At 42.5% G+C, this 66,465-nt stretch overlaps 1 protein-coding gene across 1 annotated transcript; it reads right to left on the bottom strand.

The window, feature by feature from the left end:
• Nucleotides 1–7,876: 7,876 nt before the first annotated feature.
• Nucleotides 7,877–59,305, bottom strand: C6 (complement C6). The gene is made up of 17 exons (XM_060184487.1): nt 59,200–59,305; nt 54,607–54,768; nt 52,826–52,982; nt 50,194–50,338; nt 46,299–46,440; nt 41,313–41,451; nt 34,184–34,384; nt 28,576–28,816; nt 26,472–26,594; nt 23,157–23,323; nt 21,228–21,453; nt 19,645–19,816; nt 18,897–19,008; nt 15,646–15,778; nt 13,355–13,543; nt 11,302–11,392; nt 7,877–8,177 (listed from the first exon to the last, which is right to left on the bottom strand). The coding sequence occupies exons 2-17, from the start codon at nt 54,747–54,749 to the stop codon at nt 7,892–7,894; spliced, it is 2,667 nt and encodes an 888-aa protein (XP_060040470.1). The 5' UTR covers nt 54,750–54,768; nt 59,200–59,305; the 3' UTR covers nt 7,877–7,891.
• Between the last annotated feature and the right edge of the window lie 7,160 nt (nt 59,306–66,465).

Here is a 66,465-nt window from a genome sequence, read left to right as displayed (position 1 = left end):
GGGCTCTCTGACGTGTTTCCTCACCGCCTACGCAGCCACCCTGTCCATTCACTTCAGTGTCTTCAGTTCTTTTCTTTCTGGTACCGCTGGGCTACACTTAGAGTTGACATTTACTGAATGACGCCGTGAAGCCACAAACTGCCAAACACTATGCATGCTTTACCTCATGTAACCATCATTATAAACATACAAAATACATATTATCATGCTAGCGGTTGTTGGAAAGGTCATGATGTATTTCTGTATAGAAAAACATAGAGAAGGGAGTCGGGTTGTAGTGCAGCGGGTTAAGTGCAGGTGGCGCAAAGCACAAGGACCGGCATAAGGATCCTGGTTCGAACCCCGGCTCCCCACCTGCAGGGGAGCTGCTTCACAGGCGGTGAAGCAGGTCTGCAGGTGTCTATCTTTCTCTCCTCCTCTCTGTCTTCCCCTCCTCTCTCCATTTCTCTCTGTCCTATCCAACAACAACAACAATAATAACTACAACAATAAAAAACAACAAGGGCAACAAAAGGGAATAAATAAATAAAATATTAAAAAAATATATTACAAAAAAAAGAAAAAGAAAAACATAGAGAAATATGTCATGGATTTTCTGACAACCCAATTATCTATAGTTCACACAAATTCTATACATGAGGAAACTTCATGATGGAGACGGGTGTTAAGTTATAAGTGACTGACAAGAGTGAAACTGCAGTGATAAATGACACAACTTTCTCCATATATGTGGGTTTATTTCCTAGACTGTTCCGGCCTTATGTCTGGAGGTATCTATTTTAATCAGCAACTAACTTGGGTGATTATCATATGAAACCTGGCTGTACACTTGATGATTCATACCAATCTTGGACTCATGGAAAAACTTTAAAAGGATCATCTAGAGGGAAGGTTACAAAAGTCAAGAACACTATGCACATTTCTAAGTAAAGAGACATAGACAGGCCTTCCCGGAGAGACAGCTGGGTTATATACTGATAACCCTTTTGAAAGTTAAACACCATCGTGTCGTAAACACATTTAATACACATCATCAAGGAAACATCAGCATGTTGCCCAGTGTTCCTCAAACATGCTGAGAATATTCACAGGAGGGTAAAGTCACATTGCTCAGAAATTGTTTTGTAGTGACGGAGGGAACAGGCCATTTACTGAGCACTGTGCTGAAGGTCAGGTCCAGCCGTAGCAAGGCAGTTGCTTATCCTGCAATCACACAGGTGACAGGGCCTGTGGTTCTTGGCTTCCGTGGCATCAGGAGAGAGCGTTACACCAAGCACTGCTAGTGCAGGACAAGGACATCTCCCAACTGTGCGGTATGGCTGCTCTTGTTTATAAGTCTCCTTCAGGCCACCGTGGAAAAGGGACCCTCCCTCCATTCTGGTTTCATCAATGCTCAGAGTCCTCCAAGGGTTGGCCTCAGCATCCTCCCCCCAAGCCCTGTTGTATGATTTCTCCACTTCAGATAGAGAAGGTCCTATTCTGTTTCTTCAACAATATACCCCAACGGCTCTAGCTGCCACTCACCCTGTCCCCTTCTGTTGGCGGACTGCTTCCTCCCTCATATTCAATTTCTGCATGGCTCATGAAGTATTTCATAGCTCTTACCCCTACATGAATCTTTTTATTTGAAACTAACCTTAAATGGTGTATTTCCAGTACTGTATCTGGCATATTTTAAAAATAAATTCTTGCAGCTATATTTTCATGTTTTTCTTCCAAGACAGTGCTTTGTGTGAGAGCAGTGACTATGGTTCACCCATCCGTATGTCCCACTCAGCTCTTAACAAGGCATACAATTAATTCTGCTTCATCAATTGGTGTCAATTCTGATTTGGGGTGCAAATACAAGTATTTAAAAATAAATCCAGTTGATGGATGTGAGACAGTTCCACTTGATAAATACCTGACTAAGCCTGAAAAGAAGCAGTGATGCCCTAGCAAGTTGTTTCTGTCAGACAGATATTAGTTCTTTTCCGTCAACCGATGGGAGAAAGTAGGGAAAGGATGAGGGGGTATGTTCCTAAAGTCACAGACTTCTAGGAAATATTTTATTTCATAAAGGAATGCACAAAAATGCATTGATTTGATGTCAGCCAACTGATAAAGATTCCAGATGTACAAAGTCTTCCCTGCGAGTTGGAATGAACAAGCTCGACCAAGGACAGACAGCGGCCCCGTCTACCTCTGACAGGGTCACAGCCTTCAGGTGGTCAGAGCTCACACTCTCTTACTTAGTAAGATTATGTTCAGACTGCCGTCGCCCGCTGGTCCCTTCTGCCACCTCCACTGAGTCATCTTATAACACTCAGTTCTCAGGCTTCCATCTTTAGGAAAACCTCCTAGTCTACAAGATACTTTGTTTCCCATTACAGATGGCCTTGCACTGAATTATTTGTGCAGTTACTGCGTAAGCTTAGCCCTCCCACCTACTGCGGACAACCTGAGGCACAGGAAGTCCTCAGTGTTGAGATCCATCAGCCCACTATAGACTGACTTCTCCATTCTGGATATTAAAGAGATGTTTGGTGAATAATTTTTTCCATCTGTTGGTTGAGGATGAATAGTCTTCAAATTCAGGCAAAGAACTTACTATTCAAAAGTAGGTTCACAGGCAGCCATTTGCACTCTCGAGTTTTGAAAAGTGAACTTCGTACTTTGAAGTTCCATTTTAAGTATGTTATTACTTTGTTTCAGCTAGCGAGGATAAAAGAGCAACAAAATATGCAGTGTAATCAAGAGCACAACTTAATCAAGGTGGTATTCAATTCAACTCAAAAATAATAAGCCAATTTTCCAAGAGTGGGTTGGATATAAAATGTATTTTTAGTTTGTTCTTTATTTATAAATGCTATGGCTGTGCATAGACGCTGCTTTATAGGGCTAACTGAACAGAATTTTCTGTGACATGGACACTTCCTCACCAAGTGTAGGATTACGGAAGAAGCAGATGATATTCTTCAAGGGAAAATGTTTCAGTGTTCTGATCCTGTACAGGATCAAAGAATACTTTAAGCTACTATTTTATTAAAATGTTCATATTTTAGGTTGATTGGCTCAAGACATTCTTCTAATTTGAAAAAAAATGAGTATTAAAATATTTTGAATGGGTAGAAATAACTCACTTGTGAGGATAAAGTAATTTATTTATTTTTAAAGAAAGAGAAGCAGAGAGACCACAACACTGCTCAGCTCTGGCTTATGATGGTGCTGGGGACTGAACCTGGGACCTCAGAGCCTCAGGTATGAAAGTCTTCTGCATAGCCATCATGCAGTCTCCCCAGTCCCATGACTTCTTTTTAAAAATAAATTAATTTACTTATTTGATAGGGAGAGATAGAAACTGAAAGGAAAGGGAAGATACAAACAGACAGACAGACAGACAGATAGATAGACAGACAGACAGATAAAGAAAGGGTGCCACCTGCAGCACTGATTCACTGCTTCCAAAGCTTTTTCTCCTGCCAATAGAGACTGGGGGGCTTGAACCCAGGTTCTTGAGTATCATGCCAAGTATGCTCAGGTAGGTGAGCTATCGCCCAGCCCCTGTAGGATGGCTGAGTCTGGTTCACTCCAGGCTGGGGAAACAAACCTTTGGTGCTGTGGAGTCTTTTCCTCTCTCCACCTGTTTCTCTCTCTCTCTCTTCCTCTCCATACAAGGTGACCCTGAAGCCATGGCAGTAAGAAAAAAAGTGTTCAAACATTTCATTGTCCTTTTTTTTTTTATTCAACTTCAGTATCACTTCATTGAGGTAATGCTGATTGACAAGATTGTTATGCTAGTTCCACATTTCCTCAAGATAGGTGTCAGTGCAGGTCACCCTCCACCAAATAGTCACCCTCTTCCTCCCTAGGGTACTAGGTTATTCGCAAGGGTCCTCTGGCCCATTTCTGAGTCCCTGTTTCTGCTGTGATAGACTTAGTCCATTAAGGCTTTGTCCTTTGCTGTGTCCCTTAGTCCCAGCTAGCAATGAGATCATCTAATATTCGCCATTTTCTTTCAAGTTTATTTCACTCAACATTACTGTTTTTTTTTTTAAAGACAAACTTAGACTTCTGAGATAGTAAGGTTTAGATATATGTACTCTAGAAGCGTAAGAATAAAAACAGATATTTTGATAAAATTGTAAGCCATTGATAGATTTGAAAAGAATGTTTCGTGGGAAAGTAACAAGAAAGAAAGAAAAATTATTTACAATAGGAGAATTTCATGAAGACAATTTCTCCTCGACAAACTAGGAAGAACCGACATTTGATGTAACACCACAGCCCATATACACCTGCGCTGCAGACCTACTCTCACTACCAGTTTTCTCCTTCCTGTTGTTCGAAACTCCCTTTATTTCAGTAATATTTTTGACAATAACATGCTCACACTGCAATTTTCAGAGAAAACTGTTATATTTTAGACACAAAATGATGCTGATTAATTCTTTCTACTCTTCTCTACCACAAATCACTGTTTCTGAGAAATACCTGTTGGGAAATGCTGTTGAACAAACGCATCGTGCTTTTCTTCAAGACGCTAAATGCTGACTAGGGTCAGGCAGGGCATATGCAGTACGCTTCCTTGTTTCCTTGTATGTGACCTTTCTTTGTCTGGATGGACAGCACACAGGTTGGACTCTCCATTGACCTTGAGCTGTCACACCACCTGCGTCTACTTTCATCCACCCAGACCACTGCGTCTACGTTCATTGTTAATTCTACTCTGCCACCTGCCATGGGATTGACCATCAGCTGGTAGTAGATCAGGAAGAAGCTGGATTTGGGTAATCGGATTCCCTCTATTATCCAGGACTGAGTTGAAGCTGACTCAGCTGGGAAGTGAAAAAGAAGTCAAAGGAACAGGAAGGCTTTATCTTTTGTTCTTGTTAAAGGCGCTGTAACGTGACAGGTTCTGTTTTGCAGAGTGGCTTTTCACGTGAGGTAGAAGTAACCACCCAGCTAGTGTTCACTACACACTCTACGCCACAATTAAGATAATCTTTGGAAGATGAGTCATAAGAAAGATCCATGTGCCATTTGAACCTATGTTTAGATCTGATATGCAGCCCTGCTGGGCCACTGTGGGGTCAGATTTCATTTTAGACAATTTTGACAGAGTCTCCAAAGCAGAGGGAAGGGAAAGGTGGCCTGAAATGTAAGATCAGGATGAATGATCACCTCAGAGCTCACTGGGCTTTAAGGGTGATACGGACTACATAATCATAGTAAAAAAAATAGACATTGGATACGTAAATCAATCAATGTGATCCACCACATCAACAAAAACAAGACCAAAAACCACATGGTCATATCAATAGATGCAGAGAAAGCCTTTGACAAAATACAACATCCCTTTATGATCAAAACACTACAAAAAATGGGAATAGATAGAAAATTCCTGAAGATAGTGGAGTCTATATATAGCAAACATCAACTCAGCCAACATCATACTCAATGGTGAAAAACTGGAAGCATTTCCCCTCAGATCAGGTACTAGACAGGGCTGCCCACTATCACCATTACTATTCAACATAGTGTTGGAAGTTCTTGCCATAGCAATCAGGCAGGAGCAAGGAATTAAAGGCATACAGATTGGAAGAGAAGAAGTCAAACTCTCCTTATTTGCAGATGACATGATAGTATACATGGAAAAACCTAAGGAATCCAGCAAGAAGCTTTTGGAAATCATCAGGCAATACAGTAATGTGTCAGGCTATAAAATTAACATTCAAAAGTCAGTGGCATTCCTCTATGCAAACACTAAGTTAGAAGAAATTGAAATCCAGAAATCAGTTCCTTTTTCTATAGAAACAAAAACAATAAAATATCTAGGAGTAAACGTAACCAAAGAAGTGAAAGACTTATATACTGAAAATTATGAATCACTACTCAAAGAAATTGAAAAAGACACAAAGAAGTGGAAAGATATTCCATGTTCATGGGTTGGAAGAATTAACATCATCAAAATGAATATATTACCCAGAGCCATCTACAAATTTAATGCTATCCCCATCAAGATCCCAAGCACATTTTTTAGGAGAATAGAAAAAATGCTACAAATGTTTATCTGGAACCAGAAAAGACCTAGAATTGCCAAAACAATCTTGAGGAAAAAGAACAGAACCGGAGGAATCACACTCCCAGATCTCAAACTGTATTATAGGGCCATTGTCATCAAAACTGCTTGGTACTGGAACATGAACAGACACACTGACCAGTGGAATAGAATTGAGAGCCCATAAATGAGGCCCCACACCTATGGACATCTAATCTTTGACAAAGGGGCCCAGACTATTACATGGGGAAAGCAGAGTCTCTTCAACAAATGGTGCTGGAAACATTGGGTTGAAACATGCAGAAGAATGAAACTGAATCACTGTATTTCACCAAATACAAAAGTAAATTCCAAGTGGATCAAGGACTTGGATGTTAGACCACAAACTATCAGATACTTAGAGGAAAATATTGGCAGAACTTTTTTCTGCATAAATTTTAAAGACATTTTCAATGAAAAGAATCCAATTACAAGGAAAACTAAGGCAAGTATAAACCTATGGGACTACATCAAATTAAAAAGCTTCTTCACAGCAAAAGAAACCACTACCCAAACCAAGAGACCCCTCACAGAATGGGAGAAGATCTTTACATGCCATACATCAGATAAGAGTTTAATAACCAACATATATAAAGAGCTTGCCAGACTCAACAACAAGACAACAAATAACCCCATCCAAAAATGGGGGGAGGACTTGGACAGAATATTCACCACAGAAGAGATCCAAAAGGCCGAGAAACACATGAAAAAATGCTCCAAGTCTCTGATTGTCAGAGAAATGCAAATCAAGACAACAATGAAATATCACTTCACTCCTGTGAGAATGTCATACATCAGAAAAGGTAACAGCAGCAAATGCTGGAGAGGGTGTGGGGTCAAAGGAACCCTCCTGCACTGCTGGTGGGAATGTCAATTGGTCCAACCTCTGTAGAGAATAGTCTGGAGAAGTCTCAGAAGGCTAGAAATGGACCTAGCCTATGACCCTGCAATTCCCCTCCTGGGGATATATCCTAAGGAACCCAACACATCCATCCAAAAAGATCTGTGTACACATATGTTCTTGGCAGCACAATTTGTAATAGACAAAACCTGGAAGCAACCCAGGTGTCCAACAACAGATGAGTAGCTGAGCAAGTTGTGGTATATATACACAATGGAATACTACTCAGCTGTAAAAAATGGTGACTTTACCGTTTTCAGCCGATCTTGGATGGACCTTGAAAAAATCATGTTGAGTGAAATAAGTCAGAAACTGAAGGATGAATATGGGATTATCTCACTCTCAGGCTGAAGTTAAACAACAAGATTAGAAAAGAAAACAGAAGTAGAACCTGAAATGGAATTGGAGTATTACACCAAAGTAAAAGACTCTGGGGTGGGTGGGGAGAATACAGGTCCATGAAAGATGATGAATGACATAGTGGGGGTTGTATTGTTAAATGGGTATCTGGGGAATGTTATGCATGTACAAACTATTGTATTTACTGTTGAATGTAAAACATTAATTCCCAAATAAAGAAATAAATTATTTTAAAAAATAGACATTGGTGCGAAGATTATTAAAACTGTTATTTCCATCCGTAGGTGGGTTATATGTTTTTTCTTTCCACTTAAATCACTTTATAAGTTTTTTTTAACACTAAAAGATATCACCCTTGAATAAAAAAAGGTGATTTTATTTTATTTTGTTTTGTTTTACCAGAGCACTGCTTAACTCTGGCTTATGGTGGTGAGGGGGACTGAACCTGGGACTTTAGAGTCCCAGACATGAAAGTCCTCCTGTATAACCATTTTGCTATCTCCTGTGACTGAAAGGCTATTCTAAAGAACAGGTCTAAGTGCAAATAAGACTTATTCATCGAGACAAGACTTAAAGCATCCCCACTGGAGCTCACCTGAGCATTTTTCCCAATCGTAGCAGGTGTCATAGCCACAGGATTCTTTTTTTGTGCTGTTGGATGAAAGCTTTGTCCTTTCAAGGCCCCATTCTAACTGTGGACCCTCTTGGCAGGAACCGATGTGTAGAAAACTGAGCTGCTGACCAGCTAAACATTTCTCAGCCAAAAACTTACAAGCAGATGAGGTAAAGTAGTAGCTGGAGTCTGCATCAAACACACAGAGCTCTTCTGAATAGTGGCTGCCCAACAGAAACAAACAAACAAACAAACAAAAAAAAACAAAAGCATCAATCGATGAAGACTGGAGGAGAAGAGGTGTGTAGTTAATCCGCTCAACATGTTAAAACTACCCCCAGTGTCCTCCTCAAATTTTCTGCCTCCTTCCCTCCTTCCTGTGTCTAGTCCTCCAGTGCTGCTCTGTCTCTTCCCTTTGGCATCTGCGCTCCCTTGAGATCCTGGCTAGACTGTCAAGGTAATTCTGATAAGTCTAGCCCTATTTATTTATTTTTATTTTTTTAATACTTATTTTATTTACTTATTCCCTTTTGTTGCCCTTAGCCCTATTTATTAACTACAGCATCAGAGTCTTACACTGTAATAGAGTTTTAATTTGTTTTTAGTGCTTTTCTTAGCTTTATTTATTGGACAGAGACAAGTCAGAAACTGAGAGGGAAGCGGGAGATAGAGATACACCTGCAACCCTATTCCACCACTCGCAAAGCTTTCCCCCTGCAGGTGGGGACCGGGGGGCTAGATCGTCGAGCAGGGTAACACGTGTGCTCAGCCAGGTGCGCCACCACATGTCCCCCGCGATACACTTCTTCAGTAATGTCTTCATTATGACTAAGAACACGAGCTGTTTAGTCAATACCTGGGTAACTTGCGGAATCTCTAAGTTAAGCTGTGCTACCAAGCGGTAACTAGTGGCCAGAAAGCTTTAGCTGAGAGATTAAATTCTACACGTCATACTTTTCTGGTGTCACGACCCAAGTTACCTATCAGTGGACCACTGTCAGAACTGTTTCCAAAGATAACCTGCTCATCGGCAGGACAGACAAACCAACAAAACCCACTTTGTAAGTATGGAAAAGCTCAGACTGTCTGGTCGCCCACTATCAGGAACACATTCAACAGCAGAGCAGGGAGTAAAGACTATGGAAAGAGGCTCTGGAGACCCACCCTACTAGGGAAAGAGAGAGGCAGACTGGGAGTATGGACCGACCAGTCAACGTCCATGTTCAGCGGGGAAGCAATTACAGAAGCCAGACCTTCTACCTTCTGCAACCCACAATGACCCTGGGTCCATGCTCCCAGAGGGATAGAGAACGGGAAAGCTGTCAGGGGAGGGGACGGGATATGGAGATTGGGTGGTGGGAATTGTGTGGAGCTGTACCCCTCCTACCCTATGGTTTGGTTAACTTATCCTTTCTTAAATAAAAAAAAATAAAATAAAATAAAAAAAGAAAGAGGCTCTGGAAAGAATCAGGTTTAGACAGTTCTGGAGATCCTTTCTTTTTTTTTTTTCAGTATTTAAATGTCTTTTATTTTCATTGCACTGGCCATTCTAAATTACAGTGATTTGACAACTGATACAATTATAATTAAAACACATGAACTGCAATAAATAATGTAAATGAGAGAGACAAACTATCTCTAAGACTTTGTGAGAACTGTGGTGAATATAATTTGGAGGATTAGGCACAGGTCTTTGGTGGTAGGTGTGTTGTGATATTATTCTTCTGTAATCTTACAGTCCTACAAATCATTATTTATGTATTAATAAAAATGTTAAAAGTAATTTAAAAATAAAAAGTGTATATACAAAGGAGTGATTCTTTTTTTTCACTTTGCTACAAAGATTTAATTTTTACAATTTTTTAGTAATGCTTTTACATTTTTTAAAAATTTATTTAAGAAAGGAGACATTAACAAAATCATAGGATGGGGGGTGGGAAGGAGGTCCATTCTTAAAAGAAGCTTCCTCTGGGCCCAATGGGCAATGTGATTGTGGTTAGTCATCTCTAGAGGGTCATTTTCTGCATGGGGTGGGGTGGTGGTTTTAGCAGCGAGAAGCTAAAAGGGTGTGGTGTGGTGTAGGAGTGTGGGGTTCTGGGTAGGGGCGTGTGTGAGAGGATGGAGTAGCTAGCGGAACACTCCCTCCACAGAGCTCACATCTTGCCACCCCACAGAGCACAGACTCTGGCACGAGCAAGGATCAAGGCTCAGGTTCCATGCTCCCACTAGTGAGGGTGTTTGGGGAGGTCGTGAGATTGCACTTCTGGGCTATTATAAAGAGTGTCTCTGGGAAGGAAGGTGTGTGCCAAGTCCTATCAATAACCCTGATGTCAAGAAGAGACACTGTCAGGATCAGAGGGGAAAACACGAAGCTGAACTCGGACTGGAGTTGGTGGACGGCGCCAAAGTAAAGACTCGGGGGTGGCTGGGCGGGAGGGCTCAGGTCCTGGGATGTGATGGGGGAGGAGGACCTGAGGGGGGGTTGAACTGTGATGTGGAAAACTGGGAAATGTTATGCATGCACAGTCTATTGTGTTTTGCTGCCAACTATAAACCATTAATCCCCCAATAAAGAAATTAAAAAAAAGAAAAAGAAGACACTGTGACATTCTAACCAATCAATCAATTAATCAGTCATCATGTGCCTCCAATAACTTGTTTATCTGCAGCACAGAGGAACACGAGAACCAATCACTATGAAAGGGGAGGCTTAGGCGAGGAATCGATAGACTGTATGGTAGAGTTCAGCCCAAAAAAGCAAATAACAACAACACACACACACACACATCCCACTTTTCCAGTTCTAAGCTTTAAAGTCACACCTTGCTATATTCTTAAGGATAAGAAGGAAGCTTTGGAATAATTGAGTCTGAAGCTAAAAATTGTCCAAGAACACATTTTTATAACCAGAATGAGGTAATTTTCATAAACCAACAAACTGGATTGAGAGATACTTAGAAAATCTGCTACCCCAAAGAATTGAAAAACATATGGGGGGTACTACTTATGTCAAGAATTAACATGATTTATGTTTGTGCTACAAGAAGCTCCTCTACTAGACTGCTTTACCAATTTCCAAATACAGACCAACGCCCATGTCCAGCGGGGAAGCAATGACAGAAGCCAGACCTTCCACCTTCTGCATCCCACAGTGACCCTGGGTCCATGCTCCCAGAGGGACAGAGAATAGGAAAGCTGTCAGGGGAGGGGATGGGATACAGAGTTCTGATGGTGAACACTGTGTGGAAATGTACCCCTCTTATCCTATAGTCATGTCACTATTTCCATTTTATAAATAAGTAAATAAATAAAAACAAAACCAAATACAGACCATAAAACACCTCTTACCTGCAGTCTTCTTCTGGAGACATGCAAACACATTCAGATCCCAACTGCTTTTGTCCCGGTTGACAGTCACCCTGTAATTTTGTGAGACTATCTGAAACAAAAAGAGGAGAAACAGGCATCATCATCATGGGTTGCTAGTGATAAGCCTGAAATTCAGGAGAGAATATTGAGGCCATCTCCTTGGCAATATCTTGGTCAGAACTTCAAGGTATTATTATCATTTTTGACTCTAGGTTATTGCTGGGGTTCAGTGCCTGCACTACTAATCCACTGCTCCTGGAGGCCATTGTTTTTCCAATTTTGTTGTCGCTATTATTGTTATTGCCATCGATGTTGTTGGATAGGACAGAGAGAAATGGAGAGAGGAGGGGAAGCTAGAGAGGGGGAGAGAAAGACAGACACCTGCAGATCTGCTTCACTGCTTGTGAAGCGACTCCCCTGCAGGTGGGGAGCCGGGGGCTCGAACTGGAATCCTTGAGCCGGTCCTTGCACTTCATACCATGTGTGCTTAACCCGCTGTGCTACCATCCAGCCCCCTCAAGTATACGAGTTCTCAATGGTTCTCTGATAAAGAATTGACCATTATTTGAGCAAACATGTAGAAAAATCTGGAAGATGGAAACTGGAAGTTTGCTTAGATGTCCATGAAGCAACACATTCTCTAGACAAACTGCCGTCCCTCACTGCCACCTGCAAGGACCACTGCGGCATCCTCTTCCCAGCTCACAAAACTACTCTTGCTCCCAGTGGTATGAGTGAGGCCAGACTCATGCCACCCTCCTCACTTAGGGGGAAGCTCTGCAACTGGAGAAGCAAGTCTGTAGGTGTTTCTCTTTATTTCTTCCTCTCTGTCTCTCTCTCTCTAAAAAAAAAAAAAAAAAAGGCCACCAGGAGATTCATTGTGCAGGCACCAAGCCCCAGGGTCCCCGATGGCAACAAAAAAGAGAGAAATAAATAAGTAAACATTGGAAATCTAATCAAGACAACCTTTATGAATAAAAGTCTGGAGGGGTCAGGTAGTGCACACCCCATTAAGCATGTATATTACCATGTACAAGGACCTGGGCTCCCCACTTGCGGAGGGGACGTCATAAGCAGTGAAGCAGGTCTGCAGGTGTCTATCTTTCTTTCCCTCTCCCCATCTTTCCTCCCTTCTCAATTTCTCTCTGTCCTATCAACTATAGTAGAGAGACAGACAGAAAGAAAGAAAGAAAGAAAGAAAGAAAGAAAGAAAGAAAGAAAGAAAGAGAGGAAGAAAAGATGACTGCCAGGAGAGGTGGATTTGTAGTGCTGGTACTGAAGCCCAATGATAAGCCTGTTGGCAATAAAATAAAATAAAAGAAATAAAGAGGAATAAAAGACTTGGTCTGAAGGCAACAGACTGTTGCAAACGTGTATTGATTCTATGGTTTAAGGTAAAATAAAATGCTTACCCCTATGTGTACTATTTTTATTTTTCTCTACATTATCCAACTTTTCAGTGAATCATTCGTTCTGATTTCTCTAAGTTAGAGTTTTCTTATCTTTATTAAATAGTTCAAAAGATTTACTCATTCTTTCTCTCTTGGTTTATTTAGGAGACAGAGTCCAGAAGGCTGCTCTGGTGCCGAGGAGGTCACACTTTTAGATCTGTGCTTATAGCTGATCTCCCTGATGCCTAAAACTTCACATACTGGAAAAAGAAAATTGACATTATTCTCCAAAGCTGTAAAATGTCCAGGTTGACTAAAAAATCCAGGTTTTTTTTCTTGACCTCAGCACAGGGTGAAATATAACATAGTGGGTGGGGATAGGTAGCAGAATGGTTATACAAGGAGACTCTCGTGCTTGAGGCTTCAAAGTCCCAGGTTCACTCCCCTGCACCACCATAAGCCAGAACTGAGTGCTTTGGCCAAAAATAAAAGATATATATGACATAACTCACTGCCAACAGTCTTCTGCTTCACATTCCCTCCCCTTAAAGACTCCAGAAATAACACAGTGGTAGAAGCTACACTACCAGCCTCAGGAGTCACCTCTTTAGCAGACCCCAGAATTTTGAACTGCTACTCACCTTTTTCACAAGTGAGTGAGTCTGAAATCCGTGGTGTCCAGGAATCTGTGACACATGTGTATCTGGATGGCCCAGCAACAACAAACCCTTTGGGGCAGGTCAGCTCAATGGATTGACCAATTTTATATGATCTCTGAAATGGTGAGATTTCTAGCATTTCCTGTACAGCTGGCTTGAGACACTCTGTCCCTGTATGGAGAGAAACATCTCAGACTTGCTTAGGTCGTAGCATAGAATATTCAGTGAACAGAGACAGATTTTATGCAGGCCAAGTGATAGCTTTAATATGATTTATTGCACCGCATGACTTCAACCTTAATGCTGCCTTCATATTAGAAAAACCAGGTTGTCCAAGTTCAGCGGGGAAGCAATTATAGAAATCAGACCTTCCACCTTCTGCATCCCACAATGACCCTGGGTCCATACTCCCAGAGGGATAAAGAATAGGAAAGCTGTCAGGGGAGGGGGTGGGATACGGAGTTCTGGTGGTGGGAACTGTGTGGAGTTGTACCCCTCTTATCCTATGGTTTAGTCAGTGTTTCCTTTTTTTTTTTTTTCTCCAGGGTTATTGCTGGGGCTCAGTGCCTGCACCATGAATCCACTGCTCCTGGAGGCCATTTTTTCCCCTTTTGTTGCCCTTGTTGTTGTAGCCTTGTTGTAGTTATTATTGTTGTTGTTGATGTTGTTTGTTGTTAGATAGGACAGAGAGAAATGGAGAGAGGAGGGGGAAGACAGAGATGGGGAGAGAAAGACAGATACATGCAGACCTGCTTCACCGCCTGTGAAGCGACTCCCCTGCAGGTGGGGACCCGGGGCTCGAACCCGGATCCTTACGCTGGTCCTTGCCCTTAATGCCACGTGCACTTAACCCGGCTGCACCACTGTCCGGCTCCCACCACACATAGATTTTTAACCAGGAGCCAGACTCTTTATCTCCTGTTTGGGAGACACTCAGTGTATCTTTTTCACCTACCTCTTTTATTATTATTATTTAAATTTATTTATTGGGGAATTAATGTTTTATAGTTGACACCAGGTAGTACATGAGTGACATTTCCCAGTTTTCCACATAACAATACGCCCCCCACTAGGTTCTCTGCCACTGTGTTCCAGGGGACCCTTTTTAAATCTTGTTTGCCAGTGTTTTTTTTTTTTTAATTGACCCTTTTGAAGAAATAGCTCTTGATTTCATTACTCTTCTGAATCACCTTTCTGGCTTCTATTTTACTCTGATTTTGACTATTATTTCCTGCTGACTTCTTGGTCTCTTTGTTGTTCCTTTTCTAGTCGAGCCATTTGAAGTGTTAGATACCTAAGATCTTCACTGTTTGCTAATATGGGCCCAGGGCTAAGAGAGTTTCTTAAGAAATCTCAGTTGCAGACGGACACAAGGATCCCGGTTTGAGCCCTCGGCCCCCCACCTGCAGGGGAATCGCTTCACAGGCAGTGAAGCAGGTCTGCAGGTGTCTGTCTGTCTGTCTCTCTCTCCCTCTCTGTCTTCCCCTCCTCTCTCCATTTCTCTCTGTCCTATCCAACAACGACATCAACAATAAAACAACAAGGGCAACAAAAGGTAATAAATAAACATTAAAAAAACATCTCAGTTGCAATTTGGCAAGTTGCCAGGTGACTTTCCATTCCTTTAACTAGTGGATGGACCAGGGGTGTGGTTCGCAGCAGCTGCTATTAAAGGCCACGCCTCGTGAAGTCAGCTTGCATTGCATTTTGACTTTATGATGCACAGCGTACGTGAAGACTACAAACTCAGCCTCTGTTAATCAGCAGAGGAAGCGAATGAACATTCTCGAGGGAGAAAACTGTCTTTCACGTATAACCCCATTGCTGACACACAGAGACTACATCATCTTCTAAGGACTAGATCAACTTGTGCAGCAGGCAAGACCACTATCCACGCTTAGATGCACTTGACAGACTTCCTGATTTTTTTTTTTTTCGGTGTTACACTTTGTAGTCTTGTGTGAATGGAACTGAAATAGGAAGATACTTTGAAATTTAATTTGAGCAAATAACCCATTTTTTTCTGACTCACTAAACATTTCTACCAAAACTAATAAAAATGGTGAACGTTCACTGATATAAGGGTGTGATCATTCCTTATATTGGGCACATAGATTCTTTAGAAAAGTCACTTTGGGAAAATTACTGTGGTGTGGAATTACCCCCATTATCCAATAGTTTTTAAAATCATTACTAAGTCACTAATAAAATAAATAAAGAGAATTCAGATAAAAAACTAAGTCACAATAGTGGAAAATAAATATTTTCCTCACGTTGGCATTCCACATCTCCTTGCCTCCAGGTCCCGTCTAGTAAGCATCTGTAGTACTGGTAGCCAACAGTTTTGAATCCAGTAAGGCAGGAAATTTCAACTTCTTCCCCAACTGAGTATAGCTTCTTTTCATTCTAAAATCATCACAGAAACCATCCGATTATTAAGGCTATGAATAAAGTTTAAGTGCCTTTCTTTCAACAAGGATTCTTTTGACTTCTTGACTTCTGTATCTACACAACTAGAGTCTTGTTGTCTTCTCTGTCACAACTTCCGGAGATCTCTCTTTCCAACCTAGCGCATCCTGTTTGCATGTCCTTACGAAAAGTCACCGTCACCCCTCCCAGACACTCAGACACATGCAACTCACTTGACGAACTGCCATTCATGGTTTAACAGATCACAGATTAAAAAATATATATGTGTATTTATGTATTGGATAGGGACACCAGAAATTGAGAGGAGTGGGGAGGTAGTAAGGGAGAGATATAATTAAAGTTTATTACCTGAAAAATATTTACTTGATGGGTGCCAAGGTGGTGGCACACCTGGTCAAGCAAACACATTACAGTGTTCAAGGTCCCAGGTTCAAGCTCCTGGTCCCTGTCTGTAGGGGATAAGCCTCACCACATTACAGTGTTCAAGGCCCCAGGTTCAAGCTCCTGGTCCCCATCTGTAGGGGATAAGCCTCAACACATTACAGTGTTCAAGGCCCCAGGTTCAAGCTCCTGGTCCCCGTCTGTAGGGGGATAAGCCTCACCACATTACAGTGTTCAAGGCCCCAGGTTCAAGCTCCTGGTCCCCATCTGTAGGGGATAAGCCTCAACACATTACAGTGTTCAAGGCCCCAGGTTCAAGCTCCTGGTCCCCGTCTGTAGGGGATAAGCCTCACCACATTACAGTGTTCAAGGCCCCAGGTTCAAGCTCCTGGTCCCCGTCTGTAGGGGGATAAGCCTCACCACATTACAGTGTTCAATGCCCCAGGTTCAAGCTCCTGGTCCCCATCTGTAGGGGATAAGCCTCAACACATTACAGTGTTCAAGGCCCCAGGTTCAAGCTCCTGGTCCCCGTCTGTAGGGGATAAGCCTCACCACATTACAGTGTTCAAGGCCCCAGGTTCAAGCTCCTGGTCCCCATCTGTAGGGGATAAGCCTCAACACATTACAGTGTTCAAGGCCCCAGGTTCAAGCTCCTGGTCCCCGTCTGTAGGGGGATAAGCCTCACCAGTTGAAGCAGGGCTGCAGGCGTCTCTTTCCTTCTCTATCTCTGTCTCCCCTCTCAATATCTCTCTCTCCAATAATAAATAAAATTTAGAAAAGATTTGCTTTATTATCCTGGAACTTCACAGATGGACAGAGGAAAAATGAACACGGAAGAAATGAGCTTAGACTGTGTGAATATTTATTTGCTGGTATTAGCAAAACAAGAGCTGTGTAGCTCTGATCATAATTATGATTCAGTTGCCAGAATGGTTCATTTAGAAACTTGATTGAGTTTATGCAAGTTGAAATTACAGAAGAAGCAAAATTAAGAGGAAGTCTTACTAGGATTAATTTTAAATATTATATGTCTTCTGAAAGTTTGTGTGCAGAGTAACAGATCTGTCTGGATAAAATTCAGTTTCTTTTTCATCATATAAACTTACTGTGCCTTACCAATAAAGATAAGATCATTCATTTTGACCAGCTGATGTCAATACAGTTAAACTGTATTGACGGCTTAAGAGTTCCACAAATTTCTAGCCTTGCAAGTCATTACAGAAAGTTAAGATTAGTTTGTCTTTGAGGAAGGTGGGTCCTGAAATTGGTGCAAGTCAGAATTTTCCTGCTGATGACCGCAGAAAACAAGAGCTACAGGGATGCAGAGGTCACATAGGCTCCTGTGCTGAATATGGGCCCCAGATCAAATCGATGGGGTTTACAGTCAACAATGTTTATACACTTTTCCCATATGTGGGAGCTACTGTCTTCCCAATCTAGCTTTCTAGATTGATCCTTTTTAACCCTTTTTCCAGCCATGACATCATCTCCTCAGACAATAACCTGGGTCTCCCTGCATATCAGATGTCAGGATGAGGCAAAAACTAGTAAAGTCATGGGCCCTTTGGAATGTACCTAAAATAGACCTTCTAGCTATTTCTAAAATGGAGACCCCAAATCCTCATCTGTAATATTCCAGCTTTTAGGTTCATGATTAATCAACAATTTGTATGTCTTTGTATGTTAACTCTTTTTCAGCTACCAGGTTCCAGATGCTAACATGATGCCAACCTGACTTCCATGGGCAGATGACCCCACCAATGTGTCCTGGAGCCCCACTTCCCCAGAGCCCTTCCCCGCTAGGGAAAGAGAGAGACAGGCTGGGAATATGGATCCACCTGGCAACGCCCATGTTCAGCAGGGAAGCAATTCCAGAAGCCAGACCTTCCACCCTCTGCATCCCACAGTGACCCTGGGTCCATACTCCCAGAGGGATAGAGAATAGGACAGCTGTCAGGGGAGGGGATGGGACACGGAGCTCTGGTGGTGGGAATTGTACCCCTTCTATCCTGTGGTCTTGTCAGTGTTTCCATTTTATAAATAAGTAAATAAAAAAAAGATTAGTTTGTCTCTTTGATAATGCACATCAAATTGGGGATTTATTTACTTAGAATCAAAAATAAGTAATTAGAACTTAGTTGCAGCTTCTGAAAACTCATCCAAACGTAAATCATTCTCAAGTTCCACTTTCTACTTATCATGAAATTAGTCATGCCAAGGAACACAAGCAAGTTGTTCTCCTTTGGTCTTATAACTGCATCTGGCGGTATCTCCAGGTAATTCAAGATGGGAGAGTAGTAGAACATTTCTACAGATCATTACATTTTTTTGTCGTTGCCCTTGATATTGTTATTATTATTGTTATCATTGCTGTTGTTGATGGATAGGACAGAGAAATGGAGACAGGAGGAGAGAAAGACAGACACCTGCAGGCCTGCTTCACCGCCTGTGAAGTGACCCCGCTGCCACATCTGCTGCAGGTGGTGCAGATGAGGAGCCGGGGGCTCAAACCAGGATCCTTGCGCCAGTCCTTGCGCTCCGTGGCACATGCGTTTAACCCGCTGCGCTACCACCCGCCCCCCCCAGATCATCACAATTTTTAAGTCAGTAAAGACTCACTGAAATAGTTAAATAACTCTAAGCAAAAGGAAATGCATATGTTTTAGCTGTAATTCTGAATACCATATCTGAAACGAGGAAGGGAAAATCTTACCCAGATAAATCCATTTTCTGGAGGAAGTGGTGAAGGACACCCTGAGTCTGATTCTATCTCAGGAAGGTCTATTTCACGCATGTCTTCATCATCATTGATACATGGTTGTCCACTATAAGGGAGGGGTTAGTATGTGTGTATATTCATATACATTCATTTATGTGTACGTCTTTACAAGTAGAACCATATAGTTATATGTAGGCACAGGCACACAGTAAATATGTATATATTATATTTTAAAATAGGAAACATTAACGAGAAAGAGGCAGCAGTAGACCTACTGCTTCACTAACATTCTGTGCAAGGACAAACCAGTCTATTTCTTCCTTTTAACTCTTTCTTTTTTTCTTTCATTCTTCCTTTCTTTCTTTCTCTCTCTCTTTCTTTTTCTTTCTTTCTCTCTCTTTCTTTCTTTCTTTCATCCATCCTACCTTCCTTTCTTTCTCCCTTCCTTTCTAATTTATTTTTGTGTAGAAACAGAGAGAAATTGGGGGGGATAGGGAGGAAAAGAGAGACACCCACAGCCCTTTCATAACTTGTGAAGTTTTCCCCCTGCACTTGGGGGTCTGAGGCTTGAACCCCGGTCCTTGTACACTGTAATGTGTGTACTTAGCCAGGTGCACCACTGTCTGCCCCACCCACCTCCCAAGTGTACGTCTTTGCTTGGGAGTAGGGTAATCACTTCATTCATTTGGGTTTTGGTAGTGGGGTGTGGGAATGCCCCCTTCTCCCCCGGCCCCATCGGTACTTGTTCTCCATTATTGAAAACGTGCAGTCTTCCTCTTGCCGCTGCTCTCCCTCACAGGGCTTCCCTCCCTGCTGGGGGGATGGGTTGTTGCAGCTTCGGGTCCTGGCTCTCTTGTAAGTAGCATCACAGGTGCTCCAGGAAGCCCAGCAGCCCCAGTTGCCATCCACCGCATCTGGAAGTCAGGGGAGACCCAGCCACTCACACCGCGCAAGGGAGGGAATTTGGTCTTTGAAGTCAGACCAAGTTGTTTCCCTCAGAAATAGAGCTACTATGAGAGTTAAAATAGGTTCTTGCTGGAAAGGTCTGACACATTATCCAACTGTCTGCTCTTCCCTGTTTCTCATAACAGTTACGAATCATTTTCAGTCACCAGCAGCAACATGTATATGCTGTAAGCGTGAAAACAGATGCAGTGTGTCAGAAACTTCATGTCTCTTTTCCCCAGAACCCTGCCCCACTAGGAAAAGGCAGAAACAGGCTGGGGGTGTGGATCCACCTGCCAACACCCATGTCCAGTGGAGAAGCAATGACAGAAGCCAGACCTCCCACCTTCTGCTCCCCATAAAGAATTCTGGTCCATCCTCCCAGAGGGATAAAGAACAGGGAAGCTTCCAATGGAGGGGATGGGACAGGGAACTCTGGTGGTGGGAACTGTGTAGAATTGTACCCCTGTTATCTTACTATCATGTTAGTCATTACTAAATCACTAATAAAAATGTAAAAATCTTCTTCTGAAAGAAATATATATTAAATTATATTTTTAGGATAGTAGAATATATTATTACTTGATGTCAGCTTATGTAAAGAGGTGATATAAGGTAACCATGAAATTACTTAGTCCTGTATGAATATTGACTATGACTTTATTTATTCCAATGACTAAGTCATCTTCATTTTACATTCTAATACATGAGAGGCTTACAACAACATTCTCCCATGTTCTATAGTGTCTTTTTGTTTTGTGAGACAGGATATATATGTTACACACACACAAACACACACACATCACTCCTCTTGGGTAGATACTCGTGTTAATTCCATGTTATGGATGAGTATATTGTGGTGTAAACAGGTCATAAAGCTTTCTCAAGGTCACACCTTGGCAAGGTAGCAGCTGAACTATGCACCAAGGCAACATGACTTTGGAGTCTTAAGTTCTTTTTTTTTAATGTCTTTATTTTATCGTTTTATAATTTTCCCCTTTGTTTCCCTTGTTGTTTATCATCGTTGTTATAGTTATTATTGTTGTTGTTATTGCTGTCATTGTTGTTGGATAGGACAGAGAGAAATGGAGAGAGGAGGGGAAGACAGACGGGGGAGAGAAAGACAGACACCTGCAGACCTGCTTCACCGCCTGTGAAGCGACTCCCCTGCAGGTGGGGATCCGGGGGCTCGAACCCGGATCCTGATGCCAGTCTGTGAGCTTTCCGCTATGTGCGCTTAACCCGCTGCACCACCGCCCGGCTCCCTGGAGTCTTAAGTTTTTACAGGTTCATTTTCCTTGCGACTTTGAAGAAGGTGTATATTTTACTAATTACCAACCTTGAATCCATCCCCATCCCGCAATAACTGTGGGTACTCACTAGCCTGGTAATCCGGGGACCGTCTCTCGCAGTTGTCACCATAGGTGCCAGTCTGGCACACGCACAGACACTCGGTCCCCGAGAGGGTGGGGCGGCCATTGTTGGGGCAGGGCGCACACTGGCACGGGTCAAACTTGGCCGCATATTCTCGGTACGCTTTCCTCAGGTTGTTCCGCTTGGTCACTGCGCAGGGAATGTTCCTCACTAAGTTGGAGATGGGAGCGAGCTAAGGGAAGATGGTAGAGAAGAGATTCCGTCACAACCTGGTGGCACTATGCTGCCATCACTGCCCGAGTCGCATGAGTCCCATGAGGTGAGAGGCATGGTCTGGAAGACCCAACGTGTCAAAGAAAGAACTTTGGAATAAGTGCATCTGCCTTCAAGTGAGAAGCAAAGCCCTTTGCTGACGAGGAGGGGCATTTTGTTCCTTCCTGCAAGATGAGCTTGTTTTTATTATTCCGAGAGTATGAGAGTCATGCTGTGTTTGGGACTCTCCACGGAGTCCTATTTTGAAAGAAATCTCATGTAAAGCAGTATTTTCTTGACCTTAACCAAGCTATTTATTAAACAGCAAACTTATGCATTTAAGAATAGAGGTAGGAGTCCAAGGGTTAGGTAGCCTGGGAAGTGCTGTGCTCAGACCTCGGGGAGTTTGACTTATGCCAAAAATTCTGAAAAGGATGGAGGGAGGTTTTCAGTAGTCTTTTTTTTTTTTTTTTTTTTCCCATTAATAATATTTACTTTTGGGAGAACCCAGATCAGAAACTATGGAGTGGGAGATCACGGAGAAAGGGACTTGCCAGTAAGATAAATGAAAGAATTACAGAAACACACAATGGAGCAAAGAGGGTTGATTTTATGAACATTTCTAAATCTCAAAGGGATGACTAGGTAGCACAGTATATGACGCACAAGTACCCAACATGGGTGATTTCAATCTTGTTTTTCTACTTTTTTTTTTTTTACCTCCAGGGTTATTGCTGGGCTCAGTGCCTGCACTATGAATTCACTGCTCCTGGAGGCCACTTTTCCCATTTTGTTGCTACTGTTGTTGTTATTGTTGCCATTGCTGTTGTTGTTGTTGGATAGGACAGAGAGAATTCAAGACAGGAAGGGAAGACAGAGACAGACATCTGCAGACTTGCTTCACCACTTGTGAGGTGAACCCCTGCAGGTGGGGAGCAGGGGCTCGAACCAGCTTCCTTACGCTGGTTGTTGCCCTTGGCGCCATGTGCGCTTAACCCACTGCACTACCGTCGGACCCCCCCCACCCTCTTTTTCTACTTTCACTTGTAGAACCTCATGCCACTTCACACTGCCTGTAAACTACTTCACTTTCAGAAGGATTGAACTCCTTTATTTTTGTGTAAGTTAAATGAACAGAATAACTTCTTTGGGAGATTAAAAAATGTAACCTTGTTTTAGGAGAATTGGCTCTGAATGGTATCAGGCTGACATGTGGGCAATGCATTCCATAAATAATAGGAAAGACCTTTTGATGTGACCACAACAAATCTACCACTGGTAATTTTACCCAGGTGTAATAGAAACAAAAGCAGGACTTAAAATCCCCTCTAGAAGCAAAACTTTAGGAATGCTCATTATTACATATATATGAATCAGCTCTATTGTATATGTGGAGACAGGCTGAGTACTGTTCACTGAGCAGTCCTAGTCAGTGAATTCCTCTCCCAGGTATGTGATGCCTGACAATATTCTCAACACTGAAATAGAGAATGCATGTTTCAATAGTAAAAGCAATGGGTGTCTAATTTAACATGAAAAAAAAAAAGTCCTGGTGTGTGTTCACTGAAGACATCCATCCCTTTTATTGTCTGAGAGGAAAATGGACAGAGAATCTTGTGATGTTCAATTTGGGCTGTTAGAGAATTACTTTGGCTATCTACCCATCACACTTTTGGATCTCACCTCATAGTCAATAACAGCAGGGTTTTCCTTCACTGATTCCAGCCACTCAGAAAATACTTTCTCCTCTGGGCCGGCGTTCCCTTTCTCCCACACCAGTGCTGCTGCGTACTCACTCCTCCCGCCTTGGACCAGGGATATGGACTTCTCTGCTCCTTGCACAAATGAACCTGCAAGGCATTTGGGATACTGGCTATTTAATTGTCTCCCATATTCAAAGCTAAAGAAAAGCTTACTTGCACACTAGAAAGAAATCGACGATTTAGCCCCAGTAAAGGATCGAGAGCAAGCAAGAGATCACACTTCACCCCACGAGGGGGTTTCCCAATGGAAAAATATTAACAGAGCTAACAGGTACCTTTTATTAGGTACTCTGTACATATCATTTATAATTCGCATAACAATCCTGAAAAATAAATATTATTGTAAACATAGAAGTAATTTCACCTGGAATACAAAGTCATTAAGAAGTGAGGCTGGCAACCTGACTTCCCCTGGACAGAGGACCTCACCACTGTGCCCTGGAACCTTACCTCCCCAGAGCCCGACCCCACTAGGGAAAGAGAGAAACAGGCTGGGGGTGGATTCATCTGCCAACGTCCATGTCCAGAGAAGAAGCAATTACAGAATCTAGACCTCCCATCTTTTGCACCCCATAAAGAATAGGGAAGTTTCCAATGGAGGGGATGGGACATGGAACTCTGGTGGTGGGAACTGTGTGGAATTGTACCCCTCTTATCCCACAGTCTTGTCAATCATTATTAAATCACTAACAAAAAATTTATATTCCTCCCCCCAAAAGAAAAAAGAAATGAGGCTGGAATGGGAATATAGACTAGCACAAACCTGACTTGTGTTATCTGACCAGCTGACTGACATGCTGGAGACATCCTGTTGCAGAAATGGTTGCTAGAACTCTTGAAGAGTAAGACAAAAGTACAACTAATGATGGGGGAGAATTAAACTGAGAGTTGGCTTGATGTTTCTTTCTAGTCCCTGGCAGTGAACGCTGCACTGCACTGTGCATGCCGATCTGGCCACATTTCCAAACATAGCTGCTACTTACTAGCTTTCATGAAGAAGGAAATCACAGTCCTAAAACTAGGTAAAAGGGAGACATAGTGACATGGACAGTAATATGTAAATATATCATTATTAAAATGCCTTGGATTTTGAGATCCATTTTGTGCTGTTTTAGGTAGCAACAGCTGTTGCATTTTCAACGTTGCCTTATAGTACTAGACTGTGAATATATCACAATGTTTTCCATCTTTTTTCTGACATTTTTTTTGTTGCCATTACTAAGCCTTACTCCTCTTAACTGAGTTTCTCAGAAAGAGACAGAGACTGTACTGCCTCCCACAGAGCCAGGACCAGTGAACACTGCTACCAGCAATGTTTAAGGACTCCCTTTCTACACACCCTCACCAGCATTTGCTACTTCTTTCTTTTTTAAAAAAATTGTTTTTAATCATCTTTATTTATTTATTGTATTGAGACAGCCAGAAATCAAGAGGGAAGGAGGAGGATAGAGACAGATTCCTGCAGCCCTGCTTCACCACTCGTGAAGCTTTCCCCCCTGCAGGTCGGGACCGGGGACTCGAACCTGGGTCCTTGCTCACTGCGACATGTGCGCTCAGCCAGGTGCGCCATAGCCCAGCCCCGTATTTGCTGTTCATTTCTAGTCTGGAAAATTTTGTTTGTCACTGCTATGGCTTTGCTGGGTTTACCCATCTGACTCTATTGTTCCCTATGGACTCTCTTCCTTCCAGACAGAAACTGAGAGACAGAGCAGGAAAGAGAAGTGGGCAGAGAAGAAGAGACAGTGCAGCAGCACTCCCGCAGCCAGGACGTCTCCCCTTGCAGGGCGTTTCTGCATGGCGCATGCAAGCTCTGGCCTGGGCTCTCATGCACAGTGAAGCATGCACTCTCTTGGGGGACTTACCATCTGACTCTTCTGGCCTCTGAAAGATGCTTCTTTCTTGGGGCCTGGAGGTAGTGTGGCCAGTTAAGTGCAGGTGGCATGAAGTGCAAGGAATGGCATAAGGTTCTCGGTTCGAGCTCCCAGTTCCCCACCTGCAGGGGGGTGGTCACTTCACAAGTGAAGCAGGTCTGCAGGTGTCTGTCTTTCTCTCTCCCTCTCTGTCTTCCCCTCCTCTCTCCATTTCTCTCTGTCCTATCCAACAACAAGGGCAAAAGAATGGGAAAAATGACCTCCAGCAGCAGAGGATTTGTGGTGCGGTCATCAAGCCCCAGCAATAACCCTGGTGGCAATCAATCAATCAATCAATAAATCAATCAATCAATATATTTAGTCCTTTCTTACAGTTGTGAAGGGATATTTCTTCTATCTTTTAAAATATATTTATTTATTTATTATTGGATGGAGACAAAAATTGAGAGGGAAGGGGAAATAGAGAGTGGGAGAGACAGAGAGACACCTGCAGCCTTGCTCCACCACTCATGAAGCTTCCCCTTGCAGGTGGGGACCAGGGGCTTGAACCTACATCCTTGTGCACTGAGATGTGTGTGCTTGACCAGGCCCGCCATGCCTGCCCCCCTCAGCTCTACCTCAGTTTGCACCTCCATGATAATAACTGATGACGAGTGTTTGTTTCATGTGCCGGTTCTCTATCTGCATGTCCCCTCTGAGAAGTGTCTGCTCATAGTTTCTTGCTGTTTCTTGGCGGGGTAATTCAGACACCATTTTCAAAGCCTTTCCCCTTGCAGGTGGGGACCAGGGGCTTGAACCTGGGTCCTCGTGCCCTATAACATGTGCGTTCAACTAGGTGCACCACACCCAGCCCCTTTCTTTGCACTTCTTTTAAATTTCTTTTCTTTTCTTTTCTTTTTTTATTTATTTAAGAAAGGAGACATTAACAAAACCATAGAATAAGAGGGGTACAGTTCCACACAATTCCCTAAATTTTTTTATATTTATTTATTTTCCTTTTTGTTGCCCTTGTTTTTTTAAATTATTGTTGTAGTTACTGTTGTTATTGATGTCATTGTTGTTGGATAGGACAGGGAGAAATGGAGAGAGGAGGGGAAGACAGAGAGGGAGAGAGAAAGACAGACACCTGCAGACCTGCTTCACCGCCTGTGAAGCGACTCCCCTGCAGGTGGGGAGCCGGGGGCTCGAACCAGGATCCTTAGTGGGTCCATGTGCTTAGCGCCACCTGCACTTTACCCACTGCACTACTGCCTGGCCCCTTTCTTTGCACTTCTACATAGGGTTCTGAGACAGACAAATGAACGAAACGGAAAGTTAAAACTAGCAGTCACGTGCACTGTGGTGCTGAGAGAGAGCACTGTTACCTTCATGTTTCTCTGACAGCCTGTTAGTGGTGCACCTGTGTTCCACTTTTTTCTTCTTAAAACCCAAAACACGTTTTGTTTTTTCACTCCGAACACAATTCCGGGCTTCTTCCTCTGTTAAGCCTGAAAGATGGAGGGTAACAAATTCTCTGAGAATGTGCCATTGATAGTTGAGAGGTGAGGTGCAAGGTGTTCTAGACGCCGATGGATGCTCAGACACTTTGTACTGGCCCTGTCTCTCACCCGGCATGCTCAAGTGACTCATAGACTTAATTCTTCACAGACCCAGAGGAAGATGGATGTCCGAGTCCCTGCCATCTCTTCCTTTAACACTGGCCCGAAGAGCCACTGAGGCCCCTTTGATGGGGTCACTTTTTTCTTTCCTTTTGCTGTGACACAATGGACTTCTAGGTTTGCCAGCCCTCTTGGTCACCACCACCATGTTGGAGAATGGGGCCCCCTGTCCTGGGAAGTCCAGGCCGTTGTTTCTATGAGGTCCAAGCGGGTTGACCCCCAACTCTCCCTTCAGGTTGAGATGAGGGCAGGTGCCCCTGGCCTTTTGAACTAATGATGGATGTCTTCTCCGGAAAGGGGGCTACCTTTCTGCATATGCCTCTCCTCTCCCCTTAAAACAAAGGCCATGAATTACCGTACATTGTGTCTGGCCTACCTTGAAAGCCACCACATACATCCTTATTTAACTGCCCCTCCTCCTCCCTCTTCCTCTGAAGTGTAATTCACCCCTGCGGAAATAGGCATTGTGAAGCTTGTGATCAAACCTTGTATGGTAATTCGTCATCTGTGATCAAACAGCTTATAGGCCAACACGTGGCTGTGCGTTGTGTTGCTCTGTGCTTGGGTTAATGATGACCTTGACCTTCTACCTGGGCAATGTGTATATGTACTTGTTTTCTCTCTCAATAAACGGATCGCCCTCTGAGGCTTTTCCCGGGGCTGACTGAGTGTTTATCTCCCTGCGCACGTCACCCTCTACACGCTGAGCTGCTCCGGGACCCATGGAGGGCTGCTCTTGACCTCAGTCTCCCAACGGCCAGGGAGACGGCCGGACCCAGGAGTGAGCCTGCCCTGTGCAGCCTTGGCAATCAAGAGATGAACACTTGCTGTGTTTGGCTCTATAACTGGCCAGACCTTCTTTCTGAGTCACAGTGATTCTGTGAGACTCAAGTTCATATTACGGTCACCTCCCCACACATACCGCCAGCACCTGAAATGAAGATCATTCCTCAAGTCATTGATGACTCTTTAATTTTATATCCTTGGCTTTTAGTTCAAACCATTTTAAAAAGACAGCTAGTGATTTTGGCATAAAATGTTAGTCTTTAAAATCATTATCTTCTATAAAATTGAATATGTGAAATATATTTTAGGATTCAGTGTCAGGACAAATTTTGTTTTTCATGAATTAGCGACAGACTTTTCTCTTTCTTAAGCAATCATTGTCTATATTGTATCTAATGCTCTGATGTGTCCAGAAATTTGCAGACAAATCTGATGTCAAATAATAGAACTTAAGCATATTTATTTTGTCTTCTTTCCTGACCCTCATTTTCCATTTTCCATTTTATTTATTTATTTCCATTTTATTTATTTCCATTTTCCATTTTATTTTTATTACTTGAACGTATCCTTTTTGTTGCTATTATGCCATAGTGGAAATGAAGCAGGGTCTAGATGAAGCTAGCTAGGAAAACAGCTGAAATGGTAGAGACGGATGCATTGCATGCTAGGAAATCATTATTTATTTATTTATTTACTTATTTATTCCCTTTTGTTGCCCTTGTTGTTTTATTGTTGTAGTTATTATTGTTGTCGTCATCGTTGGATAGGACAGAGAGAAGTGGAGAGAGGAGAGGAAGTCAGAGAGGGGGAAAGAAAGACAGACACCTGCAGCCCTGCTTCACTGCCTGTGAAGTGACTCCCTTGCAGGTGGGGAGCCAGGGGCTCGAACCAGGATCCTTACGCCAGTCCCTGCGCTTGGCGCCACCTGCGCTTAACCCCCTGCACTACTACCTGACTCCCGGAAATCATTTTTTAAAGGAGGGCTGCAGAAAAGATTCCTTAAAGTGTGAAGAATGATGCATACCTGAGTTCTTTAGTTCTTCACTGCTGAACTGATAGAGAAGGTCATACACACCCCCCAGAGAGCCTGAGGTGAAGTAGTGAGTCCCGAAGTCGTCAAATATCCGACTGTAGGCAGCAGAGCTGTATTCTAGAGGCAGATGGTTAAGTGCTTTCAGAAAGACATCGGAGACATGTAGATCTTTAGCTTTCGTGGTGAAGTTTAAGACTTTTATTAATTTGTGGATCCTAATGAAACTAGAAGCCTAGATAAAAGAGGAGAAAAAAATAGTTGAAGGTGACGCAGAAAGAGTTCTAAATACCATTAAATTATCGCTCACTTCACTCCCCCCATGGCACTGCAATTTTAACTAATTCTAGCAAGTTTCTCCATGGAAAATTATAGCTTTGCCAGTGCTTTTTTTTTCTTGAGATGTTCAAAGTGCTAACCTGATAACATCATTTCCGTCAAGTAAACTTGTGTCTAAGTCACATGTTGTCCACCCTAGAGAAGGTAATTATCAGGGCCAGGCGGTGCTGCACCTGGTTGAGTGCACACAGTGCCGTGAGCAAGGACTTGGCTTCAAGCCCCTGGCACCCACAAGTGGTGAAGTAGGGCTGTGGGTGTCTCTCTATCTCTCTCCCTTTCTAGCTCCCCTTTCCCTCTCAATTCCTCCATGTCTCCATCCAATAATAAAATTAATATTTTTAAATAAAAAAGAGAAGGTAATTATTAGAAAAGTCTTTTTTTTTTCTTGACTGTAGCCATGAGAAACTGCTTTCTTAGTAGGCCTCACCAACGCAAATTATTGAGAAAGGATTATGTAAATTATCAACAGAAAGTTACTCTGCTGATCACCTAAATTCACCAGATTTCAGTTGTCTGTGGAATGTCCCCTGGGACACAGGTGAGGGTCACATGCCAGATGACATTTCATACTGGACTGGTGCAGTAGGGAGAGAGTTGGACTTATTTGCACGAGGTCCTGAATTTGGCCACTGGCATTGTATATGCCGGGGTGATGCTCTGGCTTTCCCTTCCTCTTTCTCGTTATTAAAGAAATACACCTTTAATAAATAAACATTTAAAAAAAACATATATCAAGGAACCCTTGATTTCCCACACAAATCTGATGGGCCTACACCTCTAATGGGTCCATCACTGGCCACTTCCATCAGGGATGTCATCAGAAGCCCACTTGCAGGCTTTCCCAGGACCTTGCCCTCACCATACAGAAGCAATGGTAGGGACGGCCTCCCCTCTTCAAAGGGAGATTGGGCCAACCAACCTACTGTACCACTTGAGGAAGACGGGTCTTGAAAAGAGCGCAGCCTGCTATGTACCCAGCTGTGGCCATGAATATAACCTCAGACCAACAGGGACTCAGAGGTCACACCGGCTCCTGTGCTAAATATGACTATGTATGGGTCCTGGGTCAGGAGGATGGGTAAACAGTTAATTGTATTCAGAGATTCTTTTTTTCAAGATTGGGAGCTCTTCTCTGCCCTGACCCAACTTTCTAGCCCTTTACTTGGCACCATCTTTTCAGATAATTTTTTTTTCCAGCTCCTTGATAGCCATCAAACTCAAGTAAAAACTATAATTAGTCATGGACCCCTAGGAACATACCTAAAATGTACTTCCTAGCATTTTTCCACCCTCAGATCCCTATTCTCACCTCTCTGTTCCTACTTTTCGATTTTCTGTTCCTTAGTTACTTTGTCATGCTTTTTATTTTGCCACCTTTCAGCACCAACTTGCAGATGCTATCATGACGCCATTCTGACTTCCCTGGGCAGACAACCTCACCCATGTGTCCTGGAGCCCCACCTCCCCCGAGCCCTGCCCCACTAGGGAAAGAGAGAGACAGGTGGGGGGTACAGATCGACCTGCCAATACCCATGTCCAGTGGAGAAGCAATTACAGAAGCCAGAACTTCTACCTTCTGCACTCCCAAAATAATTTGATCCATACTCCCAGTGGGGGAGAAATTGTAGGGGGAAGATGACCAAGGGGCTCTAAACTCCAACTCCATCGGCACCCAGAGAGAGAGGAAAAGGGAGAGACATTTGGATGTAGTAATAGTTGTGGGTGTGACTTGGAAAGGGAGAGAAGATGGGGCCATAGGAAAAAAAATGGATAAATATATACACAGACAGACAGTTGTAGAAATAATAGTTAATCTATATTTACAACCTTAAGAGAATTGCTGTAGCTTCCAATGGAGGAACTGGGGATTTAGAACTTTAGTGGTGGGAATGGTGTGGAGTTGTACCCCTGTTATCTTGTAATTTTGTAAATCAATATTAAATCACTAATAAAAATAAAGACATGTTAAAAGTGACTAAAGGATAGCTATTTTAAATCATTGAGCTGGGGGATGTTATATAAAGTGGCATGATAGTAATTTTGACATAAAATTGTACCTAATTTAAAGCAGAAGCTGGACTGGAATTGGTGTATTGCACCAAATTGGGGTGGGATGGGGGATAGTGTTCAGGTCCTGGAACATGATGGCGGAGGAGGACCAAGGTTAGAGTGTGATATGGAAAAAACTGAGAAATATTACACATGGACCCACGACTGTATCTTACTGTATTTTACAAATCAAGATTACATCATCTTAAATTGAACAATATGAGAGTTGGATGAGAACACGGATCTCAAGAAAGGACAGGTGAGTTGAGAGCAAGCAGCGCTGAGGAAGTGAGGTCTGAGTCTGTACCCCACACATGCGCAGACAGATCGATAGTTAAACGTCCAGAGATACTGATCACCGCTGAGACCGCGGATTTACATGGGGGATACTTAAACTGATGAAGGGAGAGCAAGGATAGACTAAAAACAATGCTACATATAATGGTAGAAAACAATCCCTTTTTAAAAATATTTTATTTATTTTATTTTTGAGAGAGATGCAGACAGAGAGAGACATAGAAACACCAGAGCACTGCTCAGCTCTGGCTTATGGTGGTATAGGGGATTGAATTTAGGACTTAGGGGCCTCAGGCATGACAGTCTATTTGCATAGCCGTTATGCTGTCTCCCCCACCCTTGTGGTCTATATACACAATGGAATACTACTCAGCTGTAAAAAATGGTGACTTCACCGTTTTCAGCCGATCTTGGATGGACCTTGAAAAAAATCATGTTGAGTGAAATAAGTCAGAAACAGAAGGATGACTATGGGATGATCTCACTCTCAGGCAGAAGTTGAAAAACAAGATCAGAAAAGAAAACACAAGTAGAACCTGAAATGGAATTGGAGTATCACACCAAAGTAAAAGACTCTGGGGTGGGTGGGTGGGTGGGGAGAATACAGGTCCATGAAGGATGATAAATGACATAGTGGGGGTTGTATTGTTAAATGGGAAACTGGGGAATGTTATGCATGTACAAACTATTGTACTTACTGTTGAATGTAAAACATTAATTCTCCAATTAAAAAAAAATCCCTAAGAGTGTCTTGGAACACAAAGATTCTGAGATATGTAAGAAAAGTGGTTTTGGAGAGCCGTGATGACAGTGGTGGGGGTGAGAAGAATCGACTGTGATCTCAAGGAGATGGCGATGGCGGGCTTCCCGGGATGAGCAAGGAATCTCATCTCGTGGGATCAAAGAGACAAAAGGTTAACCACATTTTCTCAACCGGAGGGAAGTGACCATGAGAAGAATTTCAAAGTGTAGTGGAATCTACCAGATAGTTTTGTTCATAAGTGGAATGCAGAGAGTTGAATCACATGATCTTAAAAACAAAAAAAAAGTTGGAAGTCAGGCGGTGGCACAGCGGGTTAAGCGCACCTGGTGTGAAGTGCAAGGACCGGCGTCAGGATCCCGGTTCAAGCCCCGGCTCCCCCACCTGCAGGGGAGTCGCTTGGCAGGCGGTGAAGCAGGTCTGCAGGTGTCTGTCTTTCTCTACCCCTGTCTTCCCCTCCTCTCTCTTGATTTCTCTTTGTCCTACCCAACAACAATGGCATCAATAACAATAAAACAACAAGGGCAACAAATGGGAATAAATATTTAAAAAAATTAAACAACAACAAAAAGTAGTCAACCAGTCTCCAAGACCGTGGCAAACCTCTGGTGGTTGTCTCTAGGGGTGGGGTGGGTGGGTGGGCCACAGAACTTTGGTTGTGGGAGTGGTAAGTGTGGAACTTCACCCCTGCTATCTAGGCATCTTATAAATCTCTAACAGAAAAGGGAGTTGAACTGCCCAAGTGATCAAAAGCAGGTCTAAACACAGCAGAGGAAGTAAAAGTAAGGAAACAGGAAACAACAATGAAAAGAGTGGAAAAAGCAAATGATGGGAAAGCTTCAGTCAAACATTTCAGTAAGTAAGTTAAAGCAGTTGATTGAATTCCCCTGAGACTGCCTGGCTTACTTAGCAAAAGCAAACTGGTGGCCTAGATCTTTCAACAAAGAGAAACCAAACTGTGGTTTCTAAGATATATACTTAAAGAATGAACACAACTCAAGCACAGACAAAAGGAAGTTGTAAGTTTAGATATGTATAGATTTATGCACTCTATTATAAGAGAAAATGAAAAGGAGAGTAAGACTGGAGTACAATTCAATTCTGACCTATGGCAGGGCTGGGAATGGAACCTACAGCCTCTAAATTCCCAAGGTTAGTAGGGTGCTCTAACACGCTGAGCTATCTTTCCAGTCACATGCTCTAATTTTTGCTTTTATTATTTTAATTTCATACTTGATAGCACAGCGAGAAACTGAAAGAAGAGGGGGAGATAGAGACTGAAATAGAGAGACAGAGAGACGCCTGCAGCCCTGCTTCACCGTTTGTGAAGCTTTCCCCCAGCAGATGGGCACCAGGGGCTCAAACCTGGGTCCTAGTGCACTGTAACATGTGCGCTCAGCCAGATGTGCCACGCCAGGTCCCCCCTTTCCAGGCATCTGTATACACACAGTTCTTGCCCTTAGGGCTTCCTGGAGTTTATGTGCCTGCAGGATTTCACTGCTCCTGATGGCTTACATATTTTTCAGCTAGAGATCGGAAGGCAGTGAGAGGAAGAGAGACACCACAGAACCTTTCCAGCTCTCATGAGCCACAGCTCTGGCTGATGCTTTAATGTTGTTTGGAGGCTGTGTTCTCTCCAGTTAACAAGGATAAACAGACCTATACTTCCCTTTCTTCACCAGAAGTGATACCAGTGGTGACCTCCCCAAGATGGCTCACTCACCTATTCATGGCATCCCATCGTCATTCTATCCTTGGTAAAATGTGACTCTGCTAGGTGAGCTAACTCCTGCCACCACCACACTCCCTAGGTGTGTGTCTATATATATATAAATAATAAATAATAATAGTAACTATTATTATTATTATTACCAGAGCACTGATCATCTCTGGTTTATGGTAGTGCAGGGGTTTGAACATGAGACTTTAGAGCCTCAGGCACAAGAGTCTGTTTGCATAACCACTATGTTGTTTCTCCTTGTCTTCCTCCAGGTAGACAATAACTTTTTAGATACGGAGCACAACAAAACAAAACTTTACCTATATTTGAGATCATACTCATTTTCTGTAAAAATTGTTCCCTTCTCATGAGCTGTTTTCTGAAACTGTGAGTAAGTTTCCGGAAAGAGTCAAATGATCAGGAATCACCCTCATTACCTTCTGGTGTGACGCTTGGATGGCTTGCTTGAAGCCAGACTCATGGGTGTTTCTTCGGCTTTCCTTTGAGGAGTAAAAAATCGGTACCCAAAAAGAATCCTTATTTGAGCTGGAAGCAAATTTCTGCTGCTGAGCATTCTTCTCAAGAGGAATTAAATCCTTGTAGAAATCTGCTTTCAAATCATCTTCTTTGGTTTCTACCTGGAGGAAAAGGATGCAACCTGACTGTTGATTGCAATGGTCATTCACGGATTCGTGTGAAAGACAGGTATTTACTGAGGACATACATTGTTAGAGAACCAGGAATGATGTGAGACCCTCTCTGAGGGCACCAGTCATTCACTTAGGGATAGATGCTTAATTCATTGTGCTATATGGTCTACAAAACGGATCACAATTAACTATAAAACCTAGAGGTATAATGCAAGGAAAGTCATCCTCAAGGAAAAGGACTCCCAAACCAATACTCAATAGGATGGCAATCAGCCTTCATAGATAAATAGTGCAATTGACTGACACCATCTTCCCAGACAATATTTTTAGTCTGCCTGCATGTTAGCTATTGGGCTCAGGCAGCAGGCCTGGGCCCCTTGGAACATATCTAAAATAGACTTCCTAGCTTCTTTCCACACACAGACTCCTAATTTCATCTGCTTTATCCCTACCTTTGGGTTCCTGTTTATTAAACAATTTGTCCTGTTTTATATCTTACAACCTTTCATCCATGAAGTTGCAGAGGTTACTATGATGCCATCCTGACTTCCCTGGGCAGACAACCACACCCACGTGTCCTGGAACCTCACTTCCCCAGAGCCCTGCCCCACCAGAGAAAGACAAAAACAGGCTGGGGGTGTGGATCCACCTGCCAACGCCCATGTCCAGTGGGGAAGCAGTTACAGAAGCCAGAACTCCCACCTTCTGCTCCCCATAAAGATCTTATACTAGACTCCCAGAGGAATAAAAAATAGGGAAGCTTCCAATGGAGGGGATGGGACAAGGAACTCTGGTGGTGGGAACTGTGTGGAATTGTACCACTATTATCTTACCATATAGTTAATTACTATTAAATCACTAATAAAAAGATTTTAAAATAGTGTAATTGATACAGTTTGCAATCTAATGGAAGGTTTTTTGTCCCCACAAAATTTAGGGACCTAGAGGAGGTTGAATTGTTCTGTGGAAAACTGAGAAATGTTACACATATACAAACTACTGTATTTTACTGTTGACTGTAAACCATTAATACCTCCAATAAAGAAAAAAGTGTAGAAAAAAGTGTAGGGCTCCAAAGGGAAAGGCCACTTCCACTGACTAACAGTCATCTCTGTAAATCTGTCTAGCTCTTCCGTTAGACTGCGTATTTTTATTTGCCGTGTCTCTTCTGTGTGATTAAAGATTCACACTGAAATATTGTGTGTTATATCTCAGCCATGGTGCAGAATCATTTTTTTCTGGTTTATTTTCTTCATATATTGGGGATTGTTGCTATCTATTTTTTATATGGTATCTCGACTGAGTGGTAGGCATTCAACCTTTGTATTATTTATATTTGAATGAAATGGGTTTTTCTTTTCTGGTACCAACAGTTCTGAGAATGACCTGAGAGGGTGGGAAATAACCATGTGAAATTTACCATGTGAAAAGGATGGGATTTGAGTCCTGGCATTCAAAGAGAACAGAATGGAAGACGCCAGGGGAGCTCCATGGTGGTGAAGCAGTGCTGTGATGTTTCTAATGCCCTCCCCTCCCCTCTTTCTTCCCTCCTGACATTAAACAAAAAAAAGAAGCCGAAAATGTTAGGCCCATAAGACAGGTTAGAGGGATTATGTGTGTAAGAGACTTTGAGTTCGTCCCATGACATTTCCTCCCTCCCTCCCTCCCTCCCTCCCTCCCTCCCTCCCTCCCTCCTTTCCTTCCTTCTTTGCCCCTAACATTTCTCTTCTTTTTTAAACAAATATTTATATTTATTTTCTTTTACATTAATTAATTAATTAGATAGAGACAGAGAGAAACTGAGAAGGAAAGGGAGGTAGAGAGGGAGAGAGACAGAGAAACACCTGCAGCCCTGTTTCATCACTCATGTGAAGTTTTCCTCCTGCAGGTGGGAATCAGGCTTGAACCTGCATCCTTGGTCACTGTAATGTGTGCGCTCAGCCAGGTGCACTGCAGCCTGACTCCTCCTCTTCTCCCTCCTCCTCCTCCTCCTCTCCTTCTCGCTCCCTCTCTCTTCCCGCCATAGCACTATGGCACTGCTCCCTTCTGACTTACGGTCGGGTCTTAGATCGAATCTGGAACCTCAGGCATGAAAGCCTTTTGCATAACGATTATGCTGCCTCCAACCCCCTAACTCCACAAAAACAAGCAGGAGGGGGGTAGAGGCGAAGCCGGAGTTTCACCCTTTCATTTTCTTTGTGGTCAAGGACTCATTGCTACAGCTTATGTCTGTTACCAGAAAGGCCTGCATCTCTCTGAAGGGGGACTACTGGGCAGTTTCACGCCTCGCATGCACAATATAAAGAACGGAAACGTGAATTCTAAACGAATGTAGCCAAATTGTCTCTAAGTGAGCACTATGGTGGCTATCCTGGGGGCCCGAGGGGGGCGGCAGAACCTTGGTGGTGGGTGTGCTGTGAATCTAAACCCCTGTGATCTTACAGTCGTGAAGGCCATTATTAAATCACTAATCAAAGAAAGTCTTAGAAGCGGAAAAAGGCAGATCCACTGTGGTTCTGTCTCCAGCCCCTTGGCTCTGTCAGGATGTTGAGTGTCAGTGTCCTGTAGGCATGTCCATGAGATCAGGACAGACCAACCATCGATCCTGCCCGTAAAGTGAGGACCATTTTGCATGGACTCTATCGGGGCAAACGGAAAGGAAAAAAAAAAAAAAGGAGCATCAGTAGAACTTCACTTGAGCTGTGAGTGGAAGAGGGTGTTACCTAAGCACGTGCCAAATGCCTGCTATAGTTAGAAAAAGCAAAAAAAAAGAGCAACGGACAGATTTATTTTTTAAGTCCCAAAGTAAGTTGAGTGAAGACTACGTGTGACATTAAAGATACTTGCTGGGTTTGCTTGGGAAAATCGTTTCTTGTTCAAAATGTTCAGTATTAAAATGGCTTGCAAGGAAAAGCAAACGACCCCAGCTGGCCAAGAGTCTTGCACAACAGTGGAATACAGTCAGCAGCTCAGCTTACTCCCGATACTGAGTGGGTGCCAGTGAGCGTGTAAAGGGCCCACAAATGAAGATCTTCAGCCACTAAAAGCAACAGTCATCTCGTTGAGACAGCTGTCCACATTTCTTTTCATCTGGAAGGGCAGACTGTTACTGGACCTCATAGAGGATTCCATTTAAAAAACTGCTAGTGATTTCATAGTTGCTTCCAAGATTATAAAATTACAGGGCTACATACTTCCACATTACACTCACCACCAAAGTTTTGCGCTGTCCTTCTACCCCACAACCCCCATAATCTTCATGCAGGCTTAGTTTGTAACTTGGCTACTTTTCCCCTCCAAACTTCAAATATAGAGTTTTTTTTTTTTTGGGGGGTGCAGGTGGTGGTGCATCTGGTTAAGTGCATACTATAGTACACAGAGACCTGGGTTCAAGTCCCTGGTCCCCACCTAAAGGGGAAAAGCATCCCAAGTGGTGAAGCAGTCATGCAGGTCTCTCTCTCTCTCTCTCTCTCTCTCTCTCTCCTCCTTCCCTCTCAATTTCTCTCTGTCTCTATCCAATAATAAATAAATACATTTAAAATAAGGAGAATTTTCAATAGTCTCTCTTCGACATCTGTGTGAAGTCATCAAGTTTTTTTTATCTCTTGTTTTTTTATCTCTTGACTTACTCCACTAAGAATAATCACCTCCAGTTCCAACCATTTTGTCCTGAGAACACAATCTCATCTTTTGTAAAGTGCAGAGTATTGTTTTACAGAGTATATGTCTCACAGATTTTTTTGACGCATTTGTTTCTTGATGGGCATTTAGCTTGCTTCCGCTAATTGGCTAGTGTGAATAGTGCAGCTGTGAACAGATGTCCCTTCAAATGGACATATTTATGCCCGTTGGATGCATGCCTATGGGTAGTAGTATAGCTGACTCGCACGTTATTATATATTTCCATTTTCATTCATCTGAGGACTCTGCATAGCATTTTCCCAAGGAACCACACTGGTTGCATTCCACCCAACAGTGAACCAACTGGAGTTCCTTTATCTCCACATCCCTGCCAATATTTGTTATTATTATTATTTTTGTTTTGTAGGTGTTTTGTAGATGTAAGACATTCTCAGAGGTATGAGGTAGACTGTCAGTGTTGTTTAATGTGCATTTTCTCTAATGACAAATTAGATTTAGCATTTGTTCATGTCTGTGGGCCGTGTCTATTGTTTTTTAAATAAGAAACTGTCTACTCATAGATTCTGGCCACTTTTTATTGGATTGTTTGCCTTTGCTGACCTGTATAATTTCTTTATATAAGTGCTTGATATCAATCACTTGCTAGATGTGTGACGTCAAGTATCTTCTTCCAACTACAGAGTATACAAGTTTTAATACACAAGGACCCGGGTTCCAGCCCCCAGGCCCCAACTGCAAGGGGGAAGCTTCACAAGTGGTGAAGCAGGCACGAAGGGTCTTTCTTCTGGATTTCTCTCTGTATCCAATAAATAAATAAAATAGTTCATATAAAAAAGAAATTACTAGATTTTTTTCATTTTTTAATTTATTTATTTTGCCTCCAGGGTTATTGCTGGGCTCGGTATCTGCACCATGAATCCACTGCTCCTGGAGGCCATTTTTTTTCCTTTTGTTACCCTGCTTGTTTTATCATTGTTGTGGTTATAATTATTGTTGTTACTGATGTCGTTGTTGTTGGATAGGACAGAGAGAAATCGAGAGGGAGGGGAAGACAGAGAAGGGGAGAGAAAGACAGACACCTGCAGACCTGCTTCACCACCTGTGAAGCGACTCCCCTGCAGGTGGGGAGTTGGGGGCTTGAAGCAGGATCCTTACGCCGGTCCTTTTGCTTTGTGCCACGTGCACTTAATCTGCTGGGCTACCACCTGACCCTCTGTTTCTTCATTGTTTAATTTCAGATGGTGAAGGAGGGAGAGAAGGAGAAAAGTCACAGCACTGTTACACTACCCATGGAGTTTCCCTAGTGCTGGGGTGCTCCCATGTGGTGTTGAGGGTTCAACTGCAGTCTCATGCATGGTGAGTGATCTCCAGTCATCTCCCAGTTGGGAAATGATCATATTGTAAAAGTAAGTTCGGTAGCGCAGCAGGTTAAGCGCAGGTGGCACAAAGCACAAGGACCGGCTTAAGGATCTCGGTTCGAGCCCCTGGCTCCCCACCTGCAGGGAAGTCGCTTCACAGGCGGTGAAGCAGGTCTGCAGGTGTCTAAAAAAAGTAAATTCATTGACTGGTTCCTTAGGAGCTAGAGAGCATGCTCTAAAGAGAGACAGAAAAATGTGCAGACATTTGAACTTTAGCTGTAACTCCAAAGCTCCTTCAATGCAGTATATCTTAAGGATGGTGTCATCACTGACAAAAAAAAAAATTGATATTACTATTTCTTTGGTGAGAAATCTCTGAGTTTCTATTTCGGACACCCTAGCAAGGCCTCCCCACCTCCAAGGCATAGTGGCTTCTAGATTTGCTGGGAGGTGCTGGGTAGCCTCCTTACCCAGCCAGTGCCACTTGCTTTTAAACACTTCTACCTTCAGACAGACATGGGGCTTCTCAGGGAAAGTCTTCCCAAAGTTGTCAGAATTCTGCATTTGGGCCTCAAGGGCGTTCCTCTCTCCAGTGACACACACATATTAAAGGAGTTTAAGCTGAGTTCTTCAGATTGGAAAATGCCTGTGTTTATAAGTTTTCAAGGTTTTTCAAGAAAGGTTTTAATAATATTTGCTGTGCTCAGAATACCTATAAAATGTTTCAGAAATCATTAGACTTTCTGAAATCTTCTTTGGCTGATTGAATTTATATCTATATATGTGAGATATTATATGTATTTTCAGAGGTAGGTAGATAGCAGCCTTTCCTGGTCCTCTTATTATAAATTAAGAGCTAGACTCATTGTCTCCAAATACAGAGCAGCTGTCATGTGTAAAGCAGTGGACTAGATTATTGTAGTATGTGGTATGTTGCTTTTTTTTATCTCTTAGGAGGATGCCACAAAACCAACTAATACAATGGGAAGGGAGGTACAGGTACACCGAACCATGCTCCAAAACACTTAGATTCATCCTGATACATATATTTTTAAAAACAAATTCATGACAATTCAAGAGAACTAGGTATGACAGGAGAAAATTCTAGATGAGTCAAACCAGTTGCCTGTTTATGGCTTTTTACCTCTGTCTCTTTGTCAAAGAAAGCCTGGACTCAGCAGTTTGAGCTTATCTCTCTAACACACCATTCATTAGCCATCTGATTTTGGGCAAATGAGCACCTTAGGTTTTTTTTTTTTTGTACATTGATGAAAATAACTGATTTCTCTGCATTACAGCTGGTTCACTTTTATTTTATATAGCTTTCTGCATTTATTTGTTTATTGATTGTGTATTTGTTTTTTGTCTAACTACCACTAAGCTCTGGCTTATGGCGGACCTTTAGCGCCTATAGCATGAAAGACACTTTCTGTCACCATTCCACTATCTCCAACAGTCTGGAGCTGGCTGAAACACCAGTACATAGCAAGTGATCAGAGATTTTTGGGGGGACACTTTATTTATTTATTTTATTTTATTTATTTATTCCCTTTTGTTGCCCTGTTTTTTATTGTTGTAATTATTGTTGTTGTCGTAGTTGTTGGATAGGACAGAGAGAAATGGAGAGAGGAGGGGAAGACAGAGAGGGGGAGAGAAAGATAGACACCTGCAGACCTGCTTTACCGCCTGTGAAGCGACTCCCCTGCAGGTGGGGAGCCAGGGTTTGAACCGGGATCCTTATGGCGGTCCTTGTTCTTTGCACCACCTGCACTTAACCTGCTGTGCTACAGCCCGACTCCCAGGGGGACACTTTTATATTCCGTCCCTTCACACATCAAAACGTGTTGATGATCAACTTAGCATCTTAAGGGTAGCCACCACTGCTGTTGGAATGCCGCTATGCCAGGCTATCCTACCTGAAAGTTGACGTTTTCCAGATTAGCTGGGACGCGGTAAGGGTTACTTGCTCTGCTGCTTTTGACAGTTTGACATATTCCTCCGGTGAAAGAGTTATCAAGGACTTCTCCTCTGGGCTCTCCTGCGAGATAATGAAATCTAGAAATAAAGCAGTTTTCAAGATTTCAATAGATACAGAGCACTCTTTGAACTTTATTTAAAAAAATATCTCTGAGACATTTTTCGATGCGTGACAAATGACTCAAAGGAAAACTTTTCTCTTTTTCAAGTCTACAGAGAGGCATTCACAAAGGACTGGGAGCCAGTTCTCAGCCATTCTTTCTCAGCTAGGCTTTTCTCGTTTTACTCACTTCATTGTTCCAGGATTTCAACATGAAATGAAATTTGGCTTTATAATTATTTCTGACTTACCCACTTAGGACAAACTTTGAGGACAAACTTTGAAAACAGATGATGATATAAATTATTATCTGATTAACATCATTCTGAATCAACTTCATTTAGTATATGCATTAAAAATTTTTTATAGAGAGGTCTTATAAAACATCAATAGAAATATTTAAATATAATTATAACACTATTGCTTTTATTAAAAACTGCAATTATGTTTAAGTATATGTAAATGAATTTTTTATTGGCACTAACTTTAAAATCGGATATTTACATAGCTATATCTATGAGTCAAGCACTGCTTCACTTATACCTAATATTCAAATTGCACTTAGTATTTATAATTATCATCCTGTAGCAAAGTTTACACCCATTTTATGGACAAGGAGACAGAGATGCATAGAGATTAATTAGCTGAGCACCATGTGTATAGCCCAGGTTCGAGTCCAGTCCCCACAACAATGGAGGGCATTTCTGTCCTTTCCCTCTGGCTCTGTCTTTCTCTTTTTGTGAAAAAAGCTGGTCCAAGGGGCAAAGCTCCAGTGCCATAAAGTAAATTAGATGAACACAAATCAAGCATTTAAGAAATCGTACTGTGGCAGACCTTTGATATGTTTGTGTATATTTGTGAAAAAAAGATCGTGTCAAACAAAAGGTCAGGGAGAGAGCACAGTGGTTTATTCAACAGACACACTTCCATGTCTAAGAATCAGAGGTCCCATGTCCAATCTTTGGCACTAGTGTAAGCCATGTACTCTGCTTAGAAAATAGTCTGGGAGTCGGGCAGCAGGTTAAGTGTACGTGGTGCAAAGCTCAAGGACCAGCATAAGGATCCTGGTTCGAGCCCCCGGCTCTCCACCTGCAGGGGAGTCGCTTCACAGGCGGTGAAGCAGGTCTGCAGGTGTCTGTCTTTCTCTCCCCCTCTCTGTCTTCCCCTCCTCTCTCCATTTCTCTCTGTCCCATCTAACAACGACAGCAGAAATAAAAACAACAATAATAACTATAACAACAATAAAAAAAACAAGGGCAACAAAACTGAAAAATAAATATAAAAGAATAGTCTGGTAGTGGTGAGTCATGTGTGATGAGGTAGTGAAATGTGTTGGTATGCTTCTAATTCTGTTTCTAAAACCCCTTCTGTTTCATTGGTTTAATCCCCCCTGCTTAACACTGTATTCTATTTACATAACCACTGTTAACTAAGCACCGTCCTGCCTGCAGGGCATTGGTTTAATCCCCCCTGGTTCACGATGTCTTTTTGCTCCGCCCCCTCTCCTAGTACACCCTGATTTCCACCACTGTCTTTTTGCTCCACCCTCTCTACGTCACATCCTGTTTCCACCCTATTGGCGAGTATATATAAGGACAGGATTGTGATTAGAGATAGCTTGGCTTAGATTGCTCTGCATTCTCCGTGAATAAAGAGATACTGTGTACAGATCAGCCATGAGTCTCTGGTCGTCTGTCTCCCGCCTGTGAAGCTAGCCCGGCAGAAATGCTTCTAGTGGTCTCTCTCCAAATAAATACACGTGTATTGAATTTTTCATTGCCTTCTGAATTTTTAGGTTGACACTATATATTGTATTATTCCATTACTATGGATTATCTAGAATAAACAAATTTGTACAGATAGAAAGTGGTTGCCTAGAACAGGGAATGGAGCCAGGGCATTACAGTCTGCCTTCTAACAGTACAGCTTTGGGGACACTGGCAATGTTCTAACACCAGATTGTGGTAATCCACATGTTTATGACCCAGATACAAATATATTTACATTGTTAAGTACAAGAAATGACAGCATCGACTTCAGTAGGTGACTTACTTGGTATGGGGATTATATGTTCATGCTGTTTTTTTTTTTTTTAAAGAAGCAATTACAGTGGGCTCTGTAAGACGTATCACATACTAAACTATCAGGAAGCATCATTTAAAGCTTGTCTTCACTTATATTTGATTTATATCTGGGGGCATTTGAGGGAGGAGGCAGGAGAAGTCGTCATGGGAAGAACTTCCCAAACTAAGTCAGCCAGACAGTATAGCTGTTCACGACTCACTAGTGCTTTCATCAGGAATCAAATTCTTAAAACATATTTATTTATTCTCTTTTATTGCCCTTATTGTTTTATTGTTGTGATTGCTGTCCTTGTTGTGGGATAGGACAGAGAGACATGGTGAGAGGAGGGGAAGACAGAGAGGGAGAGAGAAAGACAGACACCTGCAGACCTGCTTCACCACCTGGGCAGCGACTCCCCTTTGTAGGAATTTTGGCATGTCTTATTAAATTCCTTCTTGGAGACAAAGCTTGTCAGGACAAGTCCAGCCACCCAAGAACCTCATTCTGTAAGTGAAAATGTGCAGGGCAGGGAGCAGAGACTCTAATGCCAGCAGATTAGAACGAGATTCGAGTGGCAGCTCTTGAAATTCTCAGCCTCTGGGGAGGCGAGAGGAGACTGATTGTCCCTATTCAGTAGGTTTTGCTCGTTTCTGAGAATCCCTGGGACAGCAGTTCTGGTTGGCTGAGGGCCACAAAGTGCCGCCAAAGCCCATAGTGTGGGGGCCTCCAGCGTGTAACTCTATAGAGTGTGGGCCCACGGAGTAAGAGGTGAGTTTGTTACAATGCTCCCTTCCATGAATTAGAACAGGTGAAACCTACACTGCCCCTGGGAGTTGGGGAGGAGATTTTTTTTTTTCCAAAGGAAAAGAAGCCACCCATTTCTGCACACAGATGAAAGAATGCTGAGGCAATCTATTTAAAATCAACTCTAGTTAGGAATCCCCAGGACAGGCCCTCAAATCAGTTCCCAGTCATTCAGAACACAGATACAGGAACTGTGACCCAGAGAATTTCAGTAGCCTGGTCAGAAGGGTTGAGCTGTTACAGAACTGGGTCTAGAACCCTGAAGCCCCAGGCTCCCCTGACTCCCAGACCGATGCTGCCCATTTGCCTCTGTCCTTGACTTTTGGCTCAGCCTCTTCTGGTTTTCATTTTAATCAGATGAGTTTGCATTTGTGATCTTGCTCAGGCATGGAGCCTCAGAGAGTCCTGTCACCTAACTCTGAAAGTATAGGAGATTTTTTTTAAAGTTTAATACAAAGCAATAAAAACTTAAAGCAAATAGTTGGCTTTCTCGCCTCAAATTAAAGGGAGACTTCTTCATCCTTTCATCCTGTGAACAGAGGAACAGGAGATAATCAATTAATTTCTGCTCTCAGCTAAGATTTCTTCTGTTTTTCAGTGACTTCTCTTATATTGCTAAGGCTTTCTAAGACATTGGATCGGTATAGATAATCTAGAATCCCATGTTACAGTTGCAGTGCTCTCGTGATCTAAAACAGAAGCATTAAAATATCTGAAAAAGGAGTGTTAGAACTCCAAGAACTCATCAGAGACTGGAAGGGAGATTCGCAGATGACATACCAAGGTTTCTGCTAAGGTGGAGATTGTCCTAGATCAGCATGAAATTGAACAAGTAACCTGGGTTTTGAAGTTGGATTTGAATCTCGGTCCCTTGATTGATATTTGGTAAACCTGGAGAGATGGTTTAACACTTCTAAGACTATTTTCCACTTTTAAAATGAGTCAAGAGAAGGAGATAACATAGGTCTTTTAGTCTTTCAGATAGTGCTGGCTCCCCTGACATTAAACAGTCCCCATGAGAGGCCTAAACATTTCCTTCACTTCTTACTTGACATCAGTGTTCCTCTCCCTCTCCCTCTTTCCCCCTCGCCTACCCTTCCTTAATTTACTCCTTTCTTCCTATCTTTGTTTCTTTCTTTCTTGCTTTCTTTTTCTGATAGAGATAGAGAGGTAGAGAGATAGTGAAAGAGATCAAAGCACTGAAACTTCCTTTGAACTTTCACACAACAAAGCCTACACTGTCCAGGTGAATCAGTTCATTGACACACACCAGTGTTGCTTATCACTCTTTTGCTTCATTTTCCTGACTACTTTGCCGCCAGCTGTCCCCTGTTACTGACTCCTGACACCTGAGGACTGGTTCTGTTTCTCTAGTGTTTTGACCTTCGCTACACTGCTAGGAAAACGTTCTCAATGCTTTTTCCTTCTACTGCGCTTCTGGCCTTTTTGAGTAGCTATCCACACTCACACACTCAAAAGCTAGCCTCAGGAATCCACCCTGGTGAATCTTGGCTTGACTGAACACCCGTTAGTTTATCCCAATCCATTCCGGAATTCATAACATTTTTTTTTTTTTTTTGGATAGGACAGAGAGAAATGGAGAGAGGAGGGGAAGACAAAGAGGAGGAGAGAAAGACAGACACCTGTAGACCTGCTTCACCGCCTGTGAAGCGACTTCCCTGCAGGTGGGGAGTAAAAAAAAGGAATTTATAACATTTAAAGCAAACCATGTCTGTGAGGTTCCATAACTTGCCTGATGCCATCACTTGCAAACAGAAAATGCTAAAAACTTTGTTCCCTAGGAGTGAGGAGATGCCATTCTCTGTGAGCAAGACCAGGCAGCTGGTCGGAAACGAGGAGCGTGGACAATGGTGGGCTTTCCTGCTCCATTGCTACTCCAGACGCATTAGGTATCAGGTAATTTTACTTCTTTGAGGTGACAAGAAGCTTTACGTACCCTGCACCCATCAGTTGTACGCTTGGGATGGGCTCATAAGTCCGAGAGCACACCGTCTTCTTCCTCCCGCAATTCCTTTCATCCGAGCTGTCTCCGCAGTCATTTTCTCCGTTACATTCTAGCTTGCTGGCGATGCAGCGGCCTGGTGGAGATCAGACAACACTGAACACACATGACCATTTGCACTTAGTAAGTTGAAACAAGTGATTTTTAGATGTCAAGGGGAAGCTGAAGATAAGCTTTCATTATTGTGGATGAAGTCTTAGGAATATATGCAGACAAGGAATGATAAAATGATTTTTTTTTTTTTTTTTTTTTGCCTCCAGGGTTATTGCTGGGACTCAGTGCCAGCCTTAGGAATCCACAGCTCCCGGAGGCCATTTTTTCCTATTTTATTGGACAGGACAGAGAGAAATTGAGAAGGGGAGGAGGAGGTAAAGAGGGAGAGAGACACCTACAGACCTGCTTCACCACTTGTGAAGTGCCCCCCCTGCAGGTGGAGAGAAGGGGCTTACACTGGAGTCTTTGAGAGGTTCCCTGTGCTTCGTACTATGTGCACTTATCTGGGTGCACTACTGCTCACCACCCAAAAGTGATCTCTCTCTCTCTCTCTCTCCTTGACTTTATGAATTACTGGAGAATTATTTAGTTCACATCGGATCGATGGTCTTCAACATAAAAAGTAACTCGAATTCCATACCCTCTATAATCTGCTTGTTATGAGAATTGTTTTGCAGAGGAAAATGAACAGTCTCATTCACTAATTTCTGTTTTTGCTTGGGTATCAAATAACAGTTTCCAGATGAGTGATTTTACTTAAAAAAGTTGAAAAAATTACACTTCAACTGGTGTCCACAGTAACAAGACTTAATCTCTGAAGTTTCACATTGAGTCAGATATAATGAGTGACACCATGGGGCTCTTTCACTAGATATTCAAGAAGAACAAGAAGTCTTAATTGGAAAGAGGAAAGAAGGAACTTTCTGAGAGTACAACAATTTTCTTTCTTGATTGGGAATTTTTTATATGGATGTATGAAGTTACCAGAATCAAATTGCAGGTATATGAGTATTTTATTATGCAGATAACATCCCTATACATAATCATTACATATTCTGTGTATATTACCTATATATGATTACTGTTAACTATTTTACTAAATATAATTTATTCTATATTATCACATTCAATAAATTAAATGCACTGGTATGACCATACTACACAGTAGGTTAAAGGCATACTTTTAGAAAGTAGTATGTACTCCATGTACTAATACAATTATTTCTTTTCAAAATGTTGAATTTCGGGAGTGCATTGGCACAGTGGGTTAAGTGCACATGGCTGAAAGCTTGGACTGGCATCAGGATCCTGGTTCGAGCCCCCGGCTCTCCACCTGCAGGGGAGTCACTTCACAGTCAGTGAAGCAGGTCTGCAGGTGTCTGTCTTTCTCTCCCCCCTCTCTGTCTTCCCCTCCTCTCTCCATTTCTCTCTGTCCTATCCAAAAAAACAATAACAACAACAACTACTACTATAAACATCAAGGGCAACAAAAGGGGAAAAAATGTTGAGTTGCATCAGCATCCATGTCATCAGAGTAGCTGTGTGTCATAGCTACAGAAAAGTCTGTGCTAGGAGATGGCTAGCCTCCCTTCTGCCCTCTCTAGCCTGTGATCACAGGTGTCACAGGCCGGTGCTGGAACGCTCCCTCCCACGTGTGCTGGCAGTGAGAACCGACATCCTGCAGGTTACCAAGATGAAGCACACTCTCTACACAGTGGACTAGCTTCCTGAGTTCTGTTTCTTTTTAATTTTTTTTTTACATTTATTTATTTTCCCTGTTGTTGCCCTCTTTTTTTGGTTGTTGTTGTTATTGTTGCTGATGTCACCATTGTTGGATAGGACAGAGAGAAATGGAGAGGGGAGGGGAAGACAGAGAGGGGGAGAGAAAGACAGACACCTGCAGACCTGCTTCACCGCCTGGGAAGCGACTCCCCTGCAGGTGGGGACCCGGGGGCTCAAACCGGGATTCTTACGCCGGTCCTTGGGCTTAGTGCCATGTGCGCTTAACATGCTGCGCTACCGCCCGACTCCCAGTTCTATTTCTTTAAAAGATGCATTTATTTTGTTTAAATGTGAGAGTCAGGGAGATCAGAGCACTGCTTTTTGCTGACAAGCGGTGGTGCTGTGCTTGTAGCATTCGCTTGCCCCCTTCCTCGGTAGCCAGTGTGTCTGTCTGCTGACCTGACACCCCCACCCCCCAGTCTAACACCCATAGCCCAGGTCTGGTCAGGGGACGGAGCAGCAGAAGTGAAGACACTGACATCAGCTCTTCTGCATGACATTCAGAAAAACCTTAGAAAAACCTTAGAAACCTGAAATCAGAAAGCACTGAAAGCAAAGGGCTTGGATGAAAGCATCGACCCAAACAAATCAGGTTCCTCTATGAGATCTGAACTCTGTTGCTGAATCCTTTTGTTCCTTTTGTTTTGAATCCTTTTGCAGTGTATGTACTTCCCGGCACACAGAAAGATCTTCTCTGTCTGAACTCTCATTTTATTTCCCTTCAAATTGATGGTTGAATTGAGTCTTTTTTTAGACAGAAGACCCATGAAATATAGTGGCGGGGGCTAAAATGGACCTGCCACAGGTTTTTCCAGATGCAACTGTCCTGGGACTCGGCCATGCTAATGTGTTTATGTTCTGCCTGCAACGGCTTCACGCCACAATGCCAGAGCTCTGCACTGCGACATAGACCTTATGGCCCGTAATTCAAAACCCTTACCATCCGGCCTGGACTGTGAGTTTATGGAGATCTCATCTAGTCATCTCCAATGGCAAGTGGAAGCAGTATTACCCATCTGGGAAACAGATGTGATTTACTGTACTTATATTTAAGATGTCTTACAATCCATGAAACGTAAATATGAAACTGAGTGAGCACTAAAGAGAATATTGACGTTTATTGCTATAATTTAATGCAGTTTATTGCTATAATTTAATGCACTGTCAGTCTCCTTTTCCGGAATTACCTCTGAGATCATTCATCGGGCCACACAAGAAAATTGGCCACAATATCTCAGTTCACTCTTGTGACATAATATCTTTGTACTAATATTCTTAATAAATGGTTAAAAGTTTTTAAATCTCTCATTTCTTTTCAAATGCTTCTTTGGAGGATAGATTTATGCTAATCAGCAGCATATTTTTTAAAATGACCTGATTCCTCTCCCATTTCCTTCTTTTTTCTCCTGATGATTTATAACGGTGTGGGGGCTTAAGTACCTGAAGTCCAGGTGAATCAGGTAAGTGGCCAAGGTGATTACAGCTTGAAAGCTATAATTTCATACATGAATAGTTTGGTAATTGGTGCTATAAAATCCCTGTGTCCCCATGCTTAAAATATGGTGGACTTGGGGGTCGGGCAGTAGCACAGCGGATTAAGCGCATGTGGGGCGCAAAGTGCAAGGATCAGTATCAGCATAAGGATCCCGGTTCGAGCCCCCGGCTCCCCACCTGCAGGGGAGTCGCTTCACAGGCGGTGAAGCAGGTCTGCAGGTGTCTGTCTTTCTCTTCCCCTCTCTGTCTTCCCCTCCTCTCTCCATTTGTCTCTGTCCAACAATGAGCGACATCATCAACAACAATAATAACCATAACAAGGCTACAACAACAAGGGCAACAAAAGGGGGAAAAATGGCCCACAGGAGCAGTGGATTCATGGTGCAGGCACTGAGCCCAGCAATAACCCTGGAGGCGAAAAGAAAAGAAATAAAATATGGTGAGCTTCCTTCCTTCTTTTTTTTTTAAAATCAATGCTTTTAGTGGAAGTCAATTGGAATAGCTTTATTTAGTTAAGTCATTTTCAGTCGGAAATGAACATTTTCCAAAGCTGTATTACCAGTGTCACAGCGGAACTTATTCTTGCAGTCAACCTCCTCAATCTTGCAGAGTTTAGATGGAATGCATGGTTGGGATGTCACCAAGGGCTCAGTACATGGTTGTCCTCCAAACTGAGCAGGACGCAAGACCGATCTAACTTTAAACTGAAAGGGAAAGAGAGAAAAGTAAGTGCTGGGCAGAGCTGAAGCTAAGTACACCTGGCAAGGGGTGCTTCTCAGTCACAGCGGTGCTGCTCTTCATAGTATTTTTAGATTTACTAATACTTGTTTCCCAATTTCATTATTGTGTGTCTTGGGGAAAGTCTTCATCTTTCTGGACCTTTGTTTTCTTTTTAAAATATTTTTATTTATTTTATGTTTGAGAGAGATACAGAGAGAGAGAGACAGACAGAGAGGAACCCCAGAGCACTGCTCCGCTCTGGTTTATGGTGGTGCGGGGGATTGAACCTGGGACTTCGGAACCTCAGGAGTGAGAGTCTGTTTGCGTAACCATTATGCTGTCTCCCCTCCCCTGGATCTTTGTTTTCTAGCCAATTAAATGAAGAAGTGGGCAAAAGATCTCTCAGTTTCCCCCACCTGCACGGGGGGGGGGGTCTCTTCACAGGCGGTGAAGCAGGTCTGCAGGTGTCTTTCTCTCCCTTTGTCTGTCTTCCCCTCCTCTCTTGATTTCTCTCTGTCTTATCCAACAACAAGGACAGCAATGATAATAATGACAATGATAAACAACAAGGGCAACAAAAGGGAAAAAAAAAGATTTCTCAGGTTCCAACCCCAAAATCAGATGATTTTAAATTAAACTGAAATCAAATATCCATAGGTTGGCTGAGAGTCTCCTGAGTGTTGTAAGTTCTTCCAGGAAGTGGCAATAGCCCTTCTCTTTCAGTATGAAGTGATTAATGTGAAAGGATTTAGGGATTCTTTCACGTAATGATATCATCAAGGAAATAAAGGTTGGGGCATTCTGTGTACTTTCAAAGATTAAAAAAATTTTTTTTTTAATTCTTTTAATTTTAATTTAATTTTATTTATAAAAAGGAAACACTAACAAAACCATCGGATAAGAGGGGTACAACTCCACACTATTCCCACCACCAGAACACCCTCCCCTGACAGCTTTCCTATTCTTTATCCCCCTGGGAGCATGGACCCAGGGTCATTGTGGGATGCAGAAGGGGGAAGGTCTGGCTTCTGTAATCACTTCCCCACTGAACATGGGCGTTGACAGTTGGATCCACACTCCCATTAGATTTCTGATGGTGAGTAGTAAGACAGTCAAGGAAGGAGAGAAATAAGACAGGATTAAAAGAACGTCGATTTTGAAGTTAAAAAAAATCCCAATGGAAAACATCACTCCTCTATAAACTCATGGGATGGTCATGGTTTTTTCCTCTGTAAAGTGAAAAAAAAAAAGTGACAAAGTTTTAATAAGATGATGTGTGTAAAGGATTCAGGCCAGTTCCCCTTGGAGAGTGCAGGGTCCATCAATGAGTTTCTATTTCTCATCTAATGTGTGACGGCTCAGCATTTTCCCTGACTGGGTTCCCAGGGGCAGGTTAATGCCCTGGAGAAGAATGAGGCCGAGATGGGTGAATAACCCAGCGGAAATCAGTCCACAAGTTGAGGGACTTCCCCACAGGCAGAAAGAAATTAGAGGAGAGGGAAGAATTCAGTTTTTGGCAAATATCTCATCTCTTCTGTTGCATTTTTTTTTGAAGTTATTTTCCAGGATTTCATTTTAAATGCACTTTTTGTGTATGCTGGAGGGTGAAATTTGACTTTTTAATTATAAGCATTGTGTAATGTATGAAAATACCGTTCAAAGTTGTTCACCCCTGAAATGTTATCTAATAATATTATAAAACAATAATACATCAATACATTTATTTTTCAAACCCAAAAGGCTGTAAGAGAATGTGCTTCTTTTTGAACACATTAAAGTTTTAGGGATGAAAATATTTCATTTATAGAAAAAAATTCCAGCAAAATCAAGATTAAATGATTTGCATCAGTAATTCTTTGACTCCACTTGTGTGATTCAGATTTGTGCCGATAGTTATGTGGAGCATTCGTGTCCCCAAGAAGTTCATGGATGATGTCTGAGTATCTATCTACTTATTTATTATTTTTTTCATTTTTTAGTCACGACTAATAGTGGGTTACAAGACTATAAGCTTAGAGGGCCTGGTTCCATACCACAGCTGTCACCAAAATTCTGTGCCCTTGCCCTCCCACTTCCTGAAGATAAGCAGCACAGTTCTCCCAGAATCTTGGAAACAGTTTGTTTCTGTTGAAATGTAAGCAGGGCTGTGCTATCACTTCCGTCCTATTTTCTTGCTGCTGTTATTGTTCCCTGAGGTCTTAGAGGGCACAGATAGTGGGACTGAGACATGGGCAAATGCAGTATCGGAACGGGGTGAAATCTCTCTTAGTGTTCAGTCAATATAAGAAATCCTCCCCTCTCCAAGAAAAAAAAAATTAAGATTGCTAAATGGAAAATGTCTCTGAGTGGAAGCTGGCAGTTTCTTCTCAGGAACAGAAGACATTCAACATGTCTATGGTTGTCGAGTCTGCAGGGCATCGGAGCGTGTTACTGAGGCTCAGATTTCCAGAGTGTGTTTCTGGGTTACCTACCTGTTTTGCAACACAAGGGTCACAGTCTGACCAGGGACCATAATCTCCCAGGAGGCAGTTGACAGGACAAGATTGCCAGTTACATTCTCTGCTCTCTTGCCTGGTGCAAAGCTGGTCACAGAAGTTTTCGTGATAGTATTTATCTACGACTATTTGTCTGTAAGTGGAAGGAAAGGGCTGTTGAGAACGACAGTGTTCATTGTGATTCCTGTCTTACACAGAGTCAAAAGAAATACGGTTTTTCTTGGAAAATCAGATAGGTTGATGTATATGCAATCCTTGCCACTTCAAGGAAATCAGGACAAGGCTCAACGCCTGGGGCTGAAGGAAACGTGAAAATGGGAAGGTCTGGTACCAAAATATTTAAGGCTTGGCAGAGCACCAAGCCAAACACAGGCTGAACATTCAAACACACAGTCACGCGAGAGGCACCTCTTGAACACGTCACACCAGCTGTCCCCGTTCGAGGAGATTTAAAGGCACAGAATGAGGTGACACAGGATATACTGTACTTTATGTGGGAATAGTGGAGAATTATTGAGGGACTTATTAGTAGAGGGCTATCAGAGGGGCCCGGGGGGCACACCCGACTAAGCACACAGGACTAAGTGCAAAGATCCAGGTTCCAGCCCCCCCACCTGCACTGGGGACGCTTCACAATCAGTGAAGCAGGTCTGAAGGTGTCTCTCTCTCTCCCTCTCTATCTCCCCCTCCTCTCTTAATTTCTCTCTGTGATGTCCAATAAGTTGGGGAAAAAGGCCACTAGGAATGGTGGATTCACAGTGCTGGCACCAAGCTCCAGTGATAACCAACCCCGGAGGCAAAAAAAAAAAAAAAGGAATATTATACACAGATCTCCTTTCTTTTTTTTCTTACTCTCTTTATTTCTCCCTTCCTATTTTCTTTCTTTCAATTCTTTTCTTCCTTCCTTCATTTCTTTTGTTCTCTTCCTTCCTTTCTTCCTCATCCCTTTCCCCCCCACTGCTCAGCTCTGGCTTATGCTATGCTAGGGGGCAGGGATTAAACTTGAGACCCTAGAGTCTGTCAGAGAGGTTTTTTTTTTTTTTTAATCATCCCACTATAAACAGATATTTAACATACTCAGTGGGCCATTTATTGGGGAAGCCAATTGGTGGCTTTATTGTGACTTACAGCACATATGCAAAAATAGTTTTTGAACCAAGTGTCTAGAAACGCAGTAGTAATGAAAACATGCTAAGCATGTGCTTTTCCCCACTGAGTCATGTAAGCATTTCCATGGCACTCTAAAATTCTCTCAGAATGTAGTGAATGTGTGTGTGTGTGTGTGTGTGTGTGTGTGTGTGTTGGGGAAGCAGTCTGAATTGGTGTAAAGGCTGAATCACTAAATGCCAGTGAGCAAACATAGCCCCCCTTCTGTGCACATCAACAATCAACTTACTAGTTAGTGGCGCTGCTCAATTGAGGTCTTTTTAGACTCAGTGTAATGAGTAGAAAATTCTCTATAATGAACTCTCTAACTGTAGGCAAACAGTTATAAATGTGATTAAAGAACTTGGGTAGTAAGTTAAATCGTCAAACAAAAACATGGTACGGATTCTTAGCTAAATTTCTTTGAAACTCGCTAATTTTATGGAAAGAACAAAAGTAGACTGCATTTCAATGGTATGTTGAAAAGACCTCAAATTACAGCCCACAGGAGTCCTCATTCTGAGACACATATTTCTCTCATCTGCTGGCGCTAATTCTGTCCTCACAGATTCCCAGAGCGTAAAGAAAACTCACACATGGATTTCACCCACCTTTGTCTGCTCTGAATTCCAAAATTGCAGCTTTTTGAGCAACTGGACCACTGAGTCCATGGGTAATGATCACAGAAGCAGGCGTGGCTCTCACTGAGGCAAATACTCAGCAGGACGCAGTACAAGATGCAGGATCTCGTCATGCCTTGAGCGCACCAGGTTCTGCAGAAGGACACACCGCCAATCAGATACTGAGGGTGAACCTCTACAGGCCACCGTTGGGCATAAGTTTGAACAAAATCTCAGAAATACCAATATCTTCTTGCCTTCTTCAAATGGCTTTTCCTAACAAATGTGATTCTCAGAAATTGGAATACAAATCAATTTCTTTTTAATTTTTTAAATATTTATTTACACTTTTGTTGCCCTTGTTGTTTTTTCATTGTTGTTGTAATTATTGTTGTTGTTGATGTCGTCATTGTTAGATAGGACAGAGAGAAATGGAGAGAGGAGGAAGACAGACGGGGGAGAGAAAGACAGACACCTGCAGACCTGCTTCACCGCCTGTGAAGCGACTTCCCTGCAGGTGGGGAGCCAGGGGCTCAAACCAGGATCCTTATGCCGGTCCTTGTGCTTTGCGCCAAGTGCGCTTAACCCGCTGTGCTATCGCCTGACTCCCTTTTTAATTTTTAAATATTTATTTATTTGATAGAGACAGCCAGAAATCGGGAGGGAAGGGGGTGACAGGGGGTGGGCACCTGCAGCATTGCTTCACCACTCATAAAGCTTTCCCCCTGAGGGTGGGGACTGGGGGCTAGAACCCGGTCTTTGTGCATTACGGCATGTGCACTCAACTCTCTGTTTCTCTCTGCCTGTTTCATAAATATATATTTTAGTGTGGGTTATTTTATATTTCTTAGTTGTTATGAAAGGATACTTCAGTAAAAATGAAGGCAGAGGTTATCATTTTATAAAATCAAGAATTATTTCTCCAATTTGTTTAGGAATTAGAATGTTTCCTCTCAATAAATCAGCAGGATTCTGAACTCTCCCACAAGCTCATAGAAAAATGCTGGAATGAAAGAGGCCAAACTCATTGACATATGGCTGAATGCATTCTTCAGCTTAAAATGGAGTTGACATATTTGTGTTTTCATTGTACGTTGCTAGGCATTGAGTGAGATACAAAGAAATAAGATTCATTATTGTCTTAAGGGGGCAGACAGAAACTAAAATGTTTCATATATATATATATATATATATATATATATATATATATATATATATATTTGTGAAACAGGCAGAGAGAAACGAGAGAGTTAGAAAGGAAGAAAGAAAGACATCTGCAGCCCTGCTTCACGATTTGTGAAGTTTGCACCTTGCAGGTGGGGGCCAGGGTCTTGAACCTGCGTCCTTGCCCATTATAACATGTGGGCTATACCAGGTGCACCATCCCCCAAGCCCCTGCTTTCCTGCCTTTTAAGCAAATGTTTTTTTTTCTTTAAATCCAATACATAGATAAGCTGTGATCACTACTGGCTGTTCCAACCATAAACACAAGACACTCTTAAAGATCGCTGTACTTGTTTGTGGGTTTTAGCTTATTGCTAAGTACTTAATCTTTCTTGGTTTTCTTTATAACAAAATATCAATCTCACATTATTTACAGAATGATCTGTTTTCAGATATATATATATATATATATATATATATATATATATATATCTGCCAGGGTTATTGCTGGGTTTAGCGTCAGCACTATGAGTGCACTGCTCCCAACAGCCATTTTTTCCTTCTTTCTTTCTTTCTTTCTTTCTTTCTTTCTTTCTTTCTTTCTTTCTTTCTAATTTTTATTATATAGGATAGAGAAAACTTGAGAGGGGATGGAGAGATAGAGGGAGAGAAAGACAGACACATGCATACTGGCTTCATTGCTCATGAAGTGGCCCCTACAAACCCCTCCCTGGGGCTTGGACCCAGGTCCTTGGGCTTGATAATATGTACACGTATCCAGGTGAGCCGCCGCCTGGCTTTCTTGGGTATATTTTCATTCCCACACTTGGCGCGTGGGGATCACCACATCCCTGCTGTTGTACTGTGGCTCCCTACAGCGCCAACACAACCATCTTGACCTCAGACTTGACCACAGGTAGTCTGGCCCTTCCTTCCTTTTCTTTCTATTTCTTTCTTTTATTTCCTTCCTCTCCCTCCCTCCCTTCCTTCCTTCCTTCCTTCCTTCCTTCCTTCCTTCCTTCCTTCCTTCTTTCTCTTTCTTTTTCTCTCTTTTTTATTCTTTTTCTTTTTCTTCTTTCCTTCCTCCCCTCTCCTTCACCGTATTCCTTTGCTGTAGCCATCTGTACTTTGCATAGAGCAAATAACAGAAGAGGTGGAAGACCTTTACAAAGAAGAGCACAGGACACCACTAAAAGAGAGAGACACCAAGAAATGGAAGGACAGCTCCTGCTCACGGAGGGAAAGGATCCGTATAAGATAGTCAAGATGACTATGCTTCTGAAAACAAGTCATAGATTTCTTGCAATCCTTATTAAAGTCCCAAATTCATTCTTCAAGGAACAATGACAAATACTCCTAAAATCTCCTGGTTCTCCTCAGCAGCACAGAAGCACAGCACGTTAGAAACTGAGCGTGCAGGTACAGTCTAGGCTGGAATGAAGCAATGACATTAATACTAAGCATCAGTTCCATACTCTGGAGTGGGTGTCTTCTCATTGGCTGCCAGAATCCTTAGGGTACTTGTAAACAGTGTGAGACTTTAACTAATAGGCAAGTTCCACCTCAGTCCTACCCCCACACTCCCAACTGCTTCTAACACAGGGAACACTTTAACAAGGAGACCTACATGAAGGTTTTGTTGTTGTTGTTGCTTTTGTATTTATTTGGCATTTTTCCTATTACATTTTGAAGAGAATAAGGCTATCAGTCATAGATAAAATTCAATTTGTAATGCACTTTGTAGGATCACAATGCTAATGATTTTTAAAAGCTGAATTGCAACCAGATCACCATTCAGCTCTCAGAAGACACTTTTATATTTTCTGAAGCTTGGAGAGCAGAAATGGGTTTTATCTCAATCATCATCCAAAACTGCTTAACAGACCTGTCATAAAATACTTGGCTCTCTTTGGTTGTAATCGTTCTAAGACAGTGAGGAAAGTGGTATAAATTAAGATGCTAATGTCAATGCTTCTTATTTTAGAAGATGCTAATAAAAGAACTAATTGGCATGTTATAACATTTTATTGTTATGAAGAAGTCTTATTTTATGTTCAAAAGATAATTTGCAGTTAAGTAGATAATTACCTAATCTTTATTACAATGGCCAATGAAATATTATCCGATGGTTCATTATTTGTTCCCAACGTTTCTAGGCACTTTTGCAATATCTAATTCACTTGGAGGAGTTCTGCCGCAGCCACGTAGACCTTCCACAGAAGGGATGAAAGAGTGTCTAGTGCATAAGGAAAGGTAGACAGGAAATAGATTCATCCTGGCAGAAGCATGCTAGAGAAGCTATAACTCTGTGCTTGTATTTTTCTTTCTTTCACAATTGTCATCTTCTCTTGAACTCAAACCTTAACAATCTCATTTGCTCAGAGAATTTCCGTTCTGAACGAGTCCATCTCATTCTCATCTGTCCTCTTCAGATATACCTGCTCCACATGATGGCCTGATTGATGCAGCAGGTGCGTCTCACGTAAGCCTCAGACCCCACTCTCATCTGTCCTCCACCATATCCTTTACTGGACAGAGATAGCCAGAAATTGATGGGCATGGGAGGAGAGGGAGAGAGACACCTACAGCCCTGCTCCACCACTCGCAAAGCTTTCTCCCTGCAGGTGGGAATATATTTACTTTTAACTGCAGTTTAACTCATAGAAAAACTTGATCTCAATAAGATAATTTTTTCTGAGAGAGATATTTCCTTAAGAAACACAAACTCGGGGCCGGGTGGTAGCGTACCTGATTGGGCACACATGTTACAAGACCCTGATCCCACCTGCAGGGGGAGAGGGGGGAAGCAGATGTCTGTCTCTCTCCCTATCACCCCTTCCTTCTCAATTTATGGTGTTCTCTATCAAATAAATCAATGAAGATAATTAAAAATAAGAAAAGAAACACAAACTTTTGACTCTTGAGCTTTAGCAAATTTGTTATTTACTTTAAAAGCAAGGCAGTGAAGGCCAGGTAGGTGGGTTATCTGATAAAAAGCACGTTTGGTTATGCACGGGGCTCTGGTTCAGTCCTGGCTGACCCAGCTGGCTCTGCCTCTCTGTCTCTCTGTCATGCTTTCATGAAAATAAATGAATAAATCTTAAAACAAAGAAACAAAAAAAAAAAACAAAGAAATGAGTATAATTGGAATTATCTATATTTTAGAAACGTTTTATTTTAATGAGAGAGATACAGAGAGAGACACACAGGCAGAAACACACCACTGCTCAGCTCTGGCTGATGGTGCAGGGGACTCAGCCTGGGAGCTTGGAGCCTCAGGCATGAACGACTTCGGCATTAATACTCTGCTGTCTCCTCCACCTGGACTATCTATTTTCATACATGAAGGGGTAAGTTTCTTGCCACATCATCTATAAATTTGAAGTATTAAGCTTACAACGGAAGCTTTCTGTTACTCACCTTTCAACAGCTTGTGGTATCCGGGAAGTTAATCTGCAAATGACTGAGAAACAAGGGGTAGACAGCAGAGGCTCAGGTGATGGTCCAACCAAGCCTGCTGCTAGCTGACCCAAGGTCAAATTCTAGAGACTCAGAGACAACCAAGCCTGCTGCCCAGACAAACATTCTGAGCAAACTCTGGACTTTGCACATGGTTACTTCAGAAAACAATAACCTCTGAGCGTGAGTGATCACACAGCATCTAGAAATTTCAGTGATTTCCAACCCCCCTCATTTAGTGGATCTTGTGCTAAGTACTGCTATTACAGAGACAAAGAAACATTTGGCTTTATTAAAAAAACACATTTATACTAAATAGCTTAAACTTCCCTTTCCTTTAGAAATGTATTCAATTAACGAAAATATTTATATATTCATATTTTATGGTTATGAGATCTCTAGTAAGGAGGATTTAGAGAATTTCAAAAAGGAGGGCCCGGCTGTGGGCTGTGCTGTTCCCAGTTTGATGCACAAAGATGCAGATTTGAGACCCAGTTTTCCACATGCAGGGAGAAGGCTCATGCGTGCTGAAGCAGGCCTGCACGTGTCTCTCCTTGTCTCTCTTCCTCTCTTCATCTCCCCTGCCCTAATTAATTTCTATCTGTTCTATCTAATAAAATAAGCAAAGAAGTGGTTGAGTTATAGTGCCAGCACCGAGCCCCAGCAATAACTCTGGTGACATATATATTCAATATGTCAAAAAGTATAAAGATGAATATAAAGAAATCATTTTTTATAACCAGATATAATTACTATGTATATTTAGAGTAAGTACTTCTGATCATGTATTATAATGGTATATGTGTCTCTCTGTGTATGTACACACACCATCATACTAAGATATTATACATATGAAAATTATACATAACATTTTAAGTGGCATCACATTAATTTTTAAAAAATTTATTTTTATATTTATTTATTTTGCCTCCAAGATTATCACTGGGGCTTGGTGCCAGCACTATGAACCCACTGCTCCTGGCGAACATTTTTTCCATTTTTATGGATAGGACAGAGAGAAATCGAGAGAGGAGGGGAAGACAGAGGGGGGGGAGAAAGATAAACACCTGCAGACCTGCTTCACCACCTGCAAAGCGACTCCCCTGCAAGTGGGGAGCTGGGGGCTCGAACCGGGATCCTCACGCCGGTCCTTGCGCTCAGTACTATGTGCACTTAATCTGGTGAGCCACCACCCAGCCCCTCATGTTTTCTTTAGTGCAAAGAACTGGTCACATTCTTCAGTCAGTGGAGCTTCGCCAGATTCTGCGCAAACTTGTTTTGTGTTTTATTTCACTATCTTTCTCCAGCACCTTATTTGTTTTCCCTCTTAGTTGTTCATGTAGTCAGTATTTGCCCTGATGTGTGATTATTTAAGTGTATGAGGAGCTTTCAAAGCTATAATCTTGCCTTCCCTGCATATATTATGACATACAGAAGCCATACTTTCTTTCAGGTTTTACTTGAATCCTTAATGTTTCTATTCAACAACAACCAGTTTCTGAGCCCTACTCAACGTCAAACTACTGGAGCCCAGCTATTTCTTGCACAGACCACACTTTCTGTGATCTGAGTATGCAGCCTTCACACTTCCTGTGATCTGAGTATGCAGCCTTCACACTTCCTGTGATCTGAGTATGCAGCCTTCACACTTCCTGTGATCTGAGTATGCAGCCTTCACACTTCCTGTGATCTGAGTATGCAGCCTTCACACTTCCTGTGATCTGAGTATGCAGCCTTCACACTTCCTGTGATCTGAGTATGCAGCCTTCACACTTCCTGTGATCTGAGTATGCAGCCTTCACACTTCCTGTGATCTGAGTATGCAGCCTTCACACTTCCTGTGATCTGAGTATGCAGCCTTCACACTTCCTGTGATCTGAGTATGCAGTCTTGTTGCCTGCAGTTCACTGTAGCTGTCCACATGAAGTTCTTTATTCTTGTGGCTTGTAAGCCAATTTCTCAACACTTTCAAGCTTCTGTCTATACTTCCCTTTCCAGTTGGTTCCCTAAGGGCTTAAAACTAAGCACTTTTCGCCCCCTAAAGTCTTGGCAATTAGAGCTGAGACCAACTACTAGACATCATGACCCAGAGAGTTAAAACACAGTGTCCAACTGAGACTGCAGAGGGCTGGACCTCGTGGAAGACAGAGAAGTGAGAAACTTGCGTGCTGTGACATAGAAGAAATACAGTGAAGAGAGGGGCATGTGTCGTGGAGGAATTTCTGGGAAAGAACGCAGAGTCAGTGACCCACATGCTAGAGTTCACTTAACTTCAACTGAGACCCTCACATCTTCTCAGTGATATAGTTGGCTTCCAACTGAATGAGCTAGTTCTTCCATCTTCATGGATCATATGACACAGTCCATTTATGGTCACATTTAGAACAGGCATTGGAGAAAATAAAGAGCCAGTGAGGCAAATCTGGTTTGTTACCGAAATAAAGTCACAGGGGGCCAGGCGGTGGCACACCTGGCCCAAATGTTTAACATGGCAGTGCACAGGGACCCAGGTTCAAACTCCTTATCCCCACCTGCAGGGCAAAAGCTTTGCAAGTGATGAAGCAGGACTACAGGTCTCTCTGTCTCTTTCCTTCTCTATCGCCTTTTCCTCTCAATTTCTCCCGGCCTCACAGTCACACATTGCCAAAGGCTGCTTTGTACAGAAGTTCAGAAGTAGAAGTTACTTCTTGTCACAGAGAATGTACGGCATCAAATACTTGCTATCTGGCCGTTCACGCTAAAAATATGCTGAGACCTACAGCTTAGAAGGAGAGACTTGTGGTCTGATCAATAACACTGTCCACTGGACTGGGGGAAGTAGAAACAGTCTTATTTGGATTTGATGAATGTGTGTGACCGAGATACAGAGAGGCTCCTGTGTGTCTCTGTGGCGGAGCACGAGACAATATCAGGCTGTGTTCTGCTGAGAAGACTGTACTGGGACAGTCACCTACTCAACTTTTCCTTTATTTCTTATTTATTTTTTTGAATATTATTTATTTTCCCTTTTGTTGCCCTTGTCTTTTTATTGTTGTTGTAGTCGTGTTGGTGTTATTGAGGTCGTCATTGGATAGGACAGAGAGAAATGGAGAGAGGAGGGGAAGACAGAGAGGGAGGAGAGAAAGATAGACACCTGCAGACCTGCTTCACCGCCTGTGAAGCGACTTCCCTGCAGGTGGGGAGCCAGTCCTTGCACTCTGTGCCACCTGAGCTTAACTGCTTAACTCTCTGCGCTATCGCCCGAGTCCCAAGTCAACTTTTCCTTTGACCACATTCTTGGAAGATGACGACCAGACAGAATGGCAGAGGACCTAGTGGGGTTATTGTTGTGTGTTAAACTGAGAAATGTTATGCATGGACAAACTATTGTATTTACTGTCAGCTGTAAAACATTAATCCCCCCCAATAAAGAAATAAAAGACAATCTGGGAAAAGATAAAAAAAAAGATGACTAGAGACCTGGAATGCCTTTTCAGATCAACTGTGTTCTTTTTTATAGGTAAAAATGGCTACCACATACAAATATAGGTTGACCAGGAGAAAAAGCCTTTGGTTGGAAAGACACAGAAGTGTGTAGAATGAAGTCAGAGGTAGAGCATGCAAAGTTAAGAGGGGACAGTCATCCATGTCCCAGAAGGAGTCCATGTATTCTGCTAAAAATCTTTATTCTTCCACTAATGATGATAGATTCACAGCCAAATGGCATTTTCTGCCAAGGAAAGAAACCCAAACATCATCTAATGAACAGTGGAAGCTGCTGACTAGCTGAAGGTCTTTTTTATATGCTAAGTAGCTCACATGCTAACATATCATTACAGCAAAAATACTCTAATTTCTCATTAGAGCTAAAGCTAATGACCCTATCTATTTTGCAAGCCCATTAAGAGTGTGATTTGTCAGTTAGTGCATGGATAGATAAAGTGAAATTGCAAATTGAATTATTCCTCTTTGGAGAATCATAGATCAGAACTTTAAAATTCAGGAAGAAGTTGGCTTTAGATCTTAGAGTACTATATGTATAGTGTCCTTTGCTACAGCCGGAAATCTACATATTTCCTTTACTATAGCAGTTACTAGGACATCCACATTGATAACTGTTGGTATGCGTGAGACCCCTTCTGTTTCATTTGGTTTAAATCCCCCCTGCTTAACACTATTTTACATAACCACTTCATTCTATTTACATAACCGCTGTTAACAAGCACTACCCTCCCTCCAGGGCATTGGTTCAATCCCCACTGTTTCATGATATGTTTTTGCTCCACCCCCTCTCCTTGTCACACCCTGATCTTCTCCTTATCACACTCTGATTTTCACCAGTCACTTTTCTCTCCACCCTCTCTATGTCACATCCTGTTTCCACACTACCTGGCAAGTATATATAAAGACAGCATTGTGAGTTTTAGGGTACTTGAGTTCAGCTTAGCTCGTCTTAGATTGTGCTGCATCCTGCATGAATAAAGAGATACTGCGTACAACCCAGCCGTGAGTCCCTGGTCGTCTGTTACCCGCCCATGAAGCCAGCCCGGCGAAAACAACCTAGCCCGGAGAAAACAACAGATGACCGTTAGTTCCTAACCATCTACTCCTCATTAAAGGCGTGCTCTGCAATCTGGGTCATAAATGCTATCATCTGGGAACGACTTTCTCAGTGACCTCTAGTCGCTTTGTAGAGACCGCCAGTTCTCAGTGTGTGGTCAGATTCTTGGACAAGGTTCAAAACACAGTGTACATTCTTTTCAAAATAGGAAATTCCTTTCCCCCCTTCAGGTTTCTCACCTGACTCCATTATAGAATTTTGATTTCAGCCTTTTTTGCTTAATCTCTCTCTCTCTTTCTTTTTGCCTGGATAGCCTGAGGGTGCTTCTTCCCGAGCAAGTGCTCTCTGGGTTGGAGAGAACTCAACTGGAGCCAATCCAGGCTGCTGCGTGGGAGAGGGATCAGGAACTCGTCACAGGAGATACACTCTGGAACATTCAGAGCCGGAAAGCAATTCCAAGTGTTTTAACTCAGAAAAGCAGCTTGTATATATACTAGCCAAGTAGGGTGGAAACAGGGTGTGACGTAGAAAGGGTGGAGGGAAAAAAGAGATTGGTGAAAAATCAGGGTGTGACAAGGAGAGGGGGCGGAGCAAAAAGACATCATGAACCGGTGGGGATGAAACCAGTGCCCTGGAGGCAGGGCGGTGCTTCGTTAACAGTGGTTATGGAAATAGCCTGCAGCTTTGAGTGGGATCAAACCAGTGCCCTGCAGGCACGCTGGTGCTTAGTTAAGCAGGATTAGAGACAGAGGCTTCAAGCCAGGGGAGCTGGCATACTACCCAACATCTTTTTCATATAGAGAACGAGACACAGGAGGGAGAGACAGACAAGAAGAGGAGACAACATAGTTCCGCTCTAACTTTAGTGGTCCTTTCATATGTTGTCCCCATCTTGTGACTGAGGGACTTGAACCTGGGTCCTCCTATGTGGAAAAGTATGAGTTCCTCTAGGTGAGTTGCTTACCATCCCCTATTGTTTCTCTTTCTTCAGATATTTCACTTCATCAGTAAGATCTTCGCATCTTCTGTGTGTGTATTCAGGATTTTTGTGTTGACTGTACTTCATCAGGAATCAAGAGAAAATACTCCTTTCATGTCATGTGTGAACTATCGAATTGGAGACTAACACAAAATAAATAAGAAAACTGTATAGCTTTGCTTTGTATTTTTAGGTATTCGCCAAATCACTGTATTATTATTATACATGTAGGTTATTCTCTTTGCTTCTTCCTCTTTTTATTATTATTATTTTTATTATTTATTTTTTGCCTCCAGGGTTGTTGCTGGGGCTGGGTGCCTGCACCATGAATCCACTGCTCCTGGAGGCTATTTTTTCTCTTTTTGTTGCCCCCCTTTTCTTTATCATTGTTGTAGTTATTATTGTTGTTGTTATGGATGTCCTTGTTGTTGGATAAGACAGAGAGAAATAGAGAGAGGAGGGGAAGGTAGAGAGGGGGAGAGAAAGACAGACACCTGCACATTTGATTCACCGCCTGTGAGCTGACCCCCTTGCAGGTGGGGAGCCGGGAGCTTGAACCGGGATCCTTACGCTGGTTCTTATGCTTCTGGTCATGTGTGCTTAACCCGCTGCACTTCAGCCGGACTCCTTGTTTCTTGATTTTTAAAAATATATTATTTATTAATTTTTTTAATGAGAGAGAGAGAGCGCACTGTTCATCTCTGGCTTGTGGTGGTGCAGGAAGATTGAACCTGGGACTTTGGAGCCTCAGGCATGACAGTCTCTTTGCATACCCACTATGCTATCTCCCCCGTCCTATTTTGTGATTTTTAAAATTAGTGGTTATCAAGATAAGTCAAAGGAATTTTAAGACAGCTTGTATCATCAAAAAAAGCAAAACATTTTGATAAATCAGGGAAAATCTATGTAGTGTGGCATCACTCATAAGGGGAGTTAAGGCAAGAAGTCTGCTCTTTCTTTTTTAAAATTATATTTATTGGATAGAGAAAGAAATTGAGAGAGGAAGAGGAGGTAGAAAGGGAAAGAGAAGGGAGACACCTGCAGCCCTGTTTCACCATTCATGAAGCTTTCCCTCTGCAGGTGGGGACTAGGGGCTGGAATCTGGGTCCTTACACACTGTAATGTGTGTGCTTAACAGGGGTGTTACTGTCTGCCCCTCTAAAAGGGATCCCAGTAGATTTAGGACTGTAATGGCTAGCAAATAATGTGGCCCCTCATTCACACCAGGTATCAAATAGGCTCGGGCTTGGCATCATGACTTCCAGAGTTTTGGCTCTGTTGGCCCCTACTAGTGTTTGAGGAGTTACCGATTTTTTTTGCTGGCCACGCAGAATCATTTGGCCATGGCTTGCACAGACCGTGACCAGCAAAAACCTGGCACTGAGATATTTATTATGAATGTTTCCCCCACAATTCTCCACCTCAGACAAGGTTGAAAGGACAGGACTACATTGGAGCCAGTCAGATTCTATGTGCCAAGACTGAAGACCAGGATTCAGAGAAATCTGAGCTAGGCATAGTATGATGCTGACTTGAGTTACAGAGGGGCAGAATAAGAGAATTTCTCTCCACAGAAAGATGAGTGAAGTGAGAAGAAGAAAGCAAATGATGAAACAAGGACTTGTAGGAATGTGCAGGTGTGAAAATACGTGGCCTCAAATAACGTCAATATCAGCCCCAGTGAAGCTCAGCTACATAAGGATTTCCT

Source organism: Erinaceus europaeus, unplaced genomic scaffold, assembly GCF_950295315.1.
Source record: "Erinaceus europaeus unplaced genomic scaffold, mEriEur2.1 scaffold_478, whole genome shotgun sequence".
In the NCBI taxonomy this organism is placed as follows: Eukaryota; Metazoa; Chordata; class Mammalia; order Eulipotyphla; family Erinaceidae; genus Erinaceus; species Erinaceus europaeus.
The sequence above is the reverse complement of the archived record's forward strand: the minus strand, read 5'-3'. Positions and strand labels throughout refer to the sequence as shown.

Excerpts from the sequence above, each read along its gene's own strand:
- C6 (XM_060184487.1), bottom strand. The coding sequence starts at position 54,749 with ATGACGAGATCCTGCATCTTGTACTGCGTCCTGCTGAGTATTTGCCTC. Across the intron at positions 52,983-54,606 it reads GGAATTCAGAGCAGACAAAG|ACAAATAGTCGTAGATAAAT; the intron begins GTGGGTGAAATC and ends TTCCACTTACAG. Across the intron at positions 19,817-21,227 it reads GTCCCCGGATTACCAGGCTA|ATGCGGTGGATGGCAACTGG; the intron begins GTGAGTACCCAC and ends CCTGACTTCCAG.